Raw genomic sequence first — 70,085 nt, forward strand, 5'->3', positions numbered from 1 at the left:
TTTTTTGAAAGAACCCGATGCTTATCGCGCGTTAACGTATCGAAATACGGATACTTCGTTTTCGAGGCGTGACACGGGCTCGTTTCCAACGATCGCCGATTCATTTCCCTCCCATGAAACGTGCCTAACCGTTTAAATTATTTCAACGAGATCGCAACAAGTGCATTAAACGTTGTTTAATCTGTCTCAAAACGCGGCGTACGCACGACCAACGTAAAATATCGCTTTGTAACAGCCATAGGTCCGGGCATTCGAAACGAGGAGGGCGTTAATGATCGTGACCAATTTGTTTTCTGCATGAAACGCTTTCCCGCGGCGACTCCGCCGGCCCCCGACGGAAATTTTTGTTTCTCCCGTTGCCGACTCATTGTTCTATGTTCGCGATCCCTCGCCTACCGCGTTCAGGTTAACGTCGCGCAAACGCAAACACCGAACACGCCTCGCGTGGCTAATGTGTTATTAACCGTTCGCCCATCTGATCGCGAGCTTCGCATTTCTCGTGATAATTTCATTGTCCTATTGCGTCTAGGCTGTTCATGTCAAAAAATTCGGGGATACTCGAAGCTGTCGTTAAAAGTATGCAGTGATGGATACAAGGGGGACTGTACAATCCACGAACCTTTTCCACCATTGACCTAAAAAACATCCATCGAGTTTCGATACCGTTTATTTTCTTCCCACTCGCGATATAGACATGTTTCAGCTAACATCAAACATAAGCAAACAGTAATCGTGTACATGCTGTTGACATAGGTGGTCTCCGAACATTTTGTGATTGGAGAATTCACAGTAACGCGATAGTGTTTATAAAAATTGTGTTCTATACGGTACAGGATAGTATAATTACAAAATTCAGTGAATGGTATCCGCTTTCTCTTGCACCGTATGTCAGGGATTGCTTAGTCACCTCGGGTAACAGTTACCCGAAAAAGGACATCTCGCGCTAGAGCGTTTCCTCGTTCGTTAGAAGTGCGTTGAGTCGCGCATTCGAGAAATATAATCTCGATATATCTTCTCGTGGATCACGTGTCCTCGTTTGCTCCCAGTTTCTGTCCCGCGAACGTTACGAGGTCGCTTCGAGTCATGCTCTGAAATCCGTTCTCGGTGATTTAAGGTCTGTTTATGGTATCGCGACAAGTACATTTGACACGCGTATCGATGCCTCGCGCAACGCCACGTGGGAATTGTTCGAGCGAGACTCCTTTGACGCGATTTTGTCCAACAAAATACTTTTCAAGTAAGAATATAGGTAAGCATCTCTACCTGTATTTTCCCACGATGGTGTACGTCCGCATTTTTCACTTTTCAAAATTCTGTGCGTGCGATAAACTAATAAACAAGTATATTTAATAAACCTGGTGGATAGAGATAGCGCAGCGATCTCGGACAACGTCGAACCGCTTTTTCTTCCAAGCTCGACACACGTGGACAGGAGCTGCTTAGGACACACCTAACAATCGTTTCGATCCTAATCTCCAGACCCTCTGAACCGCTCGTCTTACTCGAGCACGTTAAATGTATCTTGGTGATCACGTGGGCTGGATTTGTGCGTTACCTCAGGCATGGGTTTCCTCGTGCGGCGAATTATGACGTCCTGTCCAAGTATCGAATTGCCATCGTTACGATTTAGAGCAACCCGAAACACGAGGGAATATTCGGGGTAACGCTGTCACTGTTATTCGAATGCGCGAAATATCGTGACGAAAAATTTCCTCGATCCGTTTTTGGGCTACCTAGTTCTTCGCTTCGGCTTCCTCTATCTGACAACGATCGTCAACATTATATTCCCTTAAGCGGGGCTGTCTCGTGGCCACCCAGTATAATTTCGCGACGACGAATCGTCGGTTCGCATTCCATCGGACTGGCACAGGCATCGTCGCGGTATCGTTGATGAGCGCGACGAGGGAAAATATTTCGTTATCTTAATGAATCCGTGCGAACGCGACGTTCCTGCCGCAGCGTACGATGGCGTCGCTGCAATCTTAAACTCTGGGTACGCGAACGTGGCATCGCCGATAAGATTACGATTCTTTATTGGCACCATCGGTGGATCCCATTTAATTAATTTAACATTAAGCGACGACACACGTAGATAAACTCACGGACACGCCGCGCTTCTGATACTTCGCCCCCGGACGCTTTAAAGGATCATCGAGTTCTCGGCGTCGGCGTCGATGTAAATAATTTCTCATTACGCTCATAGCCGGCGCCCGTAAAGATAACACGTGATAAACGCACAGCACGTTTGTTTCTTATCGAGCAGGCTCGAGGAAGTAACACTTGTAAAATATATTACAACGCAGCCCGCGCGTATATTGAAAGATACACCGGCGGATAACGAGCGTTCGGAGCTGATATAGCTGGGCGTCGGTTTTTCGCACCGGAGACGGGCAAGAATGCTATGATCCCGTGGTACACGTAATCGACTCATGGGGAAGTGACGGGCGCAGTCACTTCAACGCGTACGCAATTCCGTTACTGTTCGCCGACGTCTCGGTTCTCCGTTCTCGATGGCGCGCCCAGAAATCTTGCGACGGGGACGCGATTAAAAATTGACAGATACGAATGCGCTACAATATTCTTAAACATTGTATAGAACTCTATCAGAGAAGATAGAGAAAAATCAATACGGTCTCGGTACCACTGAAAATCGCGAAGATCTATAGCTTGGAACCTCCCTCGTCCAGGCATTCTTTGATGATACTATACTTTACGTTCACGTTTGGATTTAAAAGGGTTTCGTGAAAATTTGACGACACATAAGTAAACGTAAACTAGCGTCGATCTCTGGGTGCGCCACTGTCGGTGCCGTTTTCCACGGCCGATCGGCGCAACATGTTGTTGCAAGTCGCGAGTTTATCTGATAACGCAAATCGTATTTATGCCTCTCTTGTAATAGTACAATCCGACTACGTCGGTTGCCTAATGGAATTCCGCGAAACCTCATCGCGGTGCTCGGACCGGACAGAATGCACCGAACTTTTTTTTTGCAGCCGAGGCTATTAGAGGCTCGCTGGCTGCGAACCGTGCCCTTTCGGAAAATGACATCGACGTTTTGCAAGCATTCCAGCCGACTTTGTCAGACCACCGACCGCAGGATTTTAATTGGTCAGGTGATCGGTTGGGAAAAATTGGGAGGAAGGTGCTCCAGGCGACGGTTGAGCGACGGTGTCCTTGCGGGATGTTGACGCTACGTTGCTTTACCTGAGCTGCTCTCTTTGTTTGCACAAAGTCCACTTCTTTTAGCGTTTGTGCTTCCATTCGCACAAGAAACGGTTGAAAAAAGTGTGGTCATGGTTCCAGCGTGTGTACCAATTATGAAACGAAGGTCGGAAGTTTCGATAGGCACCGGTAAAAAGATATTTAGAGTTGAGTATTCCGCAATGCGAGGCTCGTAAAATTCGTAGTATAGTACTCAGGCTGTCATAAGCCTCTTTCTTTGCACTTTAAGGCTAGACTGCCACGGGCAGTGGCTTCTTCGTCTCCTGAAGTGTACAGACACTTTGTCCACGGTATTATTCACTCCGTACATGCATGGCACCATCAAACTCCAGAAGGCGTCGGACACGATCGCGAAAGGTCCCCGAAGACCAAAAGGAGCAAGTCGATCCGGTTGCGTTGTTACGTCCGCGGGTCACCGGCGACGTGCTACGATAAAAAGTCGGGTTTTTCGTTCCTTTCTCTCCCTCTCGACGATTTGCCTCGAGTCAAAAGTTACGAACGGACTGACGGACAGGTGACGCAGACGGATGCCGCTCATTTGTCTCGCTTCGAGATGAGCGACGAGAAGAACGAGAGGAAAGGTGCGCTACGCGGTGCGGTGCGAAAGGGATGAAGACAGAAGGCGCTCGGAGCGAAGAATCGGAACGGAGAAGGATGGACGATTTTTTGGGCAAAGAAGACTCCCCGTCGCGTTCGGCTTCCCGCTGGCCGTGGTCAATTTGCTGCTCCTTTTTTCTCCCTCTTTTTCTTTCATTACGCCAAACTCTCGGCCGCGAGACTCTCTTTCTTTCCCCACGATCGTCTCTCTCGTTCTCTCCTCTCGCACCGTTCGCTTCCCATCGCCGCCACCGTTGTCTCTTGATTTTCGCTGAACCTCTTCGCAGCGAGAACGCACCGCAACCCCGACACGTGGAGAACCTATCGCGGGGTAGGTCTATCGGGCCACCTGTCTCGGTCCTCGTGCTTACGGGGCCCTGAAAATTACGCAAGAATTCGATTCGTGAAATCTTGGCGTCGCGCTCTCATTTCCTAAAAAAAAGTTATTCGAAGCTCGCTGTCGTGTGCGAAAAGAGAAAAAATGTCGCGAGTCGAGTTGCGTTCCACGGCTGGAAAAGAATGGCAGCGACCCGCGGAACGAGATTCTAACGGCCCGATAAGCTATGGAACTTCTCCACCCTTTAAAAAGCCTGTGGACCATAATGTCCTTAATCCGGGCACGAGAAGACGCTTTTCCCGCAGTCCCGTCTTTGCCTCCTCCTACGTTTCGCGAATTTCTTTTCTTCCGCGCGGAAAGACACGGTCGAACTTCGTCCTCATTATTGCTGCACGCCGGAAGGAACGGCTCTTTTTATTATCGCCACCTTTTCAAAGGATTCCCTAATGGCGTCTCGTCTCGCCGATAACACCACGGCAGCCAGTGTTCTCTAGTCGCCCGGAAGTTTCCTTCCACAGACGGAAATCTCGTGGAATTCCAAGATGGAAAAATCGTTTCTACTCGGAGGATGAAAGCCGCTCCAATTTCTACAAAAGCGAGCCTTTGTGCTTGGGAACCTGCGAAAGCTGCTGACAAATTTCTGAACGATACGCGCCAGTGATAATGTACAGAACGATGGTCGTAAAACGTCCGGTTATCTTTGAATTAAATTTCGGTCGAAGACACTTCTACGGAAACGAATAAAATCGAATAAAATTAAGGAAACAGAAGGAAACGGAAACAGTCAATAGTCTGCAAGTACGCGATTGTTTGTGTGTTTCTAGTGGAAAACTTGTGAACGTCGTATTATGCGTTTACGCGAAAATTGCCAAAATTTATACATTTTCCAACAAAGTCATTGGAACTCTTGGTTCGAAAAACAGGTACGCCTAAGCCAAAAGTGAAACATTATCGCTCGCGACTAGCATTCGAACCCGTGAAGCGAACCTGGGTTATTGGAATGGACTCGGATTCGCGAGCACATACCGAACTGGATCTCATCCCTGGCGTTTCTGCTATTACGTTTGCCCACGTTTCGTTTTCTTTTTTCGCGCGAATCAACGCGATTACTCGCACGTGAAATCGCTCACGCCAATACCCTCGCGTCCAGCAGCGCAATAAAAAGGAGCAGCTCGCGTTCCATCGAGGAGAAGGCGCATCGTCTCGCGGACGTTATTTCTGCTATTATGTTTACTCACACTTATTCTCCCAAGGGGCCTCTCGGTCTGTTCCACGTTGGGTTACGCCGCGAAAGAAGGCGTTACGAGCAATCCCGTTTTCTCGAATACACAACCGCCACGCCGCGACCAGGAAACTCGTCTCGATCGTCTACCAAACGGGTTCTCGATTCTCCTCGGTTCGTAAAGATCCTTCCCATCCAATATATATCTAACGCCGCCAGCTCTTATCGATCCCTTCGATTTCAAGCTACTAGAGTCGGTGGTCTTCTATTTGCGTAACTCGGAAAATGGATTCCCTATCGATCTCTCCGTTTTATTATCGATCCGATCGCGCGTAATTAACCGGTGAAACCGATCGATGCCCAAGCGTTCTCATTACGCGATTATCGGGCGGCTCGAAACAGCGCCGGAGCGTCTAATTCGACCCCGCGTCTAATTGGTTATCGTCATTGATCGCGATCGATCCGAACGAGTGCCATTCAAATGTCGGGTGGCTAGATCGCCGACTTTTACGACCAACTTATCCTCTCTAATGAAATTTTCTGAAGCATTGCGTAACATTCGTTTCGTTAGTTGGATCCAGTGATGGGGCGCGACGGTATGCACCGGTTTCGAGAGAAATTGACAATCCACGATACGCGGCCACCACCTCCCCCGGTCTGCCCTTTCTCGTCTTTCTGCCTTTTTCTCGTGTTTCACGTCCTTCGGGTCCTGGCAGCGGTCCGAGGTCCACGAGAAGAAGACCGTGGCGGCGGTCTCGTCTTTCTCCGCGGCGTCTCTCTCGTTCGCGAGGTTCCTCCGTCCGTGTTCTCTTTCTCTGTTCCTTGCAGGCCAAAGACTTATGGATATCCATAGCAACGAAGTCAAAGCCATTAATAACTCCGGTGGGAACGCCCATCCTCATCTCGTGCCTTTTCTTTTAAAGTCGAGCGTGTGCAACAAACGCTCGTCTCACGTGTACGACGCTCGCTGGCTCGCTCGCTCTTACAAACCGTCGTCCAGGTGGAGAAGAGACGGCGAAACTGGGTGCTCAGGGGTGTGTGCGTGCGAGGGACAGAGAGGGAGCCAGCGGATAGAAGGGACGGCGCGAGCTAAAAGAAAAGAAGAAGAAAACCAGAGAGAGAGGAGGCGCGGAACAGGTAGATACGCACCGCGGAATATATTGGAATACCTGAGAAATTTAGTGGCGGGGCACTAAATTTCACTGCCGTGACTTTGCAGGAGGCGATGCTCGCTGCAGGGCGAGAGCCACCGGGCGAAAAATCCCCCTCCCGTCCCTCCTTCTCGTTCTACCCTCCCCTGATGGCTGGCGCTCAGGAGGGGAGGCCAAGAAAGAACGATCTATACGAGACTTGCACATTTTTTGACTAATTACATACTTTACGGTCCACGGGGCTGGTACGTAAATGAAAGGCAACCCGATGATATAAATCATTGGCCAGTTTATGCGATTTTTGTAGTTTCCACTCGCTCTGTCCCTCTCCCTGACCCGGGAGAACTGGAAGTTCCTGTAACTGCGGATTCGAATGAACTCCTCGCCGAGAGTTACTCATTCAACTCTGCGAAGCGTGTTCCGGAGAGGTTGGGATCCTTCGGGCCCGTGGTAGTTCCGCACTTCCTCCGGCGTTGCGAAGAATAAACGGTGTACGATTCTTTGACGCGTTACAGCCCGCGACAAACTGAAAATATATCTCGAAATTATCGCGATAGTAATATCCTCGTTACAATGGAGATTAGAAACGGTCGTGTGTAAAACCGTGGCAGACGCAGAAGCTGCTTTTAAACTTAACCCGAGAGGTACTTCTTTAAAAATAATATAAAACGGAATGAAACACGGAATTAGGACGAGTTAGACAAGGTACCGTTGAACGGAGGATAGCGCTGTTTAAATGCAGAGTAGGTCGAAAGAGCACGCGTTTCGCGAGGAGGGGGAATCGTAATAGTGAGAGGATATCCGGGGGAAAAAAAGGCGCCTAGAATGCAGTTGTTCGATGATAAAGACTAGGCGGGGGGTTGGCTAATGACAAAAAAATGAAACCTGTTTTATGTCTGTACACTTGTGACGAAAAGAAAAAGTGTCCTAAGTCGTTTAACCAACTTTGCAGCGCGCGAGGGACTTCTTCATCGATTTAAAGTCCTCATACCTCAGACGTATGGAAACCGCTAGGGTGCAGGTCTGCGCTATATACTCTCCGTTCATTGTTCACTCCGCGAATAATTTTAATCCCACCTTCGGCGAACAAAGACCCCAGTCGTTATCCTGATTTGCGATGGAATCGATGAAGCTGTATTCTCGTTTAATTTACCGCAGAACTCGTTGATTGACTTTTTTTACGTTACCATCTTCTTCCAAAATTGTTGGCCGTAAATGATCTGAAATATAATTGCTGTCGATCTTATCCACAACTGACACTTTATCCAATCAATCGTGCCTCGTCTGCGAGGCGTGCAAGGAATTTCCTTTGACAAACATTTTATGAAAGATGAAAATAGCCGTCCAGGCGGACGGGGTTGGCTCGCGACTTCATTTATCGTGAAGTCGCGCCATGCATCGGCCGGCCCACGTAAATATGTAAACACACGTACAGAGCCGCTCGTCATCGTCAGGGGCTGTCGAATCGACGTGTTTTGTCGATAATCAACGTCTATCGAACGCGTAATCGAGTGCAAGCGCGGCCGCGTTCCTCCACCTCCTGCTTCCTCGGCACTTTCATTCCAACCGAGAGAAAACGCTTCCATGAAAATTCGCTCCCTCGACGCCGTCGGATCCGTCGTTTCCGTGCTCGCGACGCTGTCCTTTCACTCTCCGACGCTGATTACTTCGTTCCTTCTTCCCACCCCGTTTTCCCATTTTCCTTCGGTCCCCGCCTCCATCGAGGATCGTACCCGTGACGAGAGACGTCGGGGAAAAATGTCGCTTCGCATTCACGCCAAGGCGAGACCGTATTTTTATCCTCGTTATTTAGAGTTTTTGCGTTTAATCGAATTTTGAGACATCGTCGAGCGCGGTCTGATCGAGGAAAAACTTTCCGATTACACTGGGAGAGCTACCCTAACCGGATCCTGTTCGCGGGAAGCCGCATCGAAAGTCTTCCCCGGTTGGTCGACACGAGTGGAATCCCATAAAATTATTATTACGCGGTCAGTCGACATTAATCACCAATAAAAGGTGTCGATTCGAAGTCAGTGACGATGACAAACGCGAACGTGGGTGCCGATGCGTCGTAGGGGGTCGACGGACGGTGACGCGTATCGTTCTTTTTATGGGGTGTCGGGACGTCTTGTCGTTGCGATCCTTGCCTCGTATGGGACTGGTGCAGGTGCGCGTGGTCCCCCACAGGCTCGTATCTCTGGGTTTTGTTTTAGTCCTCTCGTTCTCGTTCATTCTTAAATATCGCGCATAAGTTCGTTCCGCGGTTGCTTGTATTAAAATAAAGAATAACGTTCACTGTATCCGCGGAGACAAAAAGAGATTAATGAAATTTCGTGGAACGGGATCGAGGACGCGGGCGTTTGCGGTGAACGCGTCGCGAACGAGCGATCATCAAACACAGGACGATTATCGGCAGGCGAAGTGTGAAGGAAACCACAGATAAAAGTCCCAGATCCGATTCCCAGAAATCTCTTGCAGCGCAATCTCGTTTCATCGGTCGCGAGGACAATCCGTGGAACTTTGGACCAAAAGTTCGTCCGAAGGTATTACAAGGACGATTTTCTCGGCTAATTAATTTCATTCAGGCGAGTACCATCGGAGGCTTTTCGGAGTTGTAGGCCAGAAGACTCCGTTGATACGAGTCCCTAGTTTGTCGCTGCAGGCCACAGGGACTCGAACGCTCGCCTATCCGCCAACGCTATGCCACAGCGTGTCGGCGAACAGAGAGGAACGCGCAACGAGCACCTTCTCCCCGGAACGCGAGGCTTTCGAGCGGCAATTCCGATTTCATTAAAAAATGGAGATGGAGCTTCCAGGTGGAGAAACAGACGGAAACAAAAGGGAGAAAGAGAAAAAAGGTGGTCCGTGGGCAATGGACGGAGGAGAGCGAAACGGGTGGGAGGGTGAGAGTCCTAGGAGGCAGCGTGTGTCGTGTGGCGTGGCCTATCGTGTGTAAAGGTAGCCGGTCGTCGTCGAAAGAGCCCGCAGAAGAAGAAGAAGAGGGCTCAGAGGCCAACTGATCATCGCATGCATTTAAATTGGTTCATTAAAGCCCCACGGCCCACCCCTCTCAGCCCCTCTTCTGGCCGACTAACCCCCTCCTCGGGAGACCCTCTCGTTCCCGCGTGACGGCCGGCCCTCCAACCCGCCACCGGACGACCCCATGGAAACCCACAACACACGCTTCTATTCGCGTATCGGCCGCGACGCTCTGCATCCACCGGCTGCAACCACCGAACTGCGGCATCCTACTTATCACGCCAACACCAGCCAAGATGTTCCGGCGTACGTGTTAAATCGTCGATGCAATTACAGAGCCTGCGACCCCTCTTTCTCTACCAACCATGGATCTCGAAAGTTTGCAACGCTGGATATTCCGATACTACGTAAGAATTCTCATAGGGGTGGGTATGAAGAACAGCGTTGGGTTAAGGGTTCATAAGCTCCTCTTCTTCATATGATCGCTACACATGTTTTCACGTCCAAAAATAGCCTCGTATGCAAAATCTGATGCAAATTTGAGGATAACGCATCCAGAGATTCCCTCGTTAGCTGCATTACGATGCCCGTTTTATATTAAAGTTAACCCTCGTTCGTTCGCCGCTGCATAACCAGTGCGTACGTACATTTTTCATACGGCGCGATGAAGACGTACCCTGAAATTTCGGCGTTTGAGGTTCGCTCGAAAGGATGTTCGATGATACGTCGGCATCAGAAAAGATGTTCCGCGGTAAATCGACGACGCAATTACGACCTCCGCGGTCGTCTCTCGAATACCTAATCCCAAGATGTTTCGAGTAACGAGTACAAGGCGTTCTCCCCTTTCGCTGAACCTTTTTCTCGCGTGTATAAAGGTTTGAAGAGAATCGACGTCGAGAGGAAGGCCACGATCCATACATCCCTGCCTTTCTTTCACATAATTTTGCAAAACCGAAGATGGAAGTCCTCGACGTAGTCCTCTTGGAGAGTTCGTTACCTCGTGACATTCTTTTCACATTTTCATAACAGTTCTGACATCGTTTTGATAAACCGTCCTTAGTTGTGTTCTTGTCGCGACACATCTCAACCACGCTAGAGTCGTTAGTGCCGATACTTACGGCGTTGTAAAATATGTACCATACAGGGCAGATTTATTCTCGCGTGTTTGCAATCTGGCCAATCTGCGATCGAAAGGTTAACGCACCCCCTAGCCGCACGTCTGATTACCTACTGGAAATGTGCGTGCGTGCATCACGCCCGGCACGTGCGTTTTCCACGCGTGTGCACAAACGCGCACACGTGAGCGCCGATAAATTTTTTAGCGGCCCATTGGTCGGGCTCGATTCACAAGGTGCAAACCGAAGTGCCTCGATTTCCGCGAGTTTCGGACGTAAGCTATCCTACGAAAGGTCCGTTCGCTTTTACCTTATTTTCGTCGAACGTCGATTAGAAAACGAAACGTTGTTCGCAGCGACGACGATAAAAATTCTGTTGCGCAAGCTGACGTTGAATTTATTTATTACCTCGCGCGTTGTTTACGCGCCAGGAACACGTAACGAATATTTCATGTCGCGATGCGACTGCACACGACGGTGTTCGCAAATACGTCGGCGTACCCGGTGCACGTGCAAAAACAGTACAAGACTTTAGACACATCCTCTTGTCGGTCAACGGATTGCCGGGTGCAATTTGTTAAAGGTGGTTAAGGATGAGCGTTCTTGTACGTCCCTGCCTCCAGCTCCGCTCGCTGCTTCCCCATTAAGATTCCACTGGGATCGGCAGAACTTCGGGCTTCGTCTTCTTATATACGCACTGGGTATACACATACACGCAGGAGGAAGGTCTAGGTGCTTCTTCAAAAGCGATTACACCCGAATTGAGCCTTCGATCCGGCCAAGGTCGGACATAATTCGAGTAAATTAGCATCGACTCGTTCGGTCGACCCTCGAGAACAGGATCGGGGCTGCTACCATGCCACCTCGCTGTTGACATTTTGCGAAGCGAACTCCTCTGTTATCTTATGTAGGATACGTATATAAAGAAGAACAAAATTGCGAATCTACGAATCCATGCGAATCGGGGACCTACCTGCTTGCTTCTCGAAAGCGAAGATTACCATGAGGGAATCGAAGATCGCAATCAGACACAAGAGATTGATCGAACGCAGGAAATTCGTTAGGAAAATGAAGATCGCCGTAAAGAAACCCGAAGGGTAATTTACGACAGCGTATTGCATATTGCGACTCAAGATTGATAGGTATAAATATCGGTCTTCGACTTCTCTTCTCTTATACCGAAAGGTATGGAAACAAGAATAAAACGTCCTGCCTGTTCGTCGAAGCCTATTCCAACGGAATAGCCCTCCCGATCCTGTCAAGGTTGCGCGTAATTCGCGTAGCATTAGTCCTGAATCGATCGATGACGTAGACCATGGATATCGATGACCCAGGGTTCGTTACCAAAACAAAGCGCTAAAGCTCGAGGATAAGATGAATTCAACATATCGTTAACTTCAAGCGTTGACGCCATCTCAGAAGCGATTCGTAAACGTTAGACTACATGTTGACCGGAATGATCTCGTATACGCTCGTCTCGCGGAAGGAGCAAGAGATAAAGTTTCCGTATCGTTCGCGTTATCCCCTATAAATTACGGCAACGAACCAGGTGTGCAGGTATGCTGGGAAAAAGGATCGATACGCTTATGTTAATACTCGGACAAAATTATGTTAACGAGCTACGAAGCTGCCAGGTCCTCGATTAACGTGATTAATCGTGTCATTCGTCATCCTTATGCGCTAGTAGCGATAACATTATCGTATTACGGGAAATTCAATTTATCGAAATGCGAGGTAGTGCGCGGGAAGGCGTTAGAAATTGCGCGATCGACGAGCAGACGACGATGCCCGTGATGATGATGATGATGATGATGAAATCTTCGCGGGGGGTAAATCTATTATCTATCATTCGCTGGGAATCGCGCGAGAATCATGCATCACGTTCCGCGGCTATCGTTGTTCCGTGTGAAATATCTGTTTCGTAAAACGAAACGATAGGATCGGTCCAACGGGCGTAACGGCGACGCAGATGCAATAATTGATAATAATTGACAGTTTACTCGTCGACGTTAACGCGCTCGATTCGTTTTCGACTTCCAGCTGATATCCCATCTAGAAGTACGAGTTGTTTTCGTACCATTCTTAACCACGAGCGACGAAACTTTAATTAGGATTACGTGGAGGAAGAATGTACTCGATCTCGTCACGATGAAAGTCCTTTCGACCAACGCCTCCTTTTCGCTGACCCCTAGCGTCGACGTCACATCCCGAAACACACACTCCGCATCACGATTACGGAGGGGTGGAACTTGGCGAAGGGCCATCGGCAAACACCGTAAGACCATTCCTGCGGCCCAGGGAGCAACCCCACGCAAGACCAGGAATGCGTCCTGTCCCGTGCACGCATCCACCACCGATCCACCCCCGATCCGACACTTGGCCGGCTCTCGTGGAGCAGTTACACGCTTCTGCTCGTTCCTCGTGCCGAGGGGTGGCCCCGTGTTCGCTTAGGGTGGTTAGCTTGATCGTTGATGTTTTGCCCTCGTGAACGCGGAAGTAGAAGAACACGAAAAACAGAAGAAGAGAACCACGCGGGCCAGACCGAGAGAAATGCATCCCGGGAGTGAGAAAGATGGAAATAGGGGATCAGAAGGGGACGAAAGGGACAGGCGACTCGGAGGAAGCGAGGCAAAGAAGAAGAAAGAGAGAGGAGACGAGCGCACACTTCGTGTTTCCCACGTGCTGCTCGGTGCAAACGTCGGCGTCGTGCATCGCGTGCTCACCTATACGTGCAACCGTCACTCTGAAAAGGGAATGGGATTAGTCAGGGGGTTGGCTACAATGGGGAGGGAGAGAAGAGGGCGATATAGCGACGGCGGTGGTGGATCCGTGGATGATTGCAGGGACGACCGCGTGACGGTAACTACTGGGGCTTGCCGTGACGGACAGCCCCCGTCGGCACACGTCTGCACACCACGGTCACGCGCCTGTCTCTTTCGAAAATTTTCCTTCCCCGCTCCATCTTCTTCCAACTCTACGGGATAACCACCTACCGTCGGCGTCGTGCGATCGTTTTGTGACGTGACACCTTACACGCTCGATCCTATTTGTTTGCATGCATTGGGGCGGTGCCCGCTCGTGGCCTGTTCGGATTTACAGTTCGCGGGGGCATTATCGCGTTTAGCGGTTGAATTCTGCGGAAGAATTCTGAACAAAATAGAAAACCAGAAGTAACCTAATACCAGTAACAGAAACAAATGCAATCATGTGGTTACGTTTATTCTTACATCTAAGCAAGCTATCCTTCTTTAGGTGTAAGATTAAATGTAACGTTATAGGATAGAAACCTTTTAAAACGGTCGAGAATGTATGGAGCCACCCTCGAATCGGCGTGTTTCGATCCTTAATAAAGTAGTCTGCGCCAACAAGTGGGCACGCACTCGATCCCAAAGTAGAATTCCACGGGCGACCAATCGATTGACTCGCTCTTTTGACTCCCTCCGTATCAGCGAGAGCAACGCGCACTCAATTATCGCGACGGCCTCTTCCCGGAGCTACACTTGCCGCTCCACGGCAACGAAAATATTAGTAAACGGGCAAAGATCGTTGGCTGGGCGGCGGGAAAGAGAGGAAGAATGTTTTGTGGGTCGATCGACGAGCAAGAAGAGAATAGAAGGTGCGCGGGGAAGTCGAACAGGGCTACGCGCTGGACCCCTGCCGCGCAGTTTTGTACCAGAAGAGGCCCTGCGCCCGAAAGGGGAACCCCCGTAGTGATAATTAGGGGGCCAAAGCGAGTGTTTCTGGCCTTCGCGAAGGTCCTTGAAGTTTTGCCGCCCTGATCTCGAAAAAACGGATCGCCAGTCATCGTGTTTCACCATCACCTTCGTTCCTCCTTTCCTCTAGCGGTCGACCTCTGCCGCCCCGCCACCCCTTCATCGCTTTATCTTTCTCCGGAGGGGTGGAACCGACGCGGGAACATCAATTTTTCAGTGCCTCGTCCAACGTGCGTCTCTCCTCTCTCCTTCCTCATTTTCGTGGGATTTCCTAGGTCATGGCTCTGTCATCTGGTGGCCGACGGCTCCGTTTCTTCTTTCTCTCAAGCTTCGAGACCCTTCCGAATGGTTTCACCGACCAAGGCGGCACACGCCGAATAGCCCTTGCCGGGACACCCTCGGCACACCCTCTCGCTTCGCCATCTGTCTTCATTCGCGGGCATCGACAGTCTGCGGTAATTTTCCCGCTTCCTGGATGTAAAAGACTCCGCGCGAAGCTAACAGAGCGATCTCGCAGAACGAAGGGAAGGGAGACCTGCGACGCAGATGACGTCCCGCGTCGGAGATCGACGCTTCTTTTAGAAACTGAAACTAGTAGGGGAGGTTTCCGTATTCATGGTCCTTTTGCGGTCACCGTTCCGCGATTGATCTTCCTTTTCTAACCGTAGGATAGACCTTAAACGGCGATAGGAGGCCAATCGTTTGCGAATCATTTAATTCGCCGGGGTTGCTGTCGATATCGAGGTGGTCGACCGTGCAATTTGAAAAGTAAACACTTGCTTCGTATCCACAGGGTGAGGATTCGAATAGAGTTCAACCCTTCCCTTGCTAGTTATAAAAAAGAAGGGAGGACGGTAGGCTCCTACGGCGGTAGGAGCCAATAATTGGAGCCAGTTTTATAGCCGGATTCGAACGAAATAACAGAACATCGTGCCACCTGCCCTGCCTATCGCGTAGGTGCCGTCCGTCGCTCAACGCAGCCAGACTGTCTTCCGCGCCCTTTTGCCGTAGCCGGCAGACAGTTCCACTTGATTAACCTGATTCATGCGTGCAACGGGGCCGACGTAGCTCGGCGTTCCTTCTACGCCCTATAATGCACCGATCGAAACCACTGTTGCGCACAAATGATGTACACTTACACGGGTACGCGACGAGGCGGTACCGCCGAAATACGGCACGCACCGTGCACCATTGTCCCACTCGAGTTTTACGCTCGTTTGCCAGTGACCGACCACCGATACGCACCGGGTGTTACGAAAACAAAAGGGATCCTCGTCGAACGTGATCCGCCTCTCGTTGAAACCGAGACGGGACCTCCTCCAAATGTTTTCCAATCTGTTTTTCTCGACGCGTGCGGTCGAATTTCCACCAAACCCTGGTCGAAACTTACTTCTTTATAGGTGTATCACACCCCCTCCTACGTTCCTGTAGTCCGCGTTGCTAAACAATTCTCATCCTCGATCATTAATCCACCGACCTTCGCATTTGCATTTCTCGATGATCGTCGATGCCTCCGTAGCGATTCAAGATCGGGGGATCGCTAAATCACCGCTCGCAACTCCTCCCACTGAAAAGTAAAACATCCGAGTCACGGGAACGTCATCGATGCGTGATTTAACGCGACCAGCTTCCAATACCAAGGATCCAAGTGAAACGTTGCAACCCATTTCTTCGTTCTGTGCCATTAGTTGCAGCCAACGTTGCCCTCTCGTAAGAAGAATAGTCGAACGTTCGCGGGAAACAGGCCGCGTCGGAACGTCCGCGACGTCTTGCACAAAACTCTCCGGCCTCCGTTCGCGACTAGAGGCTGGTCGAAGCTCGAAGTTTGGAAATTCGTGGGGGACGATCAGTCACCAGTCGGCGAGATAAATCTGACTCATAAGTTACCAGGGAGCTCCCGTAGGCCAGGGGTGGCCCTATCTACGGGGATACCGTGAGCACGAGCGGAAAAGAGAGGCAAAGAGCAAGAGGGCCTCGATGTAGCCCGTATCAAGATCTCTTTGCATCTCTGCTAGGCGGACGACGGGGTTGGGGGCTCGAGCGGGCTACGGGGGTGCTTATCTCCGCGTTATTCCCGAAGGGCGAACCCCGTCAGCCTGGGACCCGGCAGATAACGTTCCCCCGGTTCCGTGCTACACCCCTGCCCTATACTGGGTGTCGAAGTCGTCGAACTGACTGCGCGAAAAACGTGGAGGGTCAAAAAAGATCCACTGGCGGATCTCGTCCAGCTGCACTTCCTTTGTTACTGTTATTGCCAATGGAAAAGTATTCGTCCATTTAGAATGTTTTCATTTCTAGATGCATCGGCAGACGTCGACACCGTTGATCGATGAAACAGGGCCAATTCTAACTTTTTGCATTAGTAGACGGACACATTCGCGTGACATAGATTTATATCGAAACTTCATTGGTGGGATACGGCAGATCGTGGCGCCGAAAAAGGAATCTCGAAACCGCTAGGTTCGGGGGGTGGATTATTGTCAGCGTTAATGCTATTGTGCGGTAGGCCGATACCCCCTCTGTTTCAGAGAAAGCAGTCGCCGTGAAAACGTTGCTTCTCGTTACGATGCACCTCGTCGCGAAATTCGATACGGAACGCAGAATTGCGGCGATTCCACGACGACAGCTTTCCTATCGCCGCCTCGCACGGGATATCTATGTATATTCCGAAAGTAGAAACAATGCAATCTTTTTGCCCAGCTCTCTGCATTTTATCGAATCGCTGATTTCAACGAACTTGAAATCAACATCTCGTCGGATAGGTGCCGCAGTCGTAAATAGGAATCCGTAAAGTCACGTCCTTCTTTATAAATGCTGTTAGCGACAGTCAGTTATGCGCTCGCAAATGATGCAAAATTACGTCAACGGCTGCGAACGCGTTAACGTCGCCGAGGTGCAGTACACCCAGTATAGGATGATCGAGTTTCACTTCTGTACCGCGGGTCTTCGATGCTGGCAGGGCCAAGATAAGCCGCTTTCTGCGTCTCTTTTCCTCGCGTGTCTAAGAGAGGCTGCAAAACGAGCGGGAGAGGCAGAGAAAGTGTGTGCAGAGACACAGAGTCGAGTAGGGTGGCCGGTCGTTCGTGAAATAAGCTCCGCAGGGTTTTGGTGGTCGCGCTTTGGGGCGGCTTAGGGGCGCCTACACATTCGCCCGGAACGACTGACTGCCGTTACTCCCTTCCATCCCCCTTTCTAACTTCGCCAAAAATACACCCCCGAAAGGGCCCCCGCGATCCCAGCTGCCGATGATGTTTCCACGTGGGTACCCGCGAGGCTCGCGTGTTTTCGACGTTACCTCGATGATTTTGCCGCTACCCTTCCTATCATCCCCTTTCCCGCAGCCACGTTCTTCTTCTGCCTACTTCTTTCACGAAGTACTCCAGCACGTTCTCAAAGTTTCGCAGAGATCGACAGCCGCTCTCAAACCTCGAATATCTGTGTCGATCGAAATAGTGTCACGCAACTGCTAAGTCAGGTACACAGAGATACCACCCATGTTACCCTTCCATGTTGCCTTGTTTACAAAACATAGTCCACTCAATTTGCTACCCCTATATATTTTAATCCCCGCTAACCCCTTGTCCCATTCTACCGACCACCCACTCGATCCCAGCTCATCGTCCCAGCATCTTTCGAGTTGCGAGCTTCCTGAAAAAATATTTTGTTTATAAATTTCCCTCTAGAAGCGGATCGTATCAGCTCGGTTTACCCTATCCAGATGAGAATTCCGCCCGTCTCTGTCCCAAGACCCCGCCAAGACAAATTTCACGCGATTTGTCGAACGTCACCGTGACAGGCGAACGTGAGAAACGCCTTCTCGGAAGAGGTGCGGGTACCAGGGCCGAAAAATGTTATTTCTCGCGAAAGCATCGATCCGTCGCGAGAACTGTGTCAATCCGTGGACGACGCGGGACCCGTTTGTATACGGGGGCCGATCGATTATATCCCTGGCGTAGATTGCTGGCTGATATACACGTGCACGGTAGCACCACCTCGGGCTCCGGGAGGATCACCATAAGTGGTCCTCAACGAGACATTCAGAGGCTCCCTGCACCGCGGGGGTCCAGGACACGAGATACGCATCGACACCCACTCCTTCGACACCAAGTCGAATTTCCAGCGGGCACCGAGAAACTTGTCCCCACGGTGGCGACAAGGTGTGGTTCCAGGGACGCAACCTGCCCGTCGTAAACGGCCACCGCGGACCCCGACCTAAGTGGTTTCCGGCTTTTTTCGATTTATAATCGGCGAACGATTACCCGAGGTAGCCGTTCTAGGGCTGGACCCGGCCGCCTACTGTTGAGCCTTTCGGCCCGAGGGGATGTTCGATTATTACCCGTTGCTCTTTCCTGTGCAGGGGCCCCGCCAACGATGATCTTTATGGATCAGACATCGTCTGCTAAATTAGCACCTCTTATGAGTCAAGGACAGACGGGGCAAAAATAAAAGACCACCACCACGTATCCAGGAAGTCTGTTTCGTAAACGCGCGGCCGAACGAAGACGATTATTTTCTAACGCGACCATTTTCCAACAATTTCGTTTCACTAGCTCTCCCTGAATAATTTAATATTTTTACTCTCACCGAATCAATTTGAATGTCATCGGCAAATCTGCTGTCGATATCGTTGCTAGATACCGTTGCCATTCTTCACCGAGCAAGACGATCCCCTCGACGTTGTCAAGGTGTGGTTTCACCGACATAACTGCCATATAAACGCCACACGGTTTCGGACGTAAGTGGTTTCCGGCTTTTTCGGTTTATAATCGACCAGCGATTACCGAAGTAGCGTCCTGGGGCCGGTCCCTGGGTGCCTACTGTTGGACTTCTCCCTCCTGGTCCCCCCGTGGCTGATGCCCAACGGGGGTGTACGATTAGAGGTGTAGCTTTCCTATACAGGCCCCTTCAGCGATGATCAGATACGAGGCGTACCTGGACACCCACCTGATTCTTTATCTCCACTCTCGAACGAAGACACTTCCGACAGGTTGCCCCTGACAAATCGAGGACGATCAAAGAGAAATATTACCGAGGGTGTGCCCCGATATTCGCCATTATTTATCAGGACTATGTCAATATCTCCAGTTGTACGAGCTGGGCTGCCGCATCGCGAGGGGACAAATCTCGAAGCTCGGGGAACGGAAACGGAAAATTTCTTCTTTTTCCAAGGGCAACGTTCCTTTCCTCGAGGCTCGCGACCTACGCGCCCCGTCGTACAATAATTGAACTATAACTCTAGGAACAAAAGAACCTCGTCGAATTTAATTCCGTCGCCGAGTGCTTCGCATAAATTCAGTCCTCCGGGGGACGTTCGCGGTCCCGGCCGACAGCAGACAACAAATTGCCAACAACACCGACGGCATGTCCGATGACAGTGCTTCCCCGCGCGGGGAGAGAAAAAATTCGTCGACGGCTTTGAATGGTCCTGTACCGGCTTCTAGCCGACGTCCACCGTCGGTTAGCCGTGTAGGTGTACGCTCGGATAGAAAGGGGTTGGGGGGGTAAAGGTCGGGGGAGGGTGGTTTAATCACGGGGGCTATCACAATCCCTAAGTGGGCTTCCTGCCCGCTTCGGAATTATAGATAATGTCAGATAATAATAACACACCCTGTAGGGGCAGGCCCCGGAGCCCACCAGAGGCAATAAGTATAAGGTAACCCGAAGGTGAGGAGGGATAGGGGGGGTAACCCAGCCGGTGGTGGTGGCGATGGTGGTGGTGGTATTAGTAGGAGGATAAGTATAGGCTGTGAGAAGCCAAGTGGGCTGAGGTGGACGAAGGAGAAACGAGAAGAAAGAACGGACCCCGAGACTTCTCTTCGCTTCTTCAGGGTTAGCCTTCTGGTAGGAGCTGGGAGTCAGGAGTCGGGCCCAGCAGTCTGGGGCCCCATACGTGCCGGGCCACGGGGTCATCCGGGACCCCCGTTTCCCAGCCCCACCCCACCCTCTCTCTCTCTCTGCAGCACCCCTCTCCCCCCTGACCGCGACTTTTTCTTTCTCTCGTTCCGTACACCTTTCGCGACCCCACCTTTCCAACTGCAACGCGGGATATCGCATAACATACTCCCTTCGGACTTCGGAGACTCCGTCCCTTTCTCTTCTTCTTTTGTTTTCCCTCCCACCCTCCGCCCCTTCAACGGTCAGCTCCTCTTCTTCCTCTCGCTATCGTGGATACGAGTTACCAGTCCCGAGCTTCGGCCCGCGAGTCGCGATGGCATGCCTCTGCCACGGCGCAATCCCTTCGAAAGAGACACGTCGATAATCTATTCGCGAATTTGGACATTCGTCCAGCGATCGAGGACTTGGAAGCTCGTCGGATCGTCCTTAGCGTAGCCTGGTAGCTCTTGATCTCTGTCACAGTTTAGAAGAACGATTCCTAATCCTTCTAGACACAATTTATGGAATCACGACGGTCACAGTTCTTTCCCCTATATTTTTAACGTGAAACATATTAAGGAATCGAATGACGGAAATGTTTCGTAAATTGAAGGGACGTTGCGCAGACTATTTTTCTGCTTTTCCTTCCAAGTCGCACCTAAATTAGTTTATCGGTTACCTATGCCACACCGTTTGCTTCGCTCCGATAATAAAATTGCGTTACTCTGCCTATGGCTACCGGGTGCCCCTATGTCTCCCGCCCCCTTCCAGGATCTACGTCGAGTTTTCGTACCGCCATCACCAGTTCCCTTCCTATTAATTACCAAGCAGAAACACGATTAGACCTGGGCGCGACTACGAACCCCACTTGATACGTTTCACCCTCCTGGTGACAACGCGACGCTACCATAACGCGTTGCAAAGTGGCGATACGATATACACCCTCCGACGCCCACGCCTCGGAACACCCACTTTCCTCTGGGCACCTGTTTTGTCCTTTTTCTTTCGCGAGACAACGCTCGTCGACAAACGCGTATGCGCGGTCTGTTGCATTAAACGAATTAGAAGTCGGAAAAAATCTCTCCCCTCCGCGGTGGCCCCGTTCACCCTGTTTCATCGCGTACCTTCGACCATCGAGAGGGATGATGTTATATGTTGTGTTATACAGCATGTCGTACAGGGTTGTCTCGGCAATCGTACAACAACTACAAGAGGGCTGTTATTTTTCGTGTAATGATAAATTGAAAATGTAGAACGAAATCTGTGATTTTTTCGTAAAATTTCAACACGTCGTTAAATTAGCAGTCTTTGGTCCCGTGCAGAATATTTTACCGTACATTTGTTACTTGTTTTTTTTTTTTATCGAAGAATCAGCCCCTTACCGTTTGCACCACGTTTAACTGCGACACCCTGTGTTCCGGGGGATGAACCAGTGTCGCGAAGGGTGCACAGATGGGGGGCGTATCTCTATGAACGCCTCTGTGTCTACATATCTGTGCAACGCTTTTCCACCCCCGTGGCCCCAACGTAAGTGCCTCTATGACCGCCGGTGTCTTCCTTATGCGCCGATTCGTTTTGCGTCCCGCGAACACCGCCCCCTTAGGCGAGGGGAACCGCTAAAGGGAGAAATTATAGTAATAACCGGTGCATCGTGTCGCGCTGGGTAATTGTCACGGAGTCGATGTTGCGTTTTACTAGGGAGGGTGGTGATGTATTGGCTGTTATTGTAACGCGACGAGTGTTGCGGCCGTAAAAATTGGTTTATTGTGCGCTGGCTACGGCCGCCGCTTCAACATTCTCTTCACAAACGATCGCCGCGCACCAGCCACGCGTCAATCGCACATAAAGCCATAGGTTGGTCCCCGAACGCAGAAATCGACTCGAAAATGAAATATTTAGAACCAAACATGCTATCCCGTCGGCGCGTCCATTATACACGAATTTAATATGTTCATTAAACTCTCCAAAAACGAATACGATCTTTAAAATTTTGATCTTTATCGCTAATCTCTGTTCAACCGACGGAACGTTTTTCCCGGTAGCTACCAGTAAAACTGCATACCAAACTCCGGCAAACTATGTTAATCCCCCTGTAAGACCTGCTAACACAATTAGGACAGCACGAAACACAATTATCCGAGGCGGAGTCACCCCGTGGCGCAGCATCCAGGAATTACGAGTCGACGGAGCACGAGGGAACAAGGGAAAGCGAAAATGAGAAAGTAAGTGGCGAGTGGGAGAGAAATACATTCCATCCAGCAATCTAAGACGGTGTTACGCAGTCTATCAAAATTTCACCGACTTCACGGCCATCGGTCCGATTGAAATATCGCATTCCTCGAGGGATTCTTTCCAGTCGGTTTCGAGTATCGAAGCGCGACAGTCAGTTTCCCACGATTTTAGGAATCGACAGACTACGAATCCAAGTTTTTTCCTCTTACCATCAAAATTGACTGGAAGTATCATAAAATATGACGAATGCGAAAGATTCGCAAGGACCAGAAGGCATTCGCGGAAACGTCGATCCGAAATCACCTTCCGAGAGCGTCGCTCGGTGATTTTCGGGCTGTCCATCGAGAGCCCTAAGGGCGTCTGGGATGAGGTGCAGGGAAAACGCGTCGTCACCGTCGATGGGCCGTAATAGTACCTGTTGTTAATAAAAACACGAGGTCAAACGTGCCGTAACATCATTGTCGAGGGTGGGAACAGGGTTCGGGGGTGGGACGGGGGTTCGGAGCGGAGTGCGATTTCACTGGAGTGTACTCTGTCATGCGCCAGGTGCCGGAGAATTCTCCTGTCCATGGGGTGGAACGCCGAGGGCGGTGCTGATTGCGACGGTGGAACTTCTAACGGGTGTTGCCGAGGTTCACGGTGGATCGCGAGGAGTCAAGTGGGGCTTTCGTCGGGGGCCGCGCCACTTGTAGCTACACAGACACCGAGGTGTGCACCGGAGCCGGTTATTTTCGAGGCCCCGTTTCACCCCCCAGCGGCATTAAAGCTCCGACAGTCTCGACCCCTTTGGCTCGACGGATTGGACTGGTGGCCCGCCGACGACGCCCCGAATAGAGACCGGGAGCCTGCCAGAAAGGACTTAAGAAGAAATATGAACGGAGATGCTTTATGAATGCGACCCGAACGATAAAAAAAGAAGAACGGGGAAACCCCTACCGTACGGTTTAGCGGCGACGCGTGAATGCAATATTAAAGCGAACGATATATGTAAACACGAGCGCGTACGAGCCGGGCGCCTCGAATAAATAATTCCTGACGCATACGGAGAACTGACGGCGGTCGAGGTCTACATAGACTGTTGGCAAGTTAACCCTTGAGAGAACAAGCCAGTCGAAACAGTCTTCTTTGGGGAATTAATGACTTCTGCATTTCTACCGTGATATATTTACTTACGACATCGTGTCCCTCGATCTACAACATTCCCGCACTTCCTTCAAAACAACCAACCGTCCATCAGTTTTTTCCAAAAAGCTGGACAGTTAAGTCTTGGATCCTTTGCCACCTGTTCGCTTTCGTTCCGACCCAATCCGCTAGGAACCTGCACCGACCGGTTGAATATTCAAGTTTTCGCGCGAAAGGAGGGTGTACGCGCGGGGGGTGGAAGTCTCTAACCGAAGAAGAAACGTGGGGAGAGGGTGACTGGTCGAGATTGCGTGCGTTTACAAAGCAAATGGCTTGAAAATAACCGAGCGGCGTGCCCCGTGGGCTCCGCGGGGAGAAGGCTTTCGATGGGCATACGAGGGTGGCCGAAAGAGAGAGACGAAACGAGAAAGAAGGGAACAGAGGCACATTGTACGACAGAGGGGGTGTCAGGGGTGAAACCACCCACCGGTGGCGGAGAATCGAGAAGAGGCCCCGCAAGGAGAGAGAGAAGCGAACAGCAAAGCGAGATGGAAACACAATTGGGGGGAGTAGGGGGTCAGGAAGGGGTGGTATAATCGATGCGGACATGTGCAGTTCCCTCGGGGGTAGCAACCCCTAACTCGCCAAACCTATTTATACAACAATACCCGGTACAACCCCCCATAAACCACCCTCACGGTGGACCGCCGTGGCTGCTGTTGCTGTTGCTGCACACTCCGCCACCCTCCGCCGGCATCCTCCTCTCCCGCTGCCTTCGGTTTATAATCAACCCCTCTTTTTCGCCCGCTTCTCTTTCTCTTTCACGGCTTCCAACCCCTCGACGATGCATGAACAGTTTATCTTGGGGCCCGCGCGACGAGGACTGGTATTTTAAATAGCAAATACTTATCTCGGTGCCAGGGGGGAAGTACCGATAAGCGGGTCGAGTGGGTAGATACGTACACACGCGGCGTAAGTGGGAAATATAAGACGAAGATCGCGCGAGATGGTACTTGAACCGTACTACGAACATGGGATACCACGGCAGGGGTTTCCAAGCTTCGAAACTCGTCACGAGGATAAAGCGATATTTTAACGAATAACGAGGACCTTCCACGATCCATGATCTCAATCGATCGCCAGACAGAATCTCTCTTATTAATTCCATTCGCGCGCAAGGTCCTGTACGGGATGGAAAATTTCAGCGTTCGCGCGTCAGTGTTCTTCGTGTGCTTTTAAATTCACGCACGCCTCGATAACCCTTATCCCTCGAAGACGTGTACATAAAACGAAACGCGTATAATTTACACGACGAATAAAGCGATCTGCGGGCGACACAGTTATTTACATACGCGGCCATATGCCGTGGTAATAAGAACGCCGTAAGAACTTCCGTTCAAGACCGACACGTCCACAGACGCGGCCGCTTTCGCGCGTATGGGTGTGTACGGACATGTGATTCAGCAGATCTACGGATCACCGCTGACAATCCAAGGCAATTAGCATAAGTATATTTATGCAGATCGGTCCTCCAGGTGAAGTAAGTTCGGAAACGCTCTTATCGGGCGCTTTTTTCCGACGCGACGAAATTCGTATGCCCGCACGAGATCGAGCCGCGTAATGCCCGCTGATGGAAAAAGGAATAACTATCGCTGTTGCGACGCGGTCGTAAGACTGGACCAGTCGAGGCACGAGTAATCCGGATTTCGGATTAGCCTAAGCCAGCCTGAACACCAGGAGGTCGTTCTGGACACTTCTGCCGTCTGTCCGTCCGACTCGAAGCGAGACGAAAATAAGTCGGTTTGCCCGCCACGAAAAGACACGTTTCATCCGCCTCGTTCACGATCGGTGACAACGACCACTCGACGTTTCCATTGTGTTACTCGTCGCCCCGATCTTCCACGACGAATTCATACGCTTCCAGGAACACCAGCTTCGTGGAAGAATCTCTCGAGATCCAGCTGGGACGTAGACAAATTTTCTTGGGGTTCGCCTAGAGGAAACAGATAAAACCGCTGGACCAGTAGTCCACGAACTCTTTTGAAAAGAGACTAAGAGAGAGAGAGAGAGAGAGAGAGAGAGAAGTAAAAGACCGAGAGAGAACAAAATTGATACGCACAATCGCATACGAACATATCCTTGTATATACATACCGTTATAAAATATCCCTCCACAGAGCCATGCAACGTGATTATTGTTCAGTAATTGCGATGGATCGATGAGGTTCTGTCCATGATAGTAAATCCAAACGTGACGTTATTCGGAATAGTTACATTTTCATTAGCTCGAGTCGCTGATGAGAAACGTTCAAGCATCGGTACTGCATACATAGTACATGTATATTTCACGTATTTAAATGCATATGTTACTTAGACGAAATACACGTATTATATTTTCTGCGTATCTTACGTCAGAGGAAATACGATAGTTCTTTCAAAGAAAAAGGCTTTAAGCGTGTCCACGACCAGTGCGTTTATCTTAATCCTGATTTACTCGAAATCAAATGATTGCCGATCAAGTGGTCGTAAACGTGAATGGTATAATCGCTCGGAGCGTGGTCGATCGGAAATTTTGAAAGTCGTTCGAAGGAAAGTATAGCGGAAAGAGGCCGACGTAACGCGACGCCGAAGGCGGTTTCCCGAGAAAATAGTGGCAATCAAACGGCAACGGCGAGGGTTAATTCCAATTAGTTTCCGAGCTTTGGTAGGTTAATTCGTGCCAGCGACGATCGGTAGGGTCGAAACGTGCACGGTAAGCAGGGCGTGATTTGTAAGGCCTCCTTGCATAATGACGGAAGAAGAACGAAGGGTTTGCGCGACAGGGGCTTGTTTCCTGACACGTGCTCAGACACGTGAGCGTTCGAAGCGCTTTCGACTGTGACACGCTGCAGCCCCCCCTGTCTGTCCAGCCTCTCCGTGGCCTGCTCGGAAGCGTGGCCTCGTTCTTTCCAAAAATTTAATGCTCATGAATAATTGATCCCGTCCAATCTCTCCTGAATCGCCTCGCACCCAGTACGAAGCGGTGCGTCGGATATTTTTTAAGTAACGCTCAACGGAACACGGTTACACGATTAAAAGTATCGACAAGTATTTGTGGGACGATCGCGACGAGCAAGAATGTCCTTCACCTTGCGTTGACGGGAGGGTTAGAAAAAAAAAAAAAAAATGATAGGATAGGGTGAATACGGTACCCGCTGGGACGGTTTGTCTCTGCAAGACTCCCGCGGGACCCCCGCGGTAGTTCCTGGAGCGCGGAGGCGGGCACGCATCTGTCGAATCTCCCGACGGATCTTCTGCAAGAGATCCTGCACGACACGCATTACACGCTACGCTGACGCCCTTCGCCCTGCGAATCGTCGTTACAATGTACACACACGCTGTATCGAGCCTGGCACTCGATCCAGTTAAATTCCACGATAAACTCCCGCGAGGACGCGGCAACGATCGGGGGTGGGGTGGTGGGGCGATGAAAAGATTTTAAAGAGGAACCGACGCCAGACGTCAATTTTGACGAAACGCGGAGTTTTACAGGAGTGAATAGGTACATTTCTGAGCCAGTGAACATTTGTGGAATGTTTCACAAAAATCGACGTCTGAAAGATCGCGATGTTTCTTGTGCTACATATTTCTATTCAGCGTGCCTCGCGCAACTAGGGCAAGTCGTGTCTCCTGTTTCCTTAAAGATAAAAAAGTATGTTGGTAAAATTTAAATATCACGCCTGGTCCATGGCTTGACTGTGTTCGAAAACAGAGCGTCGGGAAGACAAGCAACGATATGCGTTTCGCTTGGCACGTTTTCGTGTCGCTGAAAAATACACGAGTGCCTGAGAGTATGGGACAGTAAACTGTAACAACGGGCCACGCGAGTTGCGTGGCATACGTACCGAAGGGAGGGACATTTGCGGAGGGTCGACGGCGTGTATGTACACAGGCTTGTACGCGAAACACACGCAAGGGGGATGTAGCCAAGCATCGTTTCTGTCCCCAGCGGGACTGTCAGGGATACAGGAACGGCGGCTCCAGAGCCCCGAAGAACTCGAGCAACCCCCGGAGGGCAGAAACACATCAAAATCGAATTCACCAGATGTCCAGGAAAACGAATCTCCCTTCCCTTTCCTCGTGGAAAACGACGTTGCACTCGCTAACGACGTTGGGGCACGGCAACCACCCCCAAGGCGCAGATGCGTTTGCGGACGACGATTTAGGGGCCGAAAAGATTCGACTCTCGTCGCATCGTCTCAGGTGTTTGGCCCGTTGGGGACGGCGATGGAAACCGAGATTTCGGCGGGGACGAAACGTGTCGGGACTCGGAGCAAACCTGTGGGGTTCCTTTGGTTTCGGTTATTGGAAACGAATAGTCGACACCGCGATTCTATGACGGAGGTTTGATTACTTTCGAAAGCATTACTTACGCAATAGTTTCTCAGCGTTAAAATTAAATTAACTCTCGCCTCGATAACTTCAACACCTTCCTGCGCCACGTGACTTTGTACAGCTGAGATCTTGTACATTTCGAGTACACGTTTCGACGCGCACTGGGCTCGATATGCCGCCGATATTGTTGCTGGATTACCGAACTCCAGTTATACCATCCACTCGATCTCTTCCTCTCTGTTCCAGACACTTGTCATTCACGCCTAGCCGCACGATCCGCAACGCGCAGGTAGTACTCGCAACCCTCGATAGACAACTATGATACTGTGTATATAGTCTGCTTCGAACGTGAACTTACCCTTTCGATGAACTCTAGGAATTTTTCGGTGATCGTCGGGCACAGGTTAAACCTTTAACGAAATAAAAGGACGAGAGGGTTAGCAACCTTTGCTCGGGTGAAAAAAAATGCACACAACTAACTGTACGTATACGGAAATACGAGGTGGTTTATTATAATAATATTTATAATCATTATGCATCGCGGGCGGCGTGTCCCTCTTTCCCTCGCTTGGTGTTCGCGTTGCAATTACAATTACAAGACTTAATTCGGTGACAGAGCCCCCCATTCCACTTAACGTTCGCTCGCGCGCTTTCCGCAAAAAGACAATTTTTATTTACATCGATCGCCGCCTTAACAGTTACGGGTTACACATTCCTATTTATATTTATACTTTAATGATAATTAGTACAGCGTCTTTAAGTGTAGAATTACGCGTGTGTTCCTTGTCTGAACGTGTATATATAATATGTGTGTGTAACTGTTACAGCGTGTATCATACCGTACATGCACGTGTGTCTCTCGCATGTCGCGTGTGTTCGTGTGTACGAATCATCGAGTGTATAACAGCAGATATCTACAGGGTGTTCCTTAAAAGTAACGTCGAAAAGTAATCAACAGGGAGGGTATAATATTACACGATAGGACATTCGAAATTTTATACACAATAATATTAATAATAATATTTAATCGTTTTCACGTAATAATAATAATAAAATAGCACCGTCGGCGTTCACCGACGACCACAATAATAATCAAATATAATGATAAAGATAATAATGTCGACAACGACAACGATAACCGTGACGGAAACGAAGTTTAACGGTCGAGCGTCTTATCGTACGTATATCTTACAAAAACCGAACGGTACAAGATGCAAGGTCAACCTGGCGTCGCGACGACTTCTACCTTCTCGCCACTGGCAAAAGCCACGCGAGAACCGGAACAGAGTCGGAAGGCCTCCCCATCGGATCCGCGAGCAGCTCGATTTTTTTCTCGAAATCGCTCGATTTTTCGCTTAGGCCGACGGAAAGCAACGAAACTCGAACGGAACGTTAATTAAAACTCGTACTACCAGGCCAGCCCTTCGCTCTGCATCTGGTGCGGCTCCAGGAACCCACCCCCGCCGCCGCCGCCGCCACCTGGACCGCCACCATTCCCACCGGCACTGGGATTACCCTGTGCTCCACCTGAGAAATATCAAACCCATCGAATCGGTTCCGTTCGCATCGATCTACCGAGAAACGTGGGATACGAAGGCACAAAACAATCAAAGCGTTTCATTCGCGGACGGTCTACTTCGAGCTACAGGATGTTGATATTCGAGTCGGTCGTTACGAAAATGGCGAAAGTCCATCAAAAAAAAAAAAGAACACGTTTTCGCGAGCAGAGCTTAAAAAACTTGTCGATTTTGTCTGTAAAAAAATCTAAATGTCGAGGCAATATTCCTTTATGAGCGCGTCGACTTAAGTTCAGTTGTCAAAAAAAAAAAAAATATGAGACATGCAGTATAAAAATGGCGTTAATCCGCAAGGGATGATCTCGGACACGTAACACCGGTAAAATATGTCGGGTGCATCATTTGTAACTTAATCAAAGGCTAAAACCTTCTCCATTTCAAAACAAAAGAAGATGGACTCACTCCATGCTCGTAACGAACGCATTGACATCGATCTCTTAAAACAGACAAATGTTCCTTTTTCCTCAACGCCTCTCGTCGATGAACGACCGTATCTTCGACGATTGGCAAACATAACCGGGTCACGAGAGAAACAAAAAGAAACATTTCCCACGAAAATAGATTCTGTATTCGTAGATAAATATAGCCTTTCAAAAGGATCTGGTCGTACCTGAAGGTGCTAGGAACTCGCCGGGGCTACCGCCAGGAGGTGCAGGGGGCCCCTGTCCAGGAGGGCCCGTGAGAAATTCCGGAGGGCCGCCTCCCGCACCCGGAGGTGGATATTCCCCTGCCACCGCCACTGCGGCTGCCATACCCGCTAAACTCGCAGGGTCCAAACCTGTCAGAAACAGATTACGTACTATTCAGGGAGGATCGTATCCGGCTTGCTATCTCCGAACCCGGCTGTCATAATTATCGCGACCTATCCACCCGCTACGATGTTTATTACAGTCGCGATGGGAACCCGACAGACTCGATTTCAGTTAGCCGCGATTGCGAACGGATTTCAGGAACCGCCGTCGAAGATCTAACCATCTCCAAGTTCGAAACGCTTCTTCTCGCGCAAAGTTGCACGGCATGGAATATTCGAATATTATTTTCCCTCGGAATCGTGTTCAGATGGAATTCCAGAACTCACCAGGATTGCCCGGTCCACTGAAGGGCGGTCCGTGCGGATGAGGGGGCGGATGAGCACCGAAGTATTCGTGATGAAACGCCACGGGCCCGCCGTAACCGAATTCGAACTTCTCCGCGCCGAAATACGGGAAACCAGGCGGCGGTCCGTCCTCGCCGCCCAGAGCACCGGGATTCAGGTTCAGAGGGAAGCCCCTCATTTTTCTGGAACCGCCGAAGAACGGGCTCCTGCCCATCGACGTCAGTTGTTTTAACCTACGCTCCTTGCTCCTCTTGTTTTGAAACCAGACCTGCGCAAAACGGATACGATCCACTGCTTTCATTGAATTCACCCGCCTGAAAGGGATTACCCTCTAACTTGCTGTTTCACGTTCAAGTTTCGCTCACTTTTTGCCGCGAACATTGTGGACGGGAAAAAGGGCGCCAAGTAGCGCCGGGATTTACGACTCGTCGTTAAAAAAAGAATATTGCGCGTAGGTGCGAGGAAAGTCTGGTCGTTGGAACGACGACGAGTGCAGAGTACTCGAGATAATAGTTGGAATAGGGAACTAAAGAGTTCGTAAAAGTGCGTTTCAACTTGACGAAATGAATCGTATTTTCTTTGAAGTTACGCGCGTCCCGTTAACCACGCGACGCGAGCTTAGAGAAACAAGTGAATAATATGAACCTGTATCACTCTCATGGGCAAGCCAGTCTCTTTCGCCAACTGTTCCCTGATGTGCCTGGTGGGTTTCGGTGTCGACGAAAATGCCGACTTCAGAATCTCCAACTGTTTCGCCTTTATGGTCGTTCTCGGTCCTCGCCTCTTCGAGCCGGCACCGCCGTCGCCGCTACCACCGCCAGCGCCGCCATCAGGACTTTTGTTCTCCGTTTGGCTATCCCTCGTCTCGGGATCTCCGTCCAGGGAACCTTTGAGCAACCCAAACAAAGCTGTTTAACCCCGCGAATGGAACGACGAGTATAAGCGTTCGATAAACGGCTCGCCGTACTCGAATCCTCGAGTACTTTACGATTCAGTCTTATTTCATCCACCTTCTTGAGATTTCTTTCTCAAAAACTTCCAAGACCAAGGGACCAAGAGTTCGATGTCGAGATATCGAATTATTTACACGTTCCTCCTTCCATCGTGCTCGTAAGGGGATTTCCAGCGACAACGAGAGTCATCGGCTGAGCAAACAATCGCATTTTTTCGGCGAACGCGTTCCTAATAACATATACATGTACGCGCGGATAATATACATATCTCGGAATCTTGATCGGCCGGATCGAGGTAACAACAATCGGAGCCAATCCCCCGGAAGCGATGCGAAACCCCCATCGGATTACCCGTGGCTGCTCTTCGGTTGAAAGCTACACTCTATACCGTGTGTATGTGTCTGCCTGTGCATGCACGCACACGCATAGACACGCGCAGAATAGGGCCCCAACTCTTCACGATAATCTATATACCCGGGGAGGTCTTAACCACGGGACAAAGAAAATGTTTGGACAGTGTCACACCGCACTACAGGGGCCACCCTTCGCGAGGACACCCCTCTTTCCTCTCCCACTGGTCGCAGGAGATGGTTCTACCGAGTGTATAGCGTACCTCGAGAGAGGTAAAAGTGAGGGGTCATTGTTGCGCTCGCGATAAAAGAGCAGAAACGAATAATGGCCCATGGAAGACCTGACGCGCTTGGTAATTCGTAACGACGCTCCAGGTCAAGTCGACGAGTTTCCTCCCTCGCTCGAGGGCTCCACGGAAGGGCTCGACCGAGCACGATTAAGTCGTTAGCTGGTCTCAGTTGATCGACCAAATTCAGTTTGTCATCGAGCGAACAATGCTCTCTGATACACCTCTACAATAGTCGAGCTGTACAATCCCAGAAATAGAGTGGATAGCCCGACAGAGTTATCTCTACACTTACGAGTTTAACCATAGCAAGAAAATATGAAACCAAAATGGGTTCTCAGGAAACAAAACTCAAGACACATACCTTGATCCTCCGAGTCTTCTTGCTTGCAAGGGTCACTTCCAAGAGGTAGATCGCCGGCGTGCCCAACCGTTTGGTCGCCAGGACCAGCCGGGCCCAAATTGTGAGGCCCCAGGTGAGAACCCCCGACACCACTGTGATGATGATGAGCACTACCGTCCTCGTCCTCGTCTTCCGATCCCGAACCCATCAACGAGTCTCCTCCTGCCGAAAGGTTGGACGATTCTGCTCGTGAACGATTCGAACCGTGCGTTTTAATCACATCAATCATCGAATCATCGTTTTGGAAAAAGGCGCCAGTCACTTTTCCGTTCAATGATCCGTGCACATTATTATCTAATCGAATTTCGCCATTGTTCTCGCGACCATTCGCGAGAAAAATGAACGAGCTGCGCTTCGAAGTTGTAAGCAGAGACGAGCAAATGTTTCTTTGGACAATGATAAAATTCTGCTCATCTCTGACGCGCGGTTAACAAGATTTATGTTTTTTCGCATGCTCGACACGCGGGGAAAGGAACGAATTTCATGCCTACCGACGGCAAACTCGCAATACATCGCGAAACGAGACACGCTTAATCCTGAATAGGGACCCCAGCAACATGGACGACATCGAGTAAAGTTACAATCGTTGCTGAGAATTACTCGTGCAATGTAGTCAAAAAATGTCTTCGTAGAAAAATTACGTCGAATCCAGATGAACAAAATACCGAATCTCCGTTTCATTCACGGGAACATAATTTACTAGTAAATTTCTGGATGCTCCATGGGAAATTAGTTATTAAACGTGGCTGCAATTAAATGTCACCTTTGAGCATGCTCCCGACGGTGTCGCCCGCGATCCACGGATTCGATTTTTAAAAATTCCGATTATGGACTGCAACGACGGATTTTTTTACCGTGATACCGCGTGTTCAGCGATAAAAGGTGCGAAAAGTAATCGATAAATGGCCCTGATGAATCGACGTTGCGCGTAATTGCTGCGCTTTTCGCGTGCACCGCTGACGATCACCGGTAAATTCGACAACTGACAAATGACGGCTCGTTGATAGAGATTAATAGATGACTCGGATCGTACATGCTTATGTCAATCAAGCAAGTGTTCCGTACAGCCACCTTAAGCGGTGTACACATTTAAAGTTAGTATGTAGGTTAAGTTTATGTACTTTTCGTTTCTCGCGTCATTTAAAATTCCTGTTCATTCGTTAACATTTTCTCATGCGATTTGGCAAAAATATTGCTCGGAATATGTACGTTTAAATTATGTACTGCACTTTTGTATCAGATATTTTATATCGCCGGAAAGAAATTTCTAAATGTTAATCCTTTTTGGAGCCACCAAAGTGACGCGGCCGTACCCATTACTTGTTTTGACAGGGATTAATGTCGAAAACATGGCGAAATAACCAGATGTCAGGATGCCTGATCGTCGAAACGAGTAATCGTCGTCTTCTGGTGCATGCTTTGCGTAAGAGACGGACGATGTTCCCTTCGAACGTCTTCAGAAACACAGTTGGAACCGCAATAAGTTTCCGGGTGCGAGTCGTGTCATCTTGGGAAACGATATTGACGTTTCACCGGCATTACAGTTAGCTTTACGGAGGGTCTCGAAACACGTTGATTACGACGGTGATACCGAGTAGAAAAAGGTCGCGGTTTAGACGAGCGTTTCCTCAATGGGACTCCGTTCGAATTGCAATGATCGATGGGGTAAACCGACCACGGAACGTTAAGGACATTATCGTGGACGGCTGCGAAGATTGATATTTCTGTGTCATCGAACAAGTTCCTTTTTTAAACAAATGATCGGTAGTGGTCCGCATAAATCGTAATGTTTATATTCGTACGAGCATTCGAAGACCAACCACTAATATCGAATCGCGATGGTTCCGACGGTCTCCCGACAAAGCAAGCTTCTCCTTCCAAAGATAATCGCGAGGTCCAGCCATCGAGACATCAGAACGATTATGACGCCTTCGTCCAGTCCGAGATGGTCTGACGCGCGTGGACCTCGCTTCTCGAAGACGAAGGCTCCTACCCTCCCCTCTTCAAGGAGAAAACGAAAAAGAAACGAGTTGTCGGACGTTTTGCGGTTTCGACGTCGGCATCGAAGCGACAAAAGGTTCGCCCCTGCCTAACGACCTTTCGGTTTTCGTTTCACGGCTTACACACGAGCGAGGCCCTCGTGAAACCGAGCTGCCTCCCCCCCTCCCCTCTCTCTCTCTCTCTCTCTCCCACGTATTTTCCACTCCTTCGTTGCGTATCTCTGTCGACTAGTGGCGGACGGGTGCTGGTACACGCACCATGTTTTCACAGCTTGTCGTTCGACCGGGGGTAAAACCCCCGTGAAAAACCCACCACCCCCCCAGACCCCTCTTTTTTAGAACGATCCTGACTCCGTGAAATCTCGGGCGTCGAACGCGTTGAACTGTGATCCCCCGAATCTCCTAGCCGTCCAAATTCCCCGCCGTCGTCCCTCCGCCATCGAAACAATGAAAAATCCCGACGTTTGGGGTTTGTTTTTCTTAGAAGACATGGTATTTTTTTTTTTTCAACGTGGATGTATGTATATGCATACGAAATCATATGTTATTTTAGAATGTTTCCAGAGGGTTGAGGTTCACGCAATCTCGGCATTGAACTGCATTCGATGTCGTTTTAAGAGCAAAAGTTGTCTTCCTCCAAATCCAATTCGAGACACGGATGACGAATTATTATAATTAGTACCGAAAACAGACGGTAAGTCACGGTACCCGCAAGGTTATTCTTACAGAGACTTCGTTCCCTATGAAAACAGCATATACGAGAACAGTATTCGGTGAAGAGTTAAATTCCACGTAACCTACCTATCGAATAATCGCGATCGGTAAAAGTTGGGTTCTCCAAATCCAATTGGAACGAACGAGACGCGAACGACGATTATCCCTTTCTCTCACCGTCCTTTCCCCGCGATGGATAACAAGGGACAATGACACTTGTTAACTCACCATGATGACCGTGCACGTGATGCGTGTCCGGCAGCGGCTTGCCCGACAGGTAGTCCTGCTTGCAGACGAATTTGTTGTCGTCCAGGACGTAGAGCTCCTCTCCCGTGCTCATCTGCTTCCGACACACCAGGCAGGTGAAGCAATTCAGATGGAAAACCTTGTCCCTCGCCTTCCTCACGAGATCCTGAGGGCTTATCCCTTGGAGGCAACCGCCGCACTTCGTGCCGTATCGCCTGGAACCGACCAACAACAACCCGTGAACAAGGTGAAACGGCCAGCCATAGACAGAGTTTTTAAATTTATCCGCGGCAGCGCCGAAAGGCTGGTATAACGAGCGTGAGGGGTCTCCACGGGGGCTTTCGAGCGCCTAGTGATTAATCGCGCCGAGTGGTTTTCCCGCCAAGAGTTCCGCGCCTCCTGAATTCCTGCTTCTCGAGAGCGCCTCGCGTTTCTTTCTCTCGGTGTTGCGTAACCAATCGCGCCTGCACGACGTGCTACGGCTCGACAAGTTGGAAACGAGCCGGCAACGTTATTACAGAACTTTATCGCGTTTGACTGAGCGGGATCAGGTCGACGCTATATATTTTTTCGACGGAGGAAAATAAATTTTAAAGCAGGGCTCGTCGAGACGTTGAGGTTTACAAGGAGGATACGTCGAAAGCTTTCGAGTTACGAAATTTTATTCAGTATAAGGCGATTCCTTCAAACCGATGCGCCGAGAAAGTTTTGCAACAACATAGACAGCGGTTCTTACACCGCCGACGCTCGAAACGATCGCGAAGACGTGGGTACGCGTCGGCTGTCGACTCCTCGCGGACGGGACGAAAAGGAAAGTCAATGTTGTACGACGACGACGTTTATTGGCCTCGGAACTTACAAGTGCTGTCATTAAGCCGTGCGTCTCGCAAACGTCGATAAAAGAAATACAGCGCTTTTAAAGAGATGGGACTTTAACGTCCCAATAGAGCATAAAAAGTTAAAACCCTTCGGTGGTGTAACGGTGCGCCTCGCGGTTACTGGCTATCGCGGACCGTTCGATATTCTCCTGGCTGCGTCTCACTTGTTAATTTCGAAGGTTCTTCTTTTCCTTCGCCGTATCGCTCGCTTTGTCGTAAAGTGCTCCCATTCCCTAGGGAACCGATGGAGATAATTGAATCGGAGTTAGAGATGAGTCGCTTCAAAGAAATTCGTTTCTGGAATGCCACGACGAGCTCCGCGGAGATTGCACAAGCGAGGGATCGAGTGTTGCACTAAATATGCAAGCATTCCTACGTGTAGAAACCAATTGCAACATCTAATCGCGTCTTAGGAGGATGTGCTCGTAGCGCAGTCACTCTAGACTGACAGAAAGGGGCCATTGGGAACCAGTCGCTGTCAAACTGATTTTTCGACCATTCGTAAAACTTGTAAAAGTTCCGTCAAATTTGAGGATGCGATACTTTGCACCACATCGTACCGAAAACGATTTCTTCTTCGATCACGGCGGAATGGATGATTATTAAATTTCCAAAGAAAAATCTGCGTACGCGTCCAGCTCCTCCGTGCGCGGCTCGCGCGTGCTAATAAATCTAACCAAAACGATTCCTCTATCCGATCCTCCCGCGGCTGTATTATTACGGAAGCATCGGAGCCATATACTTCCAGCTAGCAATTCCGATCGCTTTAATTACAGGAATCACGCGATTAATTATAGGAATTACCGCGGTCCCTTAGGGCTGCTGCCTTTCGAAAGTAAATATATCTCAATTGATGCCTGCTTCCTCTCGCGCTGCACTTCTGACGTCCCTGGTCGCGCATTCAAATTCCCTGTGCACGCGGCCAGGCGTGACCCGTCCCGTTGGTGCAAGGAAGTGCAAGGAGCGCGGGGGATGCACGGCACGTGGTACGTGCCAGAAACAGAAAGCTTTCTTTTTCAATCAAACGAACGACCTATGTAACTCTTTAGAAAACCAAAGAGCCGTCTAATCGAGGAAACGCGTCGTCCATTCTTCGAATAAAATTTCGCTCGTCTCGGGTGACCCGATTCGCGACACGAGGTCGCTATTATTTTATTGCGATCGCGTTCAGCCGACGGAAACATGCGTCCAACCTGACCCGCGACCCACATTACGCCTATGTCGCGAATTCTTCGTCGGGGGGAATCGAAAGCTGCGTCGAAGACAGGAAAAGTTCGACACTGAAACGAGTTCGCATCCGTTTCCTTTCAACGACGAGTCGTCATCGACGTGTTCAAACGATTCTGTCCATAACGTCACAGGTGCATAGACACCGTGGAGAGAGTCATCCGAATGGAGCGTTCCCCTCGGAAGGCGTTCTTCTCAGCTGCCAACGATAGCCATCGTCCGAGACGATTTGTTTGTTTAGAAAAGAAGGTCGAAACAAAGGGAACGAAAGCGAAAAAGAATGCTACAAACTACCGAGGATTCCCTTTATCGATCGACACGGTCATCTATAACTATTACGCTTAGTACTTACGCGGGGCATCCTATAATCAACCGGCACACTTTTTCAAACTATTCATCAAGCTGTCCAAATTAGCAGTGGTACACGCAGTTCCTAACAATCTTCTCACGGAAGCAGAAGCCGGAGATATTTCTTGACCGGCGGTCATTACGCTGCCAGGCCTCCCTTTCTCTCCTCCCCACCCGTTGCTCGTTCGCTCTCTTACTCTCTACCTCGTTTCGATCCCGCGTACCAATCCCTCTGGCCCGATTACAGGAATTATTTAATTAATTATAGCAATTAGTCAACTTCCACGAATTCATACGTCACCAAACACCACGTCCTCGTCCACGGGCCTCCGTTCGTCGTCTCGATCACGTTCCCCTCGCGGGTCCCCCTTATTTTCGCTGGACGCGCGTCCGTGCCCCCGTGTACGCTATTTTCTCTTTTTAAGGGAGCAGCCGCGTCAGCTCCTTCCTTCCTCGTGGAAAAAAAAGGAAACGGAGGCTGGCCGTAAAGATCATTAATAGAAAGGCTTACGTGGTGCTTTTTCGTGTGTGAGAAAACGACGGCCGCGGGGAACGGGGCCAGGAGGGAGGAGGAAGGGCTGAAGAAGGGGGTGTGGACTTCGGGCTCCCTTAAAGAGAAGAGCGTAAAGAGGCACACAGGAATTCTGGCCGTGTAGCAAGAAATATAGGACAGCCGGCCCCGAATGGAAAAAAAAGGGGGTGGGTCCGAGGCACGATTTGCCACGGACCCTGGGAGTTTATGTGTGCGGTGCGTGCTGGTTCCACGAGGTCCCGTAGACGATCCCGACTCGCGTCTCTCTCCACGTTGAACCTGTCCGTCGCGACGGCGATCGTTATTCCCTTCGGTATCGGCCGCCCGTTTCTTCGCTTTTCGATCGATTCAGGGAAACGGCACCTGCTCGAGCGACTCGACGATTACTTTGCTGAAATTGCAATTTATTTCTCATTTTTCGCTATTGCAATTATCACGAATAAATTCATGGTAACGTCGAGCTGTTTTTAATTCTCGATGGAGCTGAACGATCTTGGGTGCCGAAAAGGGTCAGCTTCACTTTCGTCTCTATTTCACTCTACTTCGATTCTCTTTCACTTTCGTCTCAGAAACCTCTAAAATCGAGAACCTAGTGTCTTTGCGATGCGGGAGCCGTGCCCCGCTGAATTGCTAAAATACCACACCGCGTGGTGGAGCGATGACTCGGCTCGGGGGTCAACTCGCGGCGCCCGCGACGTCCACCTTGACCTATTGCAGAAACTTTAATTACCGTTCAATTCATTATTTCTCTGTAAACACTCGACCGCCACCGCCGCCACCTGCTTCGCCTTCCCCTGTTAACTGCCATCGGCGCACATGCGCGGACGTCTCGGACCCGCCGATAAAGGAAATAAACACCCGTGATATTATTCGCAAGGCGGGAGTCTAATTAACGGAATCCAATTAGCGGCGCGAGCGGGAGTGCTCGCTTCCGCAGTCGACCGATTCGCTATTCTGTTCGTCGTGGTCGGTGGTTGCGTTTTCCCGACGTTTTTCCTTTCTCCGGAATCAAGAATTCCCCAATTCCTGTTATTTTATTCCTCGCGATTCCATCTTGAAATTCTGCGGAATATTAAAAGTGAAATAACGTTCCCCGTGGTGAAAATACAACATCTTTAGCTAAACAAATGGGAAGTGTACGCACGAGTTTCAAATAGATGCGAGAAGAAATATAAAAATTAAACTTACACGTTCGCGTCGAAACGAGCCGCGTCTCTTTCGTCGGTTATCGAGACGAGTTTTGAGCGGGCGCCGATTAATTCGTGAAATATCGACGATTATGGTCGAAGGGGTGAACGCATGCTTGCGAAACGATTCATAACAGTTATGCTAATGTTCCCGACTGGTCGCGTAACGCCGTTCGCATAAAATCTTGGGTGCCGCGACAGCGACGACTGAACTTGGTCGAATTCGAACCGTTCCTTTTCGCCTTTGCCCTCATTCTTCGTCGAACTTTCTCGATATCCACTGCTCGTTTATTATCACTTTCCCCGTGTATCGATTCGCGGGTAGGGAACATCGCGGCGAGAAGGCAGATGGCGGCCAAACGTAACTTGGGCAAAATTTCGGTTAACCGAGATCAAGGATGAGCGTTTATTCGATATGAATCGGTCGATACGCTGGTGTATTCATGTTCGGGTAAATCAGATATACGTCAGTATCATGATCGAATGCTTTACGAAGACAGAGACAAGTTGACTAACGAGTCTGATCGGTAACGGTGGGATCTTGACAACTTTTCACCTCTGCATAGTACAAAAATGTTAACGTTCATTGAATGAGACAGGAAATGATACATTTCGATCGATGTAAGAAAAATATACTCTTGTTCCTGTTAATTCCCATAATTAGCATATATACCCTTAATAGAAAAAAGCGTTTCAGTTATCTATACAAACATGACAAACCAAACTTGACCAACCTGTCAAAACGAACCAGATGTCGTCGATGTTTATTTCGCGTCGGGTTTAGCACGCGTGCCACTTAATTGCCATCGTTGTATATAAATACTGCACACGTCGCCGCACTGGCGCCATTAAAGACCGAAGGGCTAACTTCCACAGTATCTCGACCAAGTTCCGATAAAAATCCAAGTTACTCGAAGACTCCAGCTGCTGGGACACCCCTGGCAATTAGCGCCAGTTCCTGTCGCCAGAGATGGGCAATAAATTAAACGAAAAAAAGGAATTCTCCAAGAAGGGACACACCGACGTATGACCTACGGCACATGGGAGCGAGCTCTCCGTGTCGTGGCGCAAAAGTCAGTGGTTGGCAAAAACGTTCCCCGTACGAATATACGCATCGCGATACATACATAATATTGCCGAACCTTCCTGGAAGGAAAACAACTCGGTGGCTCTCTCGCTCTCTCGTATCCCGTTTCTCTGTCTGTACGACCGCGCCGGCCCCGTCACGCCCAACAAACTTCTCCTACGGCTCGTAGCGGGCGTCACGGCGCATTTATAATGTTTCCACGTTCGAGTTTCGACGGGTCTACTCTCGAGGAGGCCAGCGCCGCGGGTGGAAAGCAAGGACAATGGACCCTCGTCGGCGCCCTTTCGAGCCCGCCGAGAAAAGCCTCGCCGATCTATGATTGCCTTCGATCGTTTCGCTTTGATTTCCGTGCCGTGTTCATCGCGTCTGGACCGAGTCTTTGTTTTCTCCGTTGGTACTCGAATTCTTCGCGACAGACACACCTCGAACCTCCAAACAAGCTAGATGAAACTCGTTGCAATTAATTGGGATTTATCGATAACGATCCAGACTTTGAGCGCACGAGAGTGACCATCCTAGTCGCCGATTCACTTTTCGCCAATCGTCAGTTTATGGGAGTCGAAGAACGATCGAGCATATAGATCGCAAGGGGTTAAGAAGCGCTGATCTGGATGACAATTTTTCCTACCCCTGCGTTTGACGAACGACTGTGCCCCTAACTCTATTCTCGACTCGTACTCGCTAGCCTCGCATCTTCGCGTCATGGTGGCACACCGTAGTCATCCCCCTGGCCCTCCAGTTAATGTTTTCATCGGCGTATTTCGACGACGGCGCGGCCCGTATTTTAAGGTAATAATTTTGGACGGGTGCGCGCACCGAACGGGCCATCGACCGCAAGCCAACGGCAGTCGAGGCGGCGTCGAAACGGGGACATCGGTCCTTTTGATCCTTGGACCCTTTCGGGGGGCCCCCACGGGCCATTATCGACCTTTAAGGACCTTGCTGCGACTCGTAGAGCCGGTTACCATAACCGCGCGTACCGTTCTCTTTCTACCGATACCTCGGACCTCCCGGAGGTGTTACAGTATTCCCAACAGCGATTCGCTGAAAGAAGGGGACACGGGGCTGTTCGTTCCGACTCGAGAAACGACATCGATAGATTCGTCGCGTCGTGGGAATCGATTCCACCCGCCCCTTGCCGCGGTTCTTCCACTTCGACGGAACGTTTCGCTACGGACAGTTTCGGTTCGTTCGTCTCGCCCGAACGGTCGCCACGACCGTTGTATTTATATGAAAAAGTCGTCAAAAGTAAAGATAACAAAATTCGTTAGGAAAAATGGAAGAATTTAGTCCAGATAGGAAATTTTTTCAATTACGAACAGCATCTTTCATTGCTAATGCTTCCTAATGCTTGCTAATATTTCCACGATTTGTGTAACGGGAGAGGTGACGACTATAATTCACAGAACGGTCTAATGAATTTTTCAACGGAGTGATATGCAAAGTGGCTCGTAAAGTATACAACACGTTCGTTATACGCTCGTTCGTGTAAGTATCAAAGAGACCCACTTTAAAGATCCTCCCCACTTTCCGCTTGTTCACGAGCCTTAGCTACAAAGGGGATCGTTCATCGCTTCCAGAAGTCACGAAAGAAAAACGTAGCTCCGTCGAGGCGAGAGGTAAACTGTATTCGCGAAGAACCGATGTGTAAACGCGAACGTGCTTGATCAAGGGTTATCCCTTTGGGGATGGCGTGAATACTCTTTGATCGTTTGCACCGCATTTGAACCATCAATATCGAACCAGAACGTGAAAGACGCGCAACGCGGTGCATCGAAGGGTTGAATCAACAAGATTGTAGCTCTCTCTCCGCTCCTACTAATTTTTCTCGCGCTACGAATATCGAGGCTCGTTCTTCCTTGGTTCGTTGCGTTCGTCACACATTTTTTCCTAATCACGACGTCGCAACACGGACTCGTAGTCTTCGGTTCGTTACGCGTTGGTTAACGGATACAATGTCGCTTGCTTTGTGCTCGGGAAAAAATGATGCGAGAAAAAACAGGGATAAAATTGAGCCAGAGCTTTGAAACTCCAAGGGACGAGACACGTTCGCGCGTTTTCAGCTTCTTCTTCGATCCGTGGCCGTAATTAATTTAAGTGACTCGCTGCTGCTTTTTCGCGCAGACTTCTTTGCCCCACCGGGCTCTAGAATCACGGTAGAAATCGCCAAGCGAACGTTGCGGACGAAGCGTAGCCTCTGGTAGCCGATCTTCACGCTCCAGGAGTCGGTTTCTTGCGCGAATGTCAAGGTCCCCCGACGATCCCTCGCGATTTGGGTTATTGTACCAACGAGAACTTCCCGCGAAAGCGAGAACGAAAAGTTTCAGCGGATACGACTCCGCGGCGCAACGGTCGTTTACTACAAAACGCTCGCCAAAACTCACTTTTTCCTTTTTTTTTTTTAAAACAAGGCAATTTCAATTTTCAAAGAGAACGGCGACTTTCGCACAGCAAACGAATGGTGATATTCTCAAAATACCGTGAAAGTGGCCGAAGTTAAATTAGTAGACAAACGAATGAATTCTAAATACCACCCGTCTGTGGTTTATCATCGAGGCCATCCCATTGAATAGAAATGAAAGTAATGGGAACAGAGAATGCAAAGAGAAGCGGAGAAAGTGCAATAGCTAAGAAATAAGTCCAATGTACATCGAAAATTGTGAACTTTAAAACAGATAATTAATAACGATCTCTCTATCTATTCGTGCATCTAATATTTCAGCCTATTTTGTTTTTTTTTTTTTAAATTCCCGACAACTAAGCACCGCGATGATACTTTCTTCTCCGCTCTACGACCGGAAACAACTTGGAAACTGGTTACGCGCGCCATTTTTTTTTCTACTTTCTTTCACATGCCTGCAATTATCCGTTACACTCGATCAACGCGGTCGTAACGAGTCGCCGCTGGCGGTTTTTCGAACCTGGACTATCGACTTCTCCGCGTTATAAATATTTGGTACGAGCCCCATAGTTTGTCGAGCAACGATGTTCTAACCTGGTCTATGCGAACGACGTTTTCCAGCGAGGATCACCGACTTTTTGTGGACACCGTGATTCGCAAGAAGCAAATAAGAGTCAATCGTTCCTCGATTGGTTCCGTTTGATGTTTTATTCCGTTTTTTGATCGGAGTATACAGGGTCTTTGAAGGTATGCGATTCGTGATCGGTGGTCCTGGTTCCAGTGAAGCGCCACACCGTGTGCTGGACTCTTTTTTTTTCTCTCGACGTTGCTCCATTAATTAATGTCCCGTTTCTTGCACGATTTATGCTAAAAAGTTCAAGTCAAGGGTAGCGCCAGGGAACCAGGTCCCTGTGATAAATGCCTACTTAATTTTTCCATTTTTTTCGCGCGATCGTCGCAAGAAACGCGTCGCGAAGTGGCGACAAATCGATTCGGTAGTTCGCGGATCACGCAAAGCGCCGATTCCTCATAAATCGTAACCGTTCATTTTAATTTAAGAAGCTTTACGTTTTCCGCGTGCCCCCGCTGCGGGACAGACTGATGACCGTAAAGTGTCACCGACGATACCGCAAAGCGTTTCACGACAGAATCGGCGCGATGGAACGAGAGATTTTTGCTCGGAACCTTATCGAGCGTAAACAACGCCGTGGAAAATGTCAAGGCCTCCTTTCCATTCGTCCATTGCACGACGGTGAAAAAGAAAAAAAATCCATCAAACGACAAATGTCGCGGCGATTGTCTGCTAATGCATCGATCGTAAATGTCTCGATTTCCCCTGGTGTTGACTGACTGGTAGCACTAATGCCGTGTGTCGCCGCGAGTTTATCTAATTACGCCACCGGGAAACGATTCTTAGCGAAGATAAGAGGTGCTTTCTGTTTTAAAAACGCGAAAAAATAGTAACCGCCGCTTGTCAAACAACGACCCATCAATTATCGTCTAGTTTTGTCTGTCAACGAGCCACAGCGAAACAGACAGCGGTACAAGTTGTTCCGATAAATCGCCAATAGTATGCCGATTTAGTTATTCGAGTGGAACTGTTTTTATGCTGCGACGTCTAGGATTGTAATCCAATCTAATTGCGTGTACAAATAAGTGACTAACGATTTTGCCGGCGCGATCGAAATAGCCTCAACCGTACCGATCGCCGTCGAACAGGCAATCGGTTTCAGAAGAAATTCGTACGATATAATGTTACTGGGTCTATAGAAATTCTTTCTTTCTCGCATTTTTTTTTTATATTTTCTTTACGCTACACGTCATACCACTTATACTTTTGTTTTAGATCACACCCCATTTAAGGTTTCAAATATTTTCATAAATTGAATTTATTTGGTTTGCAGGTTTTAACTAGTTCCGAAATGAAAGGGTCAGACTGACAGCTCAAAACAGCCGGTCGGGTATATGTGGAACAATTATCAGAATAGCTAGAGGATCACTTGTTGAAATGACGTTTTATGCGTGTACATGGGAAGGAAGTTTTCATCCCTGAAATTAGATTCAGTCTGTTTCACAGTCCAGAAACGTTAACCCAATTGATTCAAATGGCGAAATACATCCGCTCCACTGTTTGGACAGAGCTGTTTTCAGAAATCGGAATTCCTGGCTACTCGTTAGCAACACTTCGACTGTTTTGCTACAAAGCTTAAATTTAGAGACCTTCTATGCTAGTTCGTAGCACAATCGCGGGATAACGAAAAGAACGTCAAGTACCTGAAGAAGTCCTCTCTGCAGAAAAGTTTGGCCTCCCTGGAGAAGCACTTGTCCTGCAACGTGATTCTGCAATCGAAGCAGCGAACGCACTCGATGTGCCACGCTCGGTCCAAAACATTCAGCAGGTACTGATCCATAATTGGTTTGTCGCATCCTGCACATGACAGGAGCATCGCCAATCCGCGTCTCCCTGCTGCGAAAAGAAAGAGAGCATTCGTGAATAATCGAGTGGTAACGGGATCAGGTTCGAATTTTAATAACAAACAACCGCCCGCCCGTTTAGTCCCATTTTCCTCGTGCCAGTTTGCGTTTCCGTCCCATTTCGAATCCCACGCAGGTGAAAAATATCGGTTAAAGCGCAAACGTCGAGAAGGCGGTAGACGAAACGCGCCCTCCCCCGCGACTCGACGAGGCGTTTTAATTTTCTGCGCGTTCAAACGCGCCCCTGCTCGCACGTCATCGCGCCGAGAAGCGAGCGAGGAACGCGACAAAATTCTGCCACACCGAATATTCCAGATATTTGTTTGACAGACAAAACCGACGCTCGTGCATTTTCAAATTTCAAACGTTTCATCGTTGCGATTATCCCCACTGACTGGCACGAAGCGTTTATAATATACATACAAAAGCAATTGTTCGTGTTATCGACCGCGTTGAACGACGAAACAAAATATAAAGTGTAAGGCGTACAAGTAATTTAACAGTTGAATAACTTACTTCTGGAAAGGATTCGGACAACGAACAAGGACGTTTAAGTAAATGAACGAGTTAAGCCGTGCCAGTATTGCTAGCCGTTTGTGTGTTTGCTTTCAAAGCACGCAAACAGCAGTGCTAGCCTTTTAATTTAAATTTACCGTGAACCACGAGGGAAGCCACGAGGATTAAATTATCCATTCTTCGGTGGGGACGCGTGATTAGTCGAGCGAGCGTCGCGACGCTCATCGGCGGAACAATTAGAAGCCCGGTTAAACAGAGAACAGAACACGTGCTCGACCACTTTGAAACATTCTCGATTAACAATCAGATTCCAATTTGAAAGAAAAATCTCGACCGCGCTTGGCCGTGGCGGAGCACGTGCATAACGAACACACGCATTGTGCTGGAACTTTTTGTAATTCAAACGGTTTGATTACCGTGGAGTCCACCGAACTATGCGGAACAGAGAAACCGAGGCGCGAGCGTAAAAGTGCACAACAATGCGACTTCCCCGCTGTTAGTGTCGAAGCAACCGCGGCCCGATCAACCCGGGAAAAATGGGGCCGGCTTTTTCGAACGATTCAAAACAAATAGAACTTCCACCTGTCAAACGGTGATATAGTTAAATTTAATCCTGGTGTTCCGTGCGAGCGCATTTCATCGTAAACGATCCTCGAGAAGACGCTACTTTTCCCAAACTATTTTATACATGGGATATTTGGACTGTTTAAAGGAGAATCTTGGCATTTTGTTCCAACGAATTTAATAAATGCTACTTGGAAGTCGATTGTTCCATTAATTGATTGTCAATAATCGACCATTTCGCGAGTGCATTTTCACGAAATGGGCTCGATACCGTTCGACGAGCTGCTTCGGTAATTATAGTCGGTTGTCGATTAACATTCGTGGCCGAGTTTGCCCTTTGGTACGCTTTTCTTGCTCCCGTCTTCCTCCCGCCGACCATCTACGCGTCGCTCTTTTCTCTCTGTCTCTCACCCGACCTCTGACTTCTTTTTTCGCCATTGCTGAACCCTCTAGGGTTCACTCCTCTCTTTTTTTCGCGGTTTCCGCCAATGGGCGGAGTTCTTCCCCTGCTGGCAGGATTGTCAACCTAGCAACCCTTCTCCCACCCTTAAGGTCTGACCTTGCGCATCTCATCTCCCTCCGTTCTGCGGGAGGGCGAGAAGAAAAAGGAGAAACTCGACCCCGACCATCCCGTAGTTACCTCAAGATTTAAATCGTTCCACGCGAAATCGACTCACGAGTATAATTCCTACAGCGAAATTGACTTCACAGTGAATATTCCGTGTTTCTCGAAAAAGGAAAAAAAATGCACGCATTCGCGTTGGACACGATTACGGTAGAATTGAAGCAAGTATCATGTGTTTCGAATAGAGTCAATGAAGTTGAAGTTATCAATCATGAACCCGTACGAGGGAACTAATACCGACGAAAGTATGTACGGCCATCTGCTTGTAATAGCAACTTATGGTCCTATATTTAGCCGCCATTGTTCTAATTATATTTTCATCCTTGTATTCTAGTGTGCTCGATGCGTCCGCTACTGTTTTTGTCGTTCTTCAAAGTTCCCATCAACGAATGACGGAAAGCGCGATACAATGAAAATCATGTTTATAAAGTCCACCCGAGGTGGGACAGGTCCGAGGAGATAACGTTATCAGAAATACGTTCCCTAACGCGGTTGACCTTTCATTTCCGAAATCTAATACAGTTGGCCATTTTCACGGGTGAAACGGACGCGAAGAAGACGCCGGGAAATGGAGGGAAGATTTTCTTAACTCTCCCAAACCAGATTAGGACGAGGTCTACGCGAGACGAATGCCTGGACTGACCGACGAAAACGGCTCGATTAATCCGATTCGTTTCTGCAAAGTGTGTGCGACGAGTGCCACCCTTTGCCCGGAACCACTTTGCCGACTTAATAACGATTCGAAAATTTCACAAAGCGCAATTTCGTGAAATATAATTTCGCGTAGAATTGTACGTGGGAAATTCGATTGCGCGGGCCGATGTTCATTCCCTTTGCATTCAACGCTTGAAATTAGTCCGCCTCCCTCCCCCCCCCCTCCTCCCTCCAAAAATATTCCCTTTCAATTATAACGGAAAAGTACGAAATTGGAGAATGATATTCAACAAAGCGTTCAAATCGAGTCGAAACGATTAACGTTAATCTTAATCTAATTGAAAAGCCATGCGTGCGGTATTCTATCTATCCCGGTAGCTAGTTTTACTTCTAGGGTCAGTCGAAACAGAGACCACAGAAGATTCCAAGGTTTAATTAAAGCTTTTACGTCGTCTGCAATTTCGTGTGTAACGAAGAAGAAAGTATAGAATATGTAACATTGTCGCGCTGTAATTAATAAGACCACGGGATGAATAAGCAATACGAGACGATTGGGTCTGCGGGTATCCCACGAAGTCAAACATTAACCGATACCTTCACTGTCAATGTTTTTCTTCGAGCCACCCTTTGAGATACGTTCATACGCTTCCTAAAAACTCTTTCGCGGTTTAAATTTCCACGTTGCCACGGTCGATGTCTTCGAAGAATAAAAACAAAGAATGTACCGTCGTTAATGAAATGCCAGGAGCGCGATTTAATTCTCGGTGCTTTAAGAATTTTAGAGGTTGATCGGGCTAATTAACGAGAACGGGGGGGAAAAAAGAGGGAATAAACGAAACACGTTAAGCGGGGAATTGCTGGCGATTTACAGCCGATGACGACACGTAAACGCAGACGTTGAACCAAGTAAAATTTTTTTATTATTGCGCATCGGTGCACAACGTACGAGCGGGGTTACCAACCGTACGGTTTTCGAGGTGATAAAACCAAAAGATGAGCAAGAATCTTATCTGGAAGAGAATATCGTACAACAAATAAAAAAAAATATACGTTACTCGACCGACAGAAATTATAATTTAAATTACAGTATAAAAAACGTTGCGAATAAATCGTTATACGACGTTTTTATTTATCATTTGTTGCACGAATAAACTTTCTGGATCTGCATCATTATTTTCCATCAAATAATGTCACGTATATTTTTCTTTATGTTTCAAGTAAGGTAACCCTAAATGCATTCCGCGTGAGCTTTCCGTCGGTACGATTCTCCACCACGATTGCAGTTGTAAGTTCGACTTTTCCATATTTAGCATAAGCGTATTAAGTCGTTTTGTCGATGTTATATTCCTTATCGCCATTGAAAACATTTTAACGTGACATAACTTGCCTCAGAGATTCAAATCTATTCCCCTATACAACGTCTCTTTATACATTGAACATTCGTCGTGGAAATCGTTATATTCGAGACATTACAAATCGGTTCCTCCGTGTGACGTTAACGAAAGCCATGCATAAACGTCGAGACTCGAGTAATATGTTCTCGTCTGATCACTGGGTACGTCTTTCCACGCAAAAAGGCTACAAGTGCCTAGACGTCGGATAATCGACTGCGTGGATAATCCGATCCGCGGTTCGCGCATCCGCGAAGATGACGATTTCCTCGGATCGCTAGTTCGTTACGCGCAATGACGCGTATTTCGACGCGTGTTCAACCCTGTCCGAGGCGAATTCATCCTCGTTAGATCGGTACCGCGGGACGATCCATCACCGTGTAAAAAAGAAGACGCATTCTTATGACGTCCAAATTACAGTACGATCAATCACGATAAAGGAACGAACGGGGTTCTTACCGTACGCAAAAAAGTTTTCGAGAAACCGTTCCTCTGACACCCCGCGGAAAATTTCGTGAGAAAGGAAAACCCTTGATTCTTTCAGTGTCGACTAACTCACTGGCACGACCGAAATCAGTTTTACCGTTTACATAGACTTAGTATGCTAACAAATAAATGATTAGGTGTCGCATCGTGAATCGACGAAAGGAATAGAAGGATTGATTAATTAATGTGTCGGAATAGTTCACTTACCTATGTTACAGGCTTGTGTGACGGGCAGGGGTGCGCAGCAAGGCCCGCCGAGGGTCGCGACCCTTATCCGGGGGGTTCCAACCCCCCCGGGGCCCCCTCCCCCGCCCCCGGCGCCCCCGTAGCCCTCCACTTCCCCAGCCGCGACTGCGGCCACCCCTGCCCCCACTCTCTCGCCGGGCCCGGGACCACCACCAGGCCCACCTTCCACGGGCCCGTATCGGCCGAACGGTCCCGAGGGCCCCAGTGCACCCACTTTTACTGCGGTGTTATCCCAACGGCCGTTAAATTGCACTTCTCACACTTCCCCCCGTCGGCTGCCAGTTTTTTTCGTCTCCCACGCACTCGGTATTTCGACAATTTCAGTCCTGTTTTCTCTGTATCTGTCTATCTATTTTCCCTCTGTGTCTCCCTCTGTACACGTTTCCTTTCACTCGATGTTCGACCTCTCTCTATCTCCGTTCTCCTCTCGCGAGCTGTCCAAAATCGCTTTCTTTCCCACTGGTCCCTCCCGTAGGTGTTTCGAGGATACTCTAACTAATCACTCGGATTCCAGCTACCACCGGGTACCCGATGCTCCCGGCACCGTTTCTCGACCTCGTGTTTCTCAGCTGATAGGCCAGTACCGTCGGCACATCGTGACCCCTTATCTCAAGATCGTTCCTGGATTCTAGACACTCCGCGGTGGATCATGGCGGCGATGAGACCGGTATCGCGGCAGATCTCTCAGACGCGACGTGCGCGTCCACGCGACGGGACGCATCAAGATCCCCTCGTGTTCACCCTTGCGACTTCGATCGTTCGATCTTGCCGATTTCGACTCGGAGGTCAAAATTCTTATCGCGTACTGGAAAATGAGAGTACCAGTTTACCGTTTTGGTAACGAGCACTTGGGCGATCCCCGAGTTTTATCGAGACACGAGAGTCGAGTGTCGACGACGAAGGACGACCCAGAACCCGTGGGACGACACTGTGCGCTCCGATAAGCGACACACGAGCGAGGAACGCGGCGATTCCCGAGCACGCTCGCCTCGAGTTCGCCAGCCAACTGGCTGCACCTGTGACAGCCGCGAGGGCCCCCCTCTACCACGACGAGACGTCGCGCGCCTCGCTGAAATGGGCTACGCCCATTGGCCACGACCACGGCGCGGGACCTTCCGCGCTCCCCACCGATTGGACGCTGGGAGCCCGCTCGGGCGTAGCCAACCCCGTGCGCCGCAGACATGGCCGTGGAATGGCTGCGGGATCTCTCGTCGCGAACGGAACGCTTCTGTCGTTGCTACTGCTTCTCCGCTTGCTTCTGCTGCCGTGTGTTGTTGCTCGAAATAGCCTGGCCGCCTGATTCTCCTCGTCTCCGACGCGCTATCGATCCCCCTTCGGCGTATACCGAACGGAAGAGTGCCTCGCGAAATGCCACAGGTTTCAGGGAATCTTCGCCTCTCACGCTCGCGAAATATTCCTCCTCCCTCCTCGCCCTTTTCCGCTACGTTCGCCGAATCCCACTCTCGACCGCGCGACTACGGCTCCCTTTCCATCTTTTTGCCTCCTCCCCACCCCCTCTTTTTCCTTCTCGCGGTGGTTCTTCGATTCCCCCTTTCTCTCTTGCTCCGTTATCCTCGCCGATAGCACACCGATACTTGTGTGCGCGATGTGTACATGTGGACGTACGCGCCCTCTGTTCGACTCGCGAGACATAACCTTATCGCGAGGCTCGTTTTGTGACGGAGGCGTGTACCGAGGCGACGCGTTGCTTTCTATCGATTAAGGACCTCTTCGCACTATTGTTCGACGATTTTAGGGACCGATGTCCCGTTCGACTTTTTCTTCTTAAGCTTAAACCACCCGGCTACCGTCAACGTTGTTCCAAGGGAATCGTAAGTCTATGGACGATTAGTGTTGTTTCCGCGAAACGGATGGAGAACGATTGGTTAATTCCCCCGTTACGTTTTGGATTCTAGGTATAAACTTCGAGGAGCTGGGAAGATTAGATTTTCTTTTGCTCTCGTAGGCTTCGATTCTCAACAATTTATATCGATTTATAATATCCTAAATCTTATACAAAATCTAGCCGGCGCCGAACTCCGAAACGCGTAACGTGCAAAAAAAATTTAACGGTTGCCCGCGTGCCACCATAATTAGCCGTAAACAAGTGGCTTCTATAAATTACATCGTGGACTGGTTAAGCTTATTACGAGGGTCGACCGTAGACTACTGAAAAGCTGTCAAGGTTATTATAGGGTCCTGTGAAAAATCGACCGCCACTTAGATGTGTCAATTTGTAACGGGGCGCCCCGAGTAAGTATAGTCCCGTACCATCCTTCTCTATCTTCCTTTCGCGTAACTGTACCCCTTCACGCATAGACCAACGACCCAGGTCGCTATCTCTTTTGTCATTCCAAAAATTAATTACCAAAAGCTACCGTGGCGGTGAGGTACGAGCTGAAATTCGTACGACTACTCGCAGTTCATCCCCATGTTATTATCGTTATCGGAGTACTTTTCCATTCGATGCATCCCGTTATTATTGTTCCATAAATCTTTTCGACGGTGGCAGATACACACTCGGAGTTTCGTAATCATGAGAATCCCCGAGGCTCGAATTCTTTGCACGTTTTATTCGCAACTCGACCAGTAGTAAATCGTGTCACGCCAACTGTTAAGAGCCAATAAAACGCGGTAATACGCAATAACTGTACGAGAATTAATTAAGAAAGAATTGATGCCTATGCGCAAATCAGATTCTACTTGACCTCTAAATATTTCGCCTATAGCGTGTTCAAATGGTTCGAACGGGTGGGGTGAGTAGCTGACTGACTTTACGAGGAAACAAAAATTTATTCGAGGCTCGCACATGCTCGGAAAAATAAATAAAAAGAACGCGTTAATCGAGAAACATGAATTCGTTTTGTGGTACAGGGAGACTGTTGGTGGTCGAAATTATAATGAATCGAACATGAAGTTTCCCATCGATGAAAGAAATACGTCCAGTTTTCCTACTACCGACATCGCGATTATACTTGCAATAAAAAGAAGACAAGGTACAATTTCTCTAGCCATAAGAAATTCACGATCCTGGATCGATAGCCGTTTTTAAAATAAATCACTGAATGAATATTTAGAAACTTACGAAGAATTTGTAATTATCGAACCGACGAAATTCAGCGCATCTACCTAACGCATCAGTTTCTTTTTTCTTGACTGACGTGACGATCGTACCTGCAGCAACGGAAAATATATGTCGCAGGTACGACAGCCTATTCGCTTCAACGTAGTGGCCGAGCCATTATTATTCCATAGCTAGCTCGACGAAACGATAAATGAGAAAATGAACGTCGCCTGCCAGTTACGATCTTTGGTAATTATTATTGGTTTTCCAACGATTTAGTTAATTTATCTTTCGAGATGGAGCAAAGAAGTCGTAAACGCGTAATTGGAACGCTCTATTTAAAATATGACCTATAATTTCGTAGTTATATCAATTTTGGTTTCTCTATTACCTTCATATTGTTTTTTATTTCACAATGGTAAAGAAACATATATGAGTTTGTATGCTAATTGTTGTAGACGAAGGTAAGGAAGGTAACGAGTCGTTCTATGAATAGGTATTTTCACTGTGTCTGACCATGCACGGGATAATTCTACTTCGTGTCTAGATTTTCTTCTGGCTAGTAGAAAAGGATCGCGCTTGGTCAGACGGTTACAGGAAAATCGTGAAATATTAAAACGACACGATTGATAACATAACATTCTTTTATTCATAGGGTACATGTCTTTGTAATAATAAAGTAAATAATATTATTAAATATATTATAGTTAACATATATAATATCATAAAATAGGCATGGCTCTTAAGTAAATTGTACTATTATTTTTATTGCATTATAAGCAGTGGTACTTTCATTCCCTTGGAAAGCTGATTAGACCTAAGGTTTATTGTCTAGAATTATCTACATTTTCTGTTGGTGGAGAATTAGGATGATACCCTATCCACTTTCTGTATGTTAGATTCATTGTGTCTTCGACCATGTAGTCTATAGGATGTATTATAAATGGTATAGAAACCAGACCAACAATGGTGGAAATCCATCGGTTTTTTAAGGCCACATTGGTACTTTTACGTTGTACATATTGAACAGTAGCACAGATTCTATTAATTGTGAAACCAGGAATTATCACAGATGCAAATGACTGCCACAACAAGGTGTCCGACATAGAAAAGAAAGCATTCTTTGTTGCTGCTGAAGTAGTATCGCTCTGAAACATGATATATCTATAGTGATGTACTTAATCTATCTGGTAACCTTTCCGTGAGTTTTACTTACACTGTATTGTTTGATGCCTTTGTGGACTGTGTCTGCGACAACATACCCACTGGCTACAAGGTAACTTAACCATACAACTGACCTTGGAATTATGGGTCGAAAAGCCTCTCCAACTTCGTTTGTATATCCTAAAAAATTTAATAAATTTTATTTAAAATATGTAAAACAGAACATTAATCTGAAAATAATGAAATTCAAACTGAGCATAATGAATATCCATGTGATAACAACGATTTCTATAGAATCAAAAATATCAATGAAAAATTAAATAACAATGCCTGATAACCTGTTTCCAATTACCCAGATATCTGACATACGTATCACGGTATAAATCCACTTCTTCTTTGGTGTTTTTCATTATAGATTTCTTGTTTTTACAATTAAATGACAACCTCTTACGTATCCGAACAATTGTCGCAGTACATTGGCGTAAGACCGACTACTTTCAACACGTAAACCATGCGAATTGTATTCGTTTTTACCAATCGATTTAAAACGTTATACGTCATTTAAAATAGATAACATTTTTAACAAATGTATGAAATAAAGTCAACAAAAATTTGAAATATATATAATGCGAATTTCGGGTATAGGGAATTTTATACCGTGATTATCCTGTGATGAGTAACTTCACACATGGTAGAGGGATTTAAACTCTTGAAGGGATAGGTTTCTAAAAATCGATGGTATAAATTCTAAAATTAATATTCGATTCAAAGTATAAATTGCAAAAGAACTGTTTTGGAAATTAATTTAAAATAATGTTCAATTAAAAATAAAATTCGAATAAAATTTTATTCATCTTCGACAGATGCAATAGATGAGCGAAGTATAAATCAGAAAAAATTTCTCGTTGAAGATAAATATAATTCAGGAATCGAATTTACATAGACGAATAATTAAAAAATGTCAAAGGTGCGGATTTACGTATATATAAACACTACCATATCAATTTTGTATTGACTTACACAAGTATGGCGTCCAATCCTATTATCTGGTTGGCGTACAACATAACCATACGATGTTCTGTTAACGAAAGAAATCTTATCCCGAACTTTGAAGGGATAGCATGCTCTTCGGGAATTATGACAGGACCGTAACATTCGTAAGTCAAAGTAGTTCGTATATCGTCGTTCAAAATGTTAGATCTCGATTTTATTAGGGAATACCTTAGTCTGCAAATTAACGAAGCAATTTGTTGGTGGTGGTATTACATGAAAGAAATTTCATGGCAATTGCTAATCGCTATTGCCGCGTATCTTTGTGTCTGTATTTGTCTCTATTCAATCTTGAAAAGAGTCAGCCACACAGCGTGGCAGCTTCCAGGTCCGCCTGCAAGAATATTATTAGTCACTGCTCATCCTGACGATGAAGTCATGTTCTTTGGTCCACTGGTATACTGGGTTACAAGATCAAAGGCTAGCCAGATTTACCTCCTTTGTTTTACTAGTGGTATGTTACAAATTCATGTAATTTGAGGATTCACTGTTCAACTAACATGTGGTTTCAAATCTACTTTTAGGTGGAAATAAGAAACGAAAAGAAGAACTATGGGACTGTACAAAAATATTAGGAATTCCAGAAGCTAATGTAACTATAGTGATGTAAGGAATTATTTTGTTTCACTTATTCGCCAGATAACTTGTTGTTCATTTGAATGCAGCTAAATTCTATCCTTCTAATCTTCTATCATAGTTCAATAAATGCATGTATAGGAGTACAGAGTTACCTGATGATCAAAATGTACAATGGCCAACAGAGGTAGTGGCAGAATGTATTTTACAACACGTAGAAAGTTATAAAATCAATGCAGTTGTAACATTCGACAAGCATGGCATAAGTCGACACAAGAACCATATCTCCCTATACTTTGCCATAGCTGCATTATGCATTGAAAAGAAAGTACCATCTTGTTAGTATCATTCATCGTAACGTTTAATTGATATTAAGGAAATACTAAGAAATCTAATTTCTTTTCAGATTGTAAACTATATGTATTAGAATCTGTGAATATAATTAGAAAATATGTACAGCTCCTAGATTTACCAATTAGTTTATTATCTGCTTCCTACTGGTATTTAGTAACATATGATCAAAAAAAAATCATAAAAGTAAGTCTGCAGTTAATTGCAATTATTATTGTTGAAAGGAAATATTTTGAAATAATTTCTTGCATTTATAGAATGCCATGACTGCACACAAGTCACAGTATGTTTGGTTTCGAAAATTGTACATGATATTCTCACGGTACACGTTCATCAATACCTTCCAAGAAGTGAGTGCTCTCGACCTGGAGTTGGATCTCCAGTTTGACGACGATTAACTCGCATGAGTTTACAAGCTTGTACAAATTGTAATTAATTGTACATAATAAAACAAATGAAACTTATCTATTAACGTGTAATAAAAAAACTGTAGGATTTGGAGAATACTTTTGAACCGGTTTTAAAAATATACATGTCGAGTAGAAAGTACTTTTTATTCGACCTTACAGGAATATACAAATGTTTAGACAAAAAAATGTAGCATATAGTTTTCCAAAAATAACAATAAATCGACTTTTTATTATATGTAACTTGCGCATTAATTCTTGTACAATCCTTTTTTGCGAACTTGCATAAATAACATATAATCTCCTTGATATGTACTCATCAGGTGTGCGTAATAGAGTATTATTCATATCTATTTGCTCTAAACAATACTTTTCCGTTGAGCAAGTACTATATACGTTTTTCCAGTTTGAATCGCATAAATTTGGCACAATTCTGTTTTATGCAATTTGAATTAATTTTCTATTGGGTTTTTTGTTATTTTATAATGTAAAGTTTGTTCTCTTTGAGTAGTTGTACAATGGCAGTAAATTTATAATACTTAATCATTTATACTGGAAGAAAATATAATTACAGCAAATTAATGTCTCATGAATTTTTCAACATAAGCACAATAAATAACAAATTAAAATGAAAACGTTAATGCAATAAAAAAAAAAATAATTTCCTTTTACTTTTTCCTCCAGTATAATTGAAACACTTGAACAACAATGTACAATTAATGTAGTTTTCTTACTTCGCTTTACAAAGGTACAAAAAAGCTGCACTTTTTATTTAAACAAAAAATCTATATGAATGATATCAACAATACTTAATATATAGTCTAGGTTGATAAACAGTCTTATATAATTTAAAGACGTTAGTCATATTGTAGTTACCATATCAAACTACATAGTGCACAACAGATATTTGTGTGTCAATGATGTCAATGACAAACATAGATATATTTTTTTATATAACGAATAATTTAGAAAGTATATATACTCTGTGCGTCATATTCTTTGTTCATCTTTGAACACGAAAATTATGGAATGTCGTCGTGGTGTCTTACTCTCTCTCTATATATTAACAATAATCGAATTACTCAACACTAGAATAGATGAAACCTTATATGCTTTCTAAAGGCGATTTGTATCTTTAAGACGAAGTAAATGCGTACAAGACAGTCGCAAAAAATGGACGGCATGATATGTTCCCGCAAGATCCTCGATCGGTAAACTACTGCGACAATAATCAATTAGTAGAATACTGAGTTAGGTACAAAGAGAAGAATAACACCAAAATGTTTTGGGTTTTTATAGACAAGAGATCTTCGATATCCCATGGGTAGGATTGCTGAATTTATAAAGGATTCATGGCGAAGATCTCGCGGGCCGTATCCTAGAATCTATCTTTGCCGCGATGCGAGCTCAAAGTTCCCATACCCGGTTGAGGAGAATCTGTATCTACTGGATCTTGCAGGTATTGAAGTTCTTGTAATTCTTGAAATTTTTCATGATCACGAATATGCGCGTAGTTGGCAGATAGGCACATTAAATAGTGTATGAGACTCAACACGACTAACATGGCAGCCACTGTTGCCAAGATAAACATAACCTCTGCTTTTTCAACGAAATCTTTACAAAATAGTTTCACTTCTTGTGGTCCACATACCTTCATGTCCTCAACTATTGTATTATTTGGAAATATAAAACCTGCATAAAATAAAATATATGCAATGTTTAGAGTTGCTTTGTTTGAATAGTTAACCTAGATTGGATAAAATTCGTGTGTACGCTACGCGAAAAGCTTACCAAATTGGGTGAAATCGATACATTGATCGAAAGACTGAACCCGAGGATTGCTGCATAATCCCCAGAATATAGTGAAAATCCAAGTAATTATAACCAGAAATGCAAATATCAGAAGCCACCCGAATTGTAGAATGTATGTGATTGTCATAAACTGAAAAATACAATACATATATTTTCTGTTCCATTATTTTTACAGAATTGAGGTATATCATTGTACAGATACATACAACAGCACAGGAAATACGTCCGCCAACTCGGGACCTCCATGCACGATATACTTTGTGTCTTGTAGCTCCAGTTGCAAGACAACCAACGCATAGTATCATAAAACCTAAAGCTGCCATGCTAGCACCAATTGTTGCAAAAGTCAACTGTACTGCTTCCAGCCATCCAAGCCGTAAATGAAACACCTTAAAATATAGAATTACCAATGAAAATAATAAGTGTATCATAGACATATGGTACTTCTATTAAAATTACAATATTATACCTGGTCCATCATCAAAGAACCTAGCGTAACACCTCTATACATTGTGCCACAAAATATGCCCACTCCTAAGCAACACATAATTGTTGCAATAAGAGTTGCATATGGCACTCTAGCCATGCAATCGTTACACAGATTCCCTGTAAGATTACAAATTTGTATATAGAAAAAAGATCCTATGATTCTTCTATGTTTAACAAACGAGTCTTGCAAAAGCCATATTATGTGTAATTCGATACTGCTGACAAGTTTCATGAATTTTGTTCAGAAACATGGATATTTGCATGAAAAAACTTACTGCAAGAACGATTCTCATACTCAAGTCCATGAAGACTTTTTTCGGAAAATCTATCTATACTAATATTACTGTCAAACTTTCTACGCAATGGTAAACTGTCAATTCTATCTGTATCTCTCATGTCTAATCAATAGCTTCGACAACCTGTTTGAATGAGGTGTAAATTGATGACTGAAACGGTGAATGAGTAATCTTCGCGTATATGCTATAGATAAGATTATAGTAACGTACGGTACGCGGTCGTCGAACGGTTACTAAGAAACTGATTATTCCGTCTTCGAGAAAAAGGCCTCCTCCTTTTACATAAGATCTCCTCTTTCGCGAAACGAAAGAATCCGTTAAAATCGATTTACTCACCCATGTTTCCAGCTTGTTGTTCGAGGTTAGGCTCGCTAAGAGTGGGCACTGCCCGTCGTTAATTCCGAGATTATGATACTAGAATTCTCCCAATTACTGCAGCAATTGAATGTTGTTCCGCTGTATTAGTGAATGACATCCCACATGCTTCTCGTAATTACACATCGACACGTCACACACTTGTTTATACAGTGCCCGCGAGTCCTTCGGTTACACTGATTCCGTTAACTGCATGTGAAAAATCTTTTCTAATATTTTTTAATGTTGCACGTAGACAATTTAGAAGAACAAAACAAAAGAACACCGAGACAACATAACGAACGCGGTACTTCAAACTAGAACAATGATTGCCTAGGAATTTCGTTTATTTCTCGATGACCCTTTAAAATGAGTCAATATGGCGACAAACAGTCAACAGTGGTGTATTATACTGTAGAAAAAAGACATCTGTTTAGAATCATGATCGAAGGAGATTCCCATAATCATTAATTCAAAAGTAGATTGCTGTTATTCGTAATAGATCGCTTATCAAAATCCTGATAGAGTAGTAAAAATACTTCTTAGATTATGTGTAGGGTGTAAGTATTAGGCGCTACCAAGATTGATACTGTTAACTATTTGTGAAAAATGTTTTGAAATAATTTGAAATCATTCAATTAAACAGTTAGGATCAAAAATAAAATAAATTTAGAAATCATCGTTTATATTTTCGTTTATATTATCTTATCATGATAGGTAATACCGATCGCGTAAAATATCATTGGTTTGGAGCGACCTCTTCGTTTAAGGTCGGTGATTCCTCGTACTACTACTCCACTCAACCAAATCGGTAAAGTAGAAAATAGAGAATTTAAATAAAAACTTGAATAAAATATAATTTCTCTATTCGTTATTCAAAGGATTGGAATAACCCTTGTTTTATTTGATAAATAATGAATGTTAAGCTAGTTAAAATCACGTTCAATTCTGTGGATTATTTTCGTTTCCGTATTAATAACTTTCAGCATATCTGATCATGTTTATAAACACCTCGTGTTTAGATTCGAATTTCAAAATCTGTAAAGCATTTAACGTTCTTTTGACTTACAAGAGTGTGTCGTTCTATGTGCTGGTTGATTTGCGTTACAAAATTTATTTTCCATCTATGACCTCTTTGAACTCTCTGCCGGAGATTCGTCGCGACGATTTTAATAGTTCAGCGTCAACGATACGGTTGTTTTTCATCGGGAAATGAGATAAGAGGAATCCTGCCAGCATTATCAATCGTGTTACCACACACGTAGGTACGTACACGAACGATGAAACGTTCCTCGGCGTGATAACACACAGATATAAACGGCGGATAACGTTTGCCGGTGCACGCGAGTGTTCTTTGCGTGTGCAGTGCACAAGCATCTTTGCATCACAGGAAACAGAGTTTTCCTAATGAGTCTACGGTCGATGAATTTCAAATGAGGTTGGCGTTATTCAGTCACCGATCTTCCGTTCACAATGCAATTGTGATGCAACAACGATAAACTTAATAACAAAGTGTCCCAATGCGTGTTTTCCAATTTTATTATCAACTCGTGAAGACCTTTGGTATTTAGCGCACGCGATAACTTGACAACCACGGCGACAGAAATGTAAATAATTCTACTAGAAAAAACCGCTCTTTTTATCGATTTTTCTTATCGCGTTAATCATCTTTGTCGTCGTTCTTAATCGAGTCTCCGGGAACGCTCTATTATCCTAATTAGAATTAGATGGATGCGTGCGCGCAAGTTCGTTCTCCACCCGAGCGATGGAATTGAAAAAATTAACACAGCCGATCGACCAGTTCCGAAGATCTAGATCTATTCGACAAAAAATCACAGGAATTTTTATATGTAGAAACGAAACTCCGCCAAGGAAAGACACAGCGGGATTTCCCCTACCTTCTAGTCTAATTGGCCAAGATTTTTCAACAACATCCGTTCGGAAAAACAACATTCCTCGCGGATCAACCTAATGCGAAGTATACCAATTATGTCGGATAAATAGTTGACTTTTCCATAATCCAGCGAGAAAAAAAATGATCGATTTATTGCACGATTATCGCGTCAATCGATTCTCCTACGCATTTTTTAGCGACTATAGAATACCGATGCGATAGTGCTTCGTTTATGCGTTATCGGTTGTACGACGCTAGAGAGAGGTGCTTCCTCGTATTAGAGATAATCACCCCTCGAGAGATACGGTAATTCTTCGATGAAAGTCGCATACTTAAATTGATCGAAGACTCTTAACGAGTCTACTTCAGGGATCAAAACCAGAAAATTCGGCCAAGATTAGAACGAATTTACAGGTCTGCATGAGAATTAGTAGACGAAGGCTTTTGGCGCCCAAGAATTCCAAAATCCAAAATGGCCTAGGGTTAGATAATGTACAGTTGTTGTTACCTGCAACGATAAAACATTTGCGACCCTGATTGCCGGCATAATGCAGCTTCTCGCGGCAATTGAAATGAAAAAGTGACCCAGATGTTACTTTCGCTCGCGCTCTATCTGTTGATATCGCGGCGATCACGGCCGTTGGTTTCTTCAAAAGATATTGGGTTAATACATTTCATCAACGATGACCTTAATCGGGACGGTTTTGCAACGACCGTCCTCCTGCATTTAGACGCTTCGCGTTGAAACGATCTCCGAGAGAATTCATTCCGACGTACTCTGTGCAGAGTCTGCATCCTGGTTCGGGTCATCTATAAATACGCGTAATCAGCGGCGTCGGCGAGAACTTAGTCTACACCGCTGTCTTCTTCCTTGTCGAAAACAAACTTTCTCTATTCTGCTGGAAAAAAAACGGAGTACTTTCAATTGTACCGTGTTTGAACTCATTTTTGTCGGGAAAGCTTCGTCGATTCATTAATAATACTCCCACAAAAATGTAAGTTTCAGTTAACGATCGCTCGGAGCCCAACCGACTTTTGTTTGCTCGACTGGCAATCGAGCGAATCGATGGACGGCTCCCGATGATGAAAGATAAACAGTCCTAGACATCGAGGAATTACTGTAATTATTTCTTTCGAAAACAAAACGTTCGCAACTCGTGCTTGTTTTTGTTAATTTGCTCGTATAATGATATAGGTTCAAATCACGATAAGAATTCAGTTACACTCATTTCAGAAAAGCATACATCAGAAACTTGGCGCCTTCCATGATAAATATCTTCGATTCTTTATACGGAAAAGATTATTCGAGCTGTAATTAGAAAAATAAACGATAGTTAACGTTTCGTTTTCGCGACAGCGGAAATTAATCGATTAATTAAGTTGACGCGACATCGCATTCCGCGTACCCGGAGATGGTCGGCAGTCTTTCGCCGTTTGTCATTCCCTGTTAAGCGGAAGACGAGGACGGAATAATATTTGTGCTCGTCGACCTGGACAAGCGTTCACCCATCGAGAGGAAGAGAGAAGTTTTTCCGTCTCCCGAAACCGCAGTTCCAAGAAATGTACGAAATATTGTTATGCGAGCTGCAAGGAAGGTCTTCCGACAGCCATGGCACTGTTTTCACTAGGAAGCACGCTGCTCTGAATTAATATCGTTTGACATTGTTCCTGCCAATAAAGACGAACTGTAGGAAACGCAATTACGACGACCTTCCGCAATGCCCGGGAAACCTCGACCGTCGATCCTTCCATTCGCTGGTGGGTTCAATCGTCGCGGCGATGAATGGTCGGTGAACACGCTGTTTGTCGAGCGGCGACCGTGACGATCTTTGCAGTCGAGTTGCTATACAATGCGCACTATGAAAACATTCTTACCGAGTAACAAGTAATACGTGAACAGTTCTATTGTTATCGTCGGACAGAGCTCTTCTTACAGCTATCTACAGATATAAGCGAGTGGTTTTCCGTAGAAATATTAATAACTAATTTGCAATAAAAGTAGTTACATCTCGAAGTACGTAGGAATAGGTATACGTTGGTGTACTTGCAATCCAAAGGTCGTCTTCGTGTGAAAACGGATATGACACCTTTTCTGTCGAAAAACACTTTATCTTTATACTCGATTATACGATGTTGGTTATGTCATAAACCCACTGTTTGCACCTGTCAGGAACTGTAAAAAATCGTCCGTACGATAACTATGAGACTCTTTGTACACGATTCGCAACGACTCCGCAAAAGCGTATGCAAAGTATCGTTTTGATAAGAAGTTTTCCACAGTCGAATCTACAGCAACCGGACGATTGTTTCGCTTCGAATGAATTACGTTGCCCCTTATCAGTTTTCAACATCCAAGCGATTTTGTCGGAGGATGAGACTCCGAGACGACGGAGTCCAAGGTACGCTAATTCGTAATCTCTCAATTTACCGCTCTAGCAGGTGGTACAGCAAATTCGTGGTAATTTTGATCTCCTGCAGCTTTGGTCTCTGCTGCTCCAAAGGGGCACGACGTCGACGACGACGACGGGAACATGATATGAAAATTCGTTGGAACGAGACGCGAGCATTTCTACGCACGTGTCTAGGTCACTGATAAGCTGTAATCGACGCCGTTGACGTTTTAGCGCTGAATGACGTATTGCTATGTATTTTCGTTCCGAAAAGCAGGAAAGCCTCGACGTTGCACAGTCCAAGAATTGACTCCGGTTACGCGAATGAGTAAAACATAAACAACATTTAATGAAACAATAACAACGAAGGCCCTATATTTACCGTGGGTTCTGTTTTTCGTACGTATGATATAAAAATAAACGATTCTGACGTCTTAGCCTAATCAACAACAAGCTAAGTAACATCATTAACAAATTTGTTTTCTCTTTCGGGCACGGTAATGGATACAGTTTGCTAAAAGCAAAGCTTTTATCTTACATATGTATCTCAACATGATTTCATTATCGGGATAATTTTTCGTCAAAACAGGCGGACATTGTAGCGATAACGATCTACCAATAACGAAGATAAAATTGTCCAGCGTGTCCACGGTTCGACCTTCTTTCGTTGCGGAAAGCTCGCGCATGGTAAAATAACGTTGCACGTGTTCGTCACGAAAACGGCACGCTAATTGGCCTCCTTGCCACGAACCGAAATTAAGAAAGATTACCGGTGTCGCCGCGACTCGCGTTTCCTGCGCTTTTGAGCAGTCTGAATCGCTGACGAGCGGATGCCCCGAAACGAATTTCAGTCCAAGGCCGGGGTCTCGTTTAGCATCGCAAAGGATTTTCAAAATTAACCAAGAAACCTCCCATCGATCCTCCTTTTTCTTCTGTCCAGTTGGAAACAGATCCTGCTCGAGGATGCAAGAGGTCTGTGGGGGTTGGTGTGAGCAGAAATAATTGTTCAAACACTCGGTAAAGTATTATTCCAAAGAATTCAGCCACGTGCTCGTAACTTCCTATCGTACATTCCAATCATCTCACCTGTAGCTTTGATACATACATCCGCTCACCTTGCGCTCTGTTTACGCGTATCTGTGATCACACTAATTAAGACCATTAGTCAAGGCGTCAACTTCGACGTTTAACTTTGTTACCTAAAATAAGTGGATATTGTTCGTTTGTCGTTGTTATTCTTAGATGTGAGGGAATTAAAAATAAATTAGGGATCTCTGTTTTGGGGTCGATCGAAGCTGCTAGCATACGAAGGAAGCCTCGAAGCCGAAGCAGGGATGGCAAAGATCGAGGAGGAAGAAAGAAATCAGGATAGTGCAGACAGTGGCAAAAAATCGAACGATTCGACTGTCGAGAGCGTGGTCCAGCCGAAAGGAGCCGACCAAGATTGCTGGGTCTGCGAGTCTACCACCAAAGAAACGCTTTGGTGGCAGAGTGAACGAGCGGAATGCTTATTGGATTGGTGATCACCGGGCCGAGTCGAGTCGAGCCGAAGCGAAGCGAAGCGAACGAGGCGTTCGTACTTCGGCGTCGCTCTATAACTGGCTGATTTCGCCTGGAGCTTATTTATTTCGAATCCGAAACTCGTCGCGGCAGCCACGTGCTACGATCGCAGCTGTGAGTCAGTCGATCGTTTTTTCATCGATCGCGGATCTACAACAAACTAAAGAAAAATAAGGAAAATAAAAGGGAACTCGCTTAGAGTATAAAACGTGGAATAGATAAAAATAAGTACATGGAGAGTATAAATTCCATTTTTATAGCGTTGCTATTCGTCGTTGTCCGTGCATCGCTATCGACTTTCCTTTAGGACACTTTGAGGAAAGCTCCGGTTGTTTCGACTCCTCAACCACCCCCGGTGACGTTGTCGATCGTTCTCCGGTTGCTGTGATGATGTGTGACTTGTGACAAGGATATTCATTCTTTCGCTAAAGACTTTTAGATTCTATCGTCTGCGCCGACCGAATATCTCCGTTCTGGAAAGAATAATGGTATCGTAGGTGAGTGTTTCCGAAATAAACGCGCGTTTACATCGGCAGCTGTCAAAGTTCTGAAACATTTCAATTTAAAATAGCCAGCCTAACGAAGGCTTCAGTAAATTTTCCGCGATACAAAGTAAGTGAAAAGTAACATAACGACAGTTGTGTGCGAGCTCGAGCAAGTGTTCGTGTTGACGGACGACGCGGTTGACCCGTATAATTTGTGATTCGCCGTTTGCGAAACCAGCTGTCGATGTCGCACGTGGCGACTCTGTTTGTGGTAAACGGTAGTCCTGTATTTTTGACATTTCACAAGGTTTTTACTATTACCTCCGTCTCACTACGCGTGCTCTCTTCTTGCAACAGTTCTCTTCACTACCTCACGTGGAGACTCGGCGTTGATTACAAATTCAGTCACTGGCAAAAATAGTCAACGGATCCGAAGAGGAAGACCTTTCCACGTTTCACGAGGCGATGCGATATTTATTTTCATCGATAAAGCTAGCAGAAGCCTAGGAGGGGAAGAGCAACCGAAAAAGAGTCTACTTTGATCTAGCGGACTCGCACAGTTTATCTTGGCCTGACGAGATTCGACGTCTTCGAGAAACGGGAATTTGTTGTCTTCAGCGCGCCATCGGAACGAAGAAAGCGTGAAAGAAGTTTCTCGAAGCTCGGTTACCGCCACGACTGGCTGTGTTGAATTTTCTGTGAGCACCTCGGGAGGGGATCTGGGTAAAAGAGGAACCCGATCGGACGCGTGCACCGTTTACAACGTGGGAGTTATTCGTAACTATCGCATAGGTCGCGGTTCGACAGACATATTTTTGCATAAATTTTGCTACGTAGCAGCTAAACCTCTGAGCAGTCTAGCTAATTTTAAACGCGGACACTTGAACGAATTTCTGGAATTCGGCAGTTCGACTCAACGCTACGGTGGAGCGAATCCACAAGGGCGCCCGGATTGGAAACGTATCGGTCCGAGAAAAAAACAATTATTGCGTCGACGAGGAGCCGAAGAAGCGTTTGCTTCGATTAAAGAGCATTAACGTCGAGTTATCGAGCGCACTATCTCACCTATCGAACGATAACGTTGGGACTCTTTGAATACATGCCACCGACGTAGTGAACCGAGTGACGAGATTGCTTTGCAACGCAGTTTGAGGTGTCGATCGAAATACCCGCTTAAAGAGGGAGCAAAGGAGCAAGGAAAGGTGCGTCGTTTTTGAAAACAGAAGAATTTCTGAAATTCATAACAACATCGCCCTAACGTTGAATAATCTAGAAGGCTCCGCGTGCCGCGTTAGGACCCCTCGAATAGGTCCAGGTAAAAAAAAAAAGGGGAGCAGGATTTAGGGTAATAGAGGGGAGCTAGGAATACGATCAACGTCAGTTTCAAAAGGCGGTAGTTGGACGGAAGACCGAGTCGAGAGAAGATAGACGGAAACGGAGGAAGTCGAGTACAGAGTTGAATAGAGAAAGGTCATGGCAAAGTGCAAGCCTTTGTCAGCTCCTGAGCGACACGCCAGCGTCGTGTTCGACGAAGAATCGGTGGCCGTTCGATCGCGATGGCGAAATCTTGCCGCCTTTTGGATACTTGGCCTCTGCAACAATTATGGTTACGTGGTGATGCTCAGCGCTGCCCACGACATCCTCGAGAGCAAGTTTGGATCGACGGTGAGTACCTAAAACTGTTTTCATCGATTTCGAATATTTGTTTTGTCGATCGGTTTCGCTTCGAATGAATTAAGTGTACTGGAAAGTATCGTTCTTATCACATTTTTTTTTTTGTACGATGTCTCGTCAATTATGCACGGTATCGGTAAAGCGTGCAGGAACGGCGTCGAGGCAAAGCTATTTAAGAGGCAAATCGAGCGATTAGTTACTGAAACAAACATTTCCACTATCTTCTTTCAGCGAAGAACAAAAGTTTCAGTGCAATTCTTTACGACTTCTTTTTGCTGTCACTTTTTTTCCGACATGTACGCGATACTCGACACAATGAGTCTGTAGGTGTAACGCAATCCTTTCCGTTAATTCTTCGTCCATAAGTTGATTTACAACTTGTTTGTAGCCAAACTAGATATCGATAAGTAATATTGCGTCTTTTATCGCAAGAACAATTTGACGCAAGTTCGAAAGGTTCCACGTCTAATTTTAGCGCTCATTGTGTATTCATTGATCGTATCCAATCAATGTCACGAATTAAGAGATTGCGAAACAGCCTGTAAACGGCGCGGTGGAGCGTTTCGTGGAACTCTTTTGAATCATTAACGATACTTCTCTGTTTACCTGCGATGATAAACTGCAACGAAGTATTACGATATCTGGGTGACGATACGGGAAAGGTGTGCGCGCACGCGAGCGAATTTTCGAGCCGTATTATCGAAACGGCTAAAGCGTGACGGTCACGGTCCTAGGTCAGTCCACAGAATCGAATCGAGGGGAAATGACATATACGTATTTAAAATTGTTTCTGTTCTATTTCTAATGCTCCATTTCTTTGAATTGCTGGGGTCTGACCCATCGATCATCGATGCTCGATGAATCACCGACTCATTCAACCGTATTACGAGACGGATGATTAGATCCTTGTATGGATTGAATTTTTATCGTGACCCGAGGGTACTCCGATTGTCGAGGAATTCGTACGTAGACACATAGATTTAGTCACGTGTATCAGGATTGTAAGCCATGGTCAACAGGTGGGAAGATTTGTTTCCTTTATTGGTGAAAATTTTGCTTTTTCCTTTCTGAGAAAATGAATCTTATCCCAAGATTTGAACCTGTGCCACCGAGATTAGAGTCGTGCAACTAATGATATAATAAACGATTCCACGGTTATCGTGACTACTGGTAATCATGCCGATTCTAGTCTGGTTAAAGAGACAAGTCACGTCAAAGGATTTAACATTTCGCGTAAACTATGTATCCCAGAGTAAAAGTGTACGAGACTATTCCCCTCCAACATCTACATTTGAACGTACAACACTTCGTCTGATAACAATCGCTGTATTCCAGAATTGTTCCCGCTGCATCGTGCCCTACATTTCACGTCCTCCGTCATCCAAAAAGCGCTCGTCCCAATTCTTATCCTCCCTTGTCCGCGACGAGAATTGCTCGTTTAACGACGTCCTCCCTCGCGGCTCACGTTCGCGATTCAAGTGGAACAGCGGCGACCGAGAAGGAAACAAATTGGCGTTAGCGGAGCAAGCAATTAAACTGAATTACGTCTTCGAAGCAGATCGGGTGTGCAGGAATTTTTGTTATGTCATCGGCAAATCTATGCGCGCGATTCGCATTGTATAATGGACTGCCGCCTTCTCCTCTACCGATCTCGCTTATCCCTACCCTGCGTCGACCGCAACCTCTCACATGGAGCGCGAGAACCAATTACGTAAGCCGCGAAGCGCTATGGAAATTAATATTCAGCTCGTTCAAGGTGGTAACGTCCGTGAAAAGAGATACATCGCCGGTAATTTCCACGAGGAGTGTCGGTGAACCGTTTATGGGAGAATAATGAAATATTTCAGTTCGCGTAACGATACTCTGGACATGATGTTTAACCCCTTACAACTGTTTTCACGAGTCCGACTCGTGATGCAAATTTTAGACCAAACTTGAAAATCAAGAGTCAGGCTCGTTGTTAAATTTGGTGCGACGGGGTAAGGGATTAATTGCTCGATCGAGAAACGTTACTTGTTACGGTAGAACTTTTAGTACGCGTATATTTTCTCTATTATTTTCGTTTGTTCTTTGTCGTTTAAGCAACCCGTCATGGATTTGAATGTCACGACTAATACAACTGGAGTTCGATCCTGCAACACGCTCTCTACTGGCGCTATACTGCTGGCGGACATTCTGCCTTCCCTGGTGGTGAAGGTCATTACACCCTTCTTGCCGTTTTACGTACAGTGAGTACCATGATATTTTTACTCTCTCTTTCGTCGTAGGTCGGGAAATTCACGGTGTGTTTAATAAATCGAACCAGCGAGCGCCACTATTATCAAGTATCTACATATATT

General features: G+C 46.8%; 5 protein-coding genes across 10 annotated transcripts in view; 2 read left to right on the forward strand and 3 right to left on the reverse strand.

The window, feature by feature from the left end:
- Positions 1-28,431: 28,431 nt before the first annotated feature.
- Positions 28,432-51,175, reverse strand: LOC128887490 (LIM/homeobox protein Lhx1). Of its 3 annotated transcripts, none has more exons than XM_054143459.1 (8): positions 50,142-51,175; positions 45,498-45,690; positions 35,546-35,778; positions 32,565-32,765; positions 31,256-31,497; positions 30,593-30,878; positions 30,125-30,313; positions 28,432-29,464 (listed from the first exon to the last, which is right to left on the reverse strand). In XM_054143459.1, the coding sequence occupies exons 2-8, from the start codon at positions 45,668-45,670 to the stop codon at positions 29,346-29,348; spliced, it is 1,443 nt and encodes a 480-aa protein (XP_053999434.1). In that variant the 5' UTR covers positions 45,671-45,690; positions 50,142-51,175; the 3' UTR covers positions 28,432-29,345. The 3 variants fall into 3 exon arrangements, with proteins under 3 accessions (XP_053999434.1, XP_053999433.1, XP_053999432.1); XM_054143458.1 differs by having other exon boundaries at positions 30,125-30,292; positions 32,565-32,786; XM_054143457.1 differs by having other exon boundaries at positions 32,565-32,786.
- Positions 51,176-53,875: 2,700 nt separating this feature from the next.
- Positions 53,876-55,064, reverse strand: LOC128887526 (mitochondrial fission process protein 1). Its single transcript, XM_054143535.1, has 3 exons — positions 54,761-55,064; positions 54,461-54,588; positions 53,876-54,392 (listed from the first exon to the last, which is right to left on the reverse strand). The coding sequence occupies exons 1-3, from the start codon at positions 54,816-54,818 to the stop codon at positions 54,069-54,071; spliced, it is 510 nt and encodes a 169-aa protein (XP_053999510.1). The 5' UTR covers positions 54,819-55,064; the 3' UTR covers positions 53,876-54,068.
- A 373-nt stretch (positions 55,065-55,437) lies between these two features.
- Positions 55,438-57,035, forward strand: LOC128887516 (N-acetylglucosaminyl-phosphatidylinositol de-N-acetylase). 2 transcript variants are annotated; one of them, XM_054143509.1, is made up of 6 exons: positions 55,438-55,565; positions 55,623-55,912; positions 55,983-56,064; positions 56,176-56,372; positions 56,441-56,571; positions 56,643-57,035. In XM_054143509.1, the coding sequence occupies exons 2-6, from the start codon at positions 55,675-55,677 to the stop codon at positions 56,781-56,783; spliced, it is 789 nt and encodes a 262-aa protein (XP_053999484.1). In that variant the 5' UTR covers positions 55,438-55,565; positions 55,623-55,674; the 3' UTR covers positions 56,784-57,035. The 2 variants fall into 2 exon arrangements, with proteins under 2 accessions (XP_053999484.1, XP_053999483.1); XM_054143508.1 differs by having other exon boundaries at positions 55,438-55,912.
- Positions 56,921-60,320, reverse strand: LOC128887514 (neuronal membrane glycoprotein M6-a). Of its 2 annotated transcripts, none has more exons than XM_054143506.1 (5): positions 59,726-60,320; positions 59,074-59,210; positions 58,811-58,993; positions 58,584-58,734; positions 56,921-58,484 (listed from the first exon to the last, which is right to left on the reverse strand). In XM_054143506.1, the coding sequence occupies exons 1-5, from the start codon at positions 59,727-59,729 to the stop codon at positions 58,171-58,173; spliced, it is 789 nt and encodes a 262-aa protein (XP_053999481.1). In that variant the 5' UTR covers positions 59,730-60,320; the 3' UTR covers positions 56,921-58,170. The 2 variants fall into 2 exon arrangements, with proteins under 2 accessions (XP_053999481.1, XP_053999480.1); XM_054143505.1 differs by lacking the exon at positions 59,726-60,320 and adding an exon at positions 59,369-59,700.
- A 4,992-nt stretch (positions 60,321-65,312) lies between these two features.
- Positions 65,313-70,085, forward strand: part of LOC128887494 (battenin) — a 6,755-nt gene continuing 1,982 nt past the window's right edge. The window contains exons 1-3 of one of the 2 annotated variants that reach the window (XM_054143467.1): positions 65,313-66,084; positions 66,430-67,737; positions 69,829-69,974. In XM_054143467.1, the coding sequence (XP_053999442.1) occupies positions 67,546-67,737; positions 69,829-69,974 (338 nt within the window). In that variant the 5' untranslated portion in view covers positions 65,313-66,084; positions 66,430-67,545. The other variant, XM_054143468.1, reaches the window with a different exon arrangement.

This window comes from Hylaeus anthracinus, unplaced genomic scaffold, assembly GCF_026225885.1.
Source record: "Hylaeus anthracinus isolate JK02 unplaced genomic scaffold, UHH_iyHylAnth1.0_haploid 11989, whole genome shotgun sequence".
In the NCBI taxonomy this organism is placed as follows: domain Eukaryota; kingdom Metazoa; phylum Arthropoda; class Insecta; order Hymenoptera; family Colletidae; genus Hylaeus; species Hylaeus anthracinus.

Coding starts and splice junctions, on each gene's coding strand:
- LOC128887490 (XM_054143457.1), bottom strand. CDS start 45,670: ATGCTCCTGTCATGTGCAGGATGCGACAAACCAATTATGGATCAGTAC. Junction 35,779..45,497: donor TGCAGAGAGGACTTCTTCAG/GTACTTGACGTT, acceptor GGTCGGTTCCAG/GCGATACGGCACGAAGTGCG. Junction 29,465..30,124: donor CGAGTTCCTAGCACCTTCAG/GTACGACCAGAT, acceptor GATATTTCTCAG/GTGGAGCACAGGGTAATCCC.
- LOC128887526 (XM_054143535.1), bottom strand. CDS start 54,818: ATGAAAAACACCAAAGAAGAAGTGGATTTATACCGTGATACGTATGTC. Junction 54,589..54,760: donor TACGTATGTCAGATATCTGG/GTAATTGGAAAC, acceptor TAAATTTTTTAG/GATATACAAACGAAGTTGGA. Junction 54,393..54,460: donor AAGGCATCAAACAATACAGT/GTAAGTAAAACT, acceptor ATCATGTTTCAG/AGCGATACTACTTCAGCAGC.
- LOC128887516 (XM_054143508.1), top strand. CDS start 55,600: ATGTTAGATCTCGATTTTATTAGGGAATACCTTAGTCTGCAAATTAAC. Junction 55,913..55,982: donor CCTCCTTTGTTTTACTAGTG/GTATGTTACAAA, acceptor ATCTACTTTTAG/GTGGAAATAAGAAACGAAAA. Junction 56,572..56,642: donor ATCAAAAAAAAATCATAAAA/GTAAGTCTGCAG, acceptor TTGCATTTATAG/AATGCCATGACTGCACACAA.
- LOC128887514 (XM_054143505.1), bottom strand. CDS start 59,489: ATGAGAGATACAGATAGAATTGACAGTTTACCATTGCGTAGAAAGTTT. Junction 59,211..59,368: donor GTATGAGAATCGTTCTTGCA/GTAAGTTTTTTC, acceptor GTAATCTTACAG/GGAATCTGTGTAACGATTGC. Junction 58,994..59,073: donor GTTCTTTGATGATGGACCAG/GTATAATATTGT, acceptor CTATATTTTAAG/GTGTTTCATTTACGGCTTGG.